Source organism: Aulonocara stuartgranti, assembly GCF_965226115.1.
Source record: "Aulonocara stuartgranti genome assembly, chromosome: 14".
In the NCBI taxonomy this organism is placed as follows: domain Eukaryota; kingdom Metazoa; phylum Chordata; class Actinopteri; order Cichliformes; family Cichlidae; genus Aulonocara; species Aulonocara stuartgranti.
In genome coordinates, this window is record NC_138950.1 from 14,972,976 (window position 1) to 15,045,064 (window position 72,089).

At 38.9% G+C, this 72,089-nt stretch overlaps 7 protein-coding genes and 1 pseudogene across 8 annotated transcripts; all 8 read right to left on the bottom strand.

The window, feature by feature from the left end:
- Positions 1-24,641: 24,641 nt before the first annotated feature.
- LOC309687001 (extracellular calcium-sensing receptor-like) lies at positions 24,642-27,777 on the bottom strand (the record flags this gene model as incomplete). The annotated part of the gene is made up of 6 exons (XM_082501671.1): positions 24,642-25,546; positions 25,757-25,880; positions 26,002-26,223; positions 26,327-27,151; positions 27,263-27,548; positions 27,689-27,777. The coding sequence occupies 6 exons, from the start codon at positions 27,775-27,777 to the stop codon at positions 24,642-24,644; spliced, it is 2,451 nt and encodes an 816-aa protein (XP_082357797.1).
- A 4,372-nt stretch (positions 27,778-32,149) lies between these two features.
- LOC309687002 (vomeronasal type-2 receptor 26-like) lies at positions 32,150-33,647 on the bottom strand (the record flags this gene model as incomplete). The annotated part of the gene is made up of 4 exons (XM_082501672.1): positions 32,150-33,054; positions 33,285-33,408; positions 33,499-33,508; positions 33,631-33,647. The coding sequence occupies 4 exons, from the start codon at positions 33,645-33,647 to the stop codon at positions 32,150-32,152; spliced, it is 1,056 nt and encodes a 351-aa protein (XP_082357798.1).
- A 160-nt stretch (positions 33,648-33,807) lies between these two features.
- Positions 33,808-35,355, bottom strand: LOC309687003 (extracellular calcium-sensing receptor-like; the record flags this gene model as incomplete). The annotated part of the gene is made up of 3 exons (XM_082501673.1): positions 33,808-34,674; positions 34,845-35,130; positions 35,267-35,355. The coding sequence occupies 3 exons, from the start codon at positions 35,353-35,355 to the stop codon at positions 33,808-33,810; spliced, it is 1,242 nt and encodes a 413-aa protein (XP_082357799.1).
- Positions 35,356-41,326: 5,971 nt separating this feature from the next.
- On the bottom strand, positions 41,327-44,502 carry LOC309687004 (extracellular calcium-sensing receptor-like; the record flags this gene model as incomplete). Its single annotated transcript, XM_082501674.1, has 6 exons — positions 41,327-42,231; positions 42,387-42,510; positions 42,599-42,820; positions 42,955-43,779; positions 43,895-44,177; positions 44,303-44,502. 6 exons carry the CDS (start codon positions 44,500-44,502, stop codon positions 41,327-41,329), a joined length of 2,559 nt encoding a protein of 852 aa, XP_082357800.1.
- A 3,401-nt stretch (positions 44,503-47,903) lies between these two features.
- LOC309688125 (extracellular calcium-sensing receptor-like) lies at positions 47,904-51,154 on the bottom strand (annotated as a pseudogene). The gene is made up of 6 exons (XR_014280738.1): positions 50,938-51,154; positions 50,522-50,792; positions 49,625-50,414; positions 49,255-49,485; positions 48,985-49,108; positions 47,904-48,833 (listed from the first exon to the last, which is right to left on the bottom strand). The product of XR_014280738.1 is annotated as an extracellular calcium-sensing receptor-like (transcript).
- Positions 51,155-64,754: 13,600 nt separating this feature from the next.
- LOC309688132 (extracellular calcium-sensing receptor-like) lies at positions 64,755-67,960 on the bottom strand (the record flags this gene model as incomplete). Its single annotated transcript, XM_082503607.1, has 6 exons — positions 64,755-65,674; positions 65,954-66,080; positions 66,198-66,425; positions 66,506-67,318; positions 67,506-67,788; positions 67,935-67,960. 6 exons carry the CDS (start codon positions 67,958-67,960, stop codon positions 64,755-64,757), a joined length of 2,397 nt encoding a protein of 798 aa, XP_082359733.1.
- Positions 67,961-68,241: 281 nt separating this feature from the next.
- On the bottom strand, positions 68,242-70,138 carry LOC309688156 (extracellular calcium-sensing receptor-like). Its single transcript, XM_082503643.1, has 2 exons — positions 69,885-70,138; positions 68,242-69,401 (listed from the first exon to the last, which is right to left on the bottom strand). Exons 1-2 carry the CDS (start codon positions 70,003-70,005, stop codon positions 68,488-68,490), a joined length of 1,035 nt encoding a protein of 344 aa, XP_082359769.1. The 5' UTR covers positions 70,006-70,138; the 3' UTR covers positions 68,242-68,487.
- Positions 70,139-70,298: 160 nt separating this feature from the next.
- Positions 70,299-71,908, bottom strand: LOC309687005 (vomeronasal type-2 receptor 1-like; the record flags this gene model as incomplete). The annotated part of the gene is made up of 2 exons (XM_082501675.1): positions 70,299-71,350; positions 71,900-71,908. The coding sequence occupies 2 exons, from the start codon at positions 71,906-71,908 to the stop codon at positions 70,508-70,510; spliced, it is 852 nt and encodes a 283-aa protein (XP_082357801.1). The 3' UTR covers positions 70,299-70,507.
- Between the last annotated feature and the right edge of the window lie 181 nt (positions 71,909-72,089).

Consider the following 72,089-nt stretch of genomic DNA (forward strand, 5'->3'; position numbering starts at 1 on the left):
ACACACACAACTGAAGTATAAATAAAGACCAGGGCAAAGCTCAGCGCGAGTCTCTGAGACTGCCCTTGCTAGCAAGAACTCTGTGTGTTTCTCTTCTCTGAGTCTTTACTGAAGAAGTGTTTTAGAATATTTTCCCTAACATTATTTGGTCCTTCGTAGCCGGATCAGAAAATATCAGAACTGTTATCTGTGACTCTGTTCCAGGATCCAGCACTGATTCCTGACGCCGTGGGGAGCCAGCACCGAAGCCTGTGCACAGCCCTCTTGGACGAGGAGAGAGCCCCAGGACGTTAAATTCGGGTCTGGGCCGGTGTTTTTAATCTGGTCCACGGCGGTGGGATTCAGTCCAATGATCTGAACCACCAGTGAGACGTCGGAGAGTGAGAAACACTATTTTGGTATATAAGACGGCCGCAAAAGTTTAAAGAAATGTGATAAAAAAAAAAGGTTTAAGTTCGCCAAAAGGAACCGTGTTTTGACCAGTTTTAGAGGTAGCCGAAATTATCTCGTGACAAATTAGGTTTAAGTTCGCCAAAAGGAACCGTGTTTTGACCAGTTTTAGAGGTAGCCGAAATTATCTCGTGACAAATTAGGTTTAAGTTCGCCAAAAGGAACTGTGTTTTGACCAGTTTTAGAGGTAGCCGAAATTATCTCGTGACAAATTAGTTCGCAAATGTCTATGTGTGTGTATGTGTCTGGAAGTAAGTTGATTTTACAGCACAATAAGCTGCTGAACTACTTCCATTTTTGTTTTCTTTGCTGAGGCTCACGTGCTGGTGACAGGAGAATGGTTGAGTTTCATCTCATAAAACTGATACCGCTTCACCGTTAGGGTGAAGTCGAAGGCCGTATCAGTAAACCAGTCTGAAGTCAAGCGTGCCAGCGACGGCCCAGCAAAATCTTTGAAAATGGGTGATAAACAAGTAAAATTAACACCTGATGAGAAATGTCTAGAAAAACAGCAAGCCGGAGCACGATTAATCCAAAAGAAAGAGAGAGGAATGCATCGTGGAAGAGCAAGAGGTAGAAGAAACAAAGTAGACAGTAACTCAAAATAGGATAGCAGCTCAGGTGAAGAGAGCAGTTCAGACTAGGAAGAACATAATAATCCCTCACCCAGTGAAAATTAGAGATCACAGTAGTTTGAAGTAGTTTAAAAAAGGGTTGGAAACAGACCCGACTGAATAGATATAAATGCAAGAGGAATAAAGTAAAATAAACAAAAAGCTAAATTACAACTTAATTTTAATGCATTCAAACTAATAATAAAAAGGATAACAACCTATAAACTGGTATTAATAATGAAAGCAGATAATTCACACAAACAGAACTATGATAACTGTGATAACTGGAGTGTGCAGCGTTTCCATGAGCAGTTTTCCTGCATCTTGACTTGTGTGTAGAGTGTTCATAGCATCAGCATCATGTTTTTGTTTATTTGTTTTGTTGGGTTGAAAAATAGTTAAACTGGTGATCATATTTATGGATCACCATGGCACATATCATCAGCCATGTGATTTATTTACGCAGATGACAAAGTGAGTGTGAATGTGTCTGACATCACAGTGTTTGTGTGCGCTGTGTAAAAGTAATTGCCTTTGATTGTGAGAGCGGTGATTCTGCAGGTCACCAGCTATTGTAAAGAAAAAAAAAAGAGTGAAAAAGAGACAAAATTTACACTGTAGATGAAAAATAATTATAGGAAAAAGGTTTTGTGTTGATCAACCAAGAACAACTACAATCTCATTTTCTGCTTTTAAGAAAGGACTGTTCACAAAAACACACAGAGAGAGAGATGTGTGTTGATTAAGCAGTGATGATAATAATGAAAGTCTCTCAGTCTGTCGTTTACAGGTGGGGAACGGACCTGGATCAATTCTCCACGGGCAGCAGTCGGAAGAAAATTATAGGTAGAAATCATTAGAAAAAATTAGAAACGCCCAGCCAGAATTTTTTGGCTGAATTGTTTTGCACCTTCCCGTCCTCATCCTGAACAAGCAAGCTCCAAGGAAACTGATCTCTCCCTGAAGACACCGAGTGCAGTTTCAGAAGCACGAGCATGAACATCAACAGTGGACAGGAGTCCAAGAGACAATACCAGAGTTCTGAGCAGAGAGGTCCAGCAGCATTGTGGGCAAACGGCATCAGAAAGAGAAGAACCACCATCTAGATTGGATGGATGGAGATGCGTTTCCAGCAAGCTGCAACCTCACTGTGTGTGAAGGACTTTTGAGAAGACTGTCTGAGTTTGACATTTGCTATGTTTGGAGTGAGATGGCAATGAAAGAGACAGTGGGACAAAGAGAGACACGGGACAAAGCTGAAAAAAAACTGACTGCCATTGGACTGAAAAGTGGGAGAGAAGGAAAGGAGCAGAAGAGGGCTGAGGCTGCTGTTTTAGTGTGGGCAATCAAATTAGGTTAAGGAATCCGGGGAGACAAGCGACTGCCTGGAAGTGGAGGATTGACACAGTGTCCAGACCACCACAAAAGGGGGAGGAAGACAAGCACTGAGGTATGCAAGAGTACTGTTACAAAAATGGAAAGGTGACACCACACAAGCAGAATATGCATTAACCATACTAACACTTCCAAACACGAAATAACTCATGAAGATTAGACAACATCTTAAGCGTGTGAGTCTGTTTATCATCTTGTCCAAGTCACTTAGTGTGATGCAAAGACCAGTGGACTCATAGCACCATAGTTAAGAAATGATCAAATAATAGTAGAGAAGTGTGTAAGAAAGGCAGCTCTAAGAACATGCTCTGCTGGATATGCAGCTCCACAGACATGCATTAAACCTGCCTAATAACACAAACACATGTAATGAAAATTAGCTTGTTATCTTTCATCAGTGTTAAAATAGTGTCAATTTAGCAGACACTTGTTATCAAATACTGAATTTATCCAATGCAAAAAAATTGACCCTCTAGGTTGCAGGACAACAGTTTAACTTTTGTGGGAAAAAAGATTCTGGTTTGACCAACCAGTGATCACACAATAAATTTAGTTGTTGATATAGTAAAATGGGAGAAGCTTCCTGCTTGATTGATGCAGCACAAGTAATTTACTGTATGAGGGAAATTGTCTTTTGTGATACTATTTTGAACATGCATTTCTGTTGTCCTGTCAACTTAGTGGGTTAATAGCTGATATGCAAATTAGTTGATCAGTTTTAGATTAATGAAAGGTGATTGAATTCTAGCACGAGTGAATGGGATGTGTTGGAGTTGTTGTGTGTTGAGCGGAGACTCTAAAACACTGAGTTTCCTGTTTTGATGTGTGAGTGAATCCTGTATTTAGATACACAACTCTGAATACGTCAGAACAAACTTCTTTTGTGAAGTGCATGACAGCATGTCACATGTTTTATGATGAAGGGAAAAAAGGAAAATTGAATAAAATAGATCTGTGGCCTAAATGAATGAAGAGCACAGACCTGGTGATTAAACTCATAAGTTAAAGAAGACATTAGGCTTATGTTGTGTGTTGTGCAGCTGATGGTTGGTTTGGAGTGAATCTAGCTGATGATTCTTCTCCTGTTGTGAAGTTGATGAGGAGTTTGTGTCGTGACTTAACAAGGCCTTTTTATTTTGATACTTTCACAGTGCATTGAAAGTTTGGTTTGATAATCTCTGTTATTTTTCATTTTTTATTTTTTTTCAACAGGCACTGATTTCTGTTTGTCAATTTCTAAGCAGATCTGTACGTCGGGAATTAAAAGCGCTATACGACTCGTCGTCGAGAAAACTGTTGAAAGGTGAGCTTCTCCAAAATTAAAATGGGCTCAGGAGAAAGCCACTTATTTGGGACAAAAAGGATTCAGCGAGGAAATCCGATCTAAAAGTTCTTCTTTTTCTTTTGAAATGACGTCATTTTGCTGGAAGTGGAAACTAAATGCGACAACAGGTTCCACTATCAGCAAAGAAAGAATGAATGAATGAATGGAAATAAAAAACAAACTGACTGACTGGTAAAAGCTGACAGGACTTGACCACGACTCAAGGTTAACCTCCACCTAGACAGGACAAAGGGTGGATGAATTTATGTGTTTCCTGTTACAGGAGCAGAAAGATGACAGCAACATTCGAGGTTGCATGACGATTTAACCTGTTAAGTGCCACTTTCTGTGTCTGTGCATCTACCAGGGGTATTATTCACTATCCTGTGTTGCTCACAGAGGAAACTGTGAGAAAGTGTATACATCTGAGTAGCGCTAACATTTGCATTTTCTTTTCTACAGCATTACAGTTCTTCATGTGAATTGATCACATGATTTATACCAGGACAGCTGGTTGATGTTTTTTCTACTACAGGATTTCTGGGTTTATGTGTGAAGAAACTGTGTTTATAGGTTATGAGTGGTGATGCTGTTACACTGTGTTTTTGGGAAAATGTGAAGGTTACTTTGATGATGTGAATAACATGTGAGAAATTTCCTGTGTTGAAAACTAGTGTCACTTCTTTCCACAGTTATGGATGGTTGACTTTATGGTCTTTTTATGGCACCTCTGGAACCTGTTGACCTGCGTCTGACCACGGTCAATGTGTGTTGCTAATGTTTGTTTTTCTATGACTGGATGTAGAGGATTCGGCAGAAGCGGACAAGTGACATGAGAAAAACAAATAAGAGATACGGTGTTTATGGAATAGTTTAAAATGGAGCTCATTTGCTGGCCACCTTTGAGCTCCTAGTAATATATGAGTGGAGTGACTTTGCTTAAGGGAAGTCACTGATTACATTAATGTTAACAGAGTACATGGGATGATCCATGTCTGGGGCAAATTGGGGTAATAGTTGTAATTTACTGATTTGAGAAAACCTGCACATGACACTTGTCCTGCTAGTGCTGAATGCTTATTACTCTTATGATATAATTGTTTGTAAGTGTGAAGTTTGATTTCACTTCCAGATTTTGCTTTCCAGGCCATGATGGTGTGTATGCAGGCTCCTGGCAGAGCCAGGTGTTATGCAAAACACACTAACATTTTTATTGCAGGATTATAGGTCCAGGGTGGTGCTGCTCCAGAGGAGGAGATGCCCTGATGTTACCTGGGATATGATCTAGCTAATCTTTTTCTTTAAGACAGGAATCTGATTTTGATGAGTTGACTCATGGGAGTGTCCATGTGTCAAGAGAAGGGATCCAGGATTAATATGAAACAATGAATTAACATTAAATTTTGTTTTATATAATTTTTGCAGCGATTTGTGTGATTAACAGTTCATTCAACGGGTATTAAACCTATGCAAGTGATGCATCCATGTTCAGATGAGGCTTTGATGGCCTATAAGTGAAGTTCACTGAACTAAGGAATGTGGTTTGATGATTGTTGACATGCTCTCCAAATAGAAGTTTTTCCTCCTAGCAAGGAAATACAGGTGCAGCAGTAATCTCCTGAGAAATCTTCAGAGGCCCAGTGAGAAGCGAGAACCATTCCAGGCATAACTGACAGCCCAGGCAGTGGTTGAGGTCAAAGGTCGAGCTGGTTGGGGCCCATCATGAGATCAGATTTTGGAGCCACAGCAAGGACCATGAAACTGCGTTGGAATGAGAGCTGTGCCAAAAGGGCTTTCCAGAGGCCAACAGAGGAGATTGTGGACAGAAGATGGGCACCTGAAGGATGAGGGGAGCGTGCCAAGCTCCATCGACAGCGCAGAAGGAATCTAAGGATGATATCATGATTCTGTGAAAGCACAGGAACCAGAAGCTATGGTGGTGATGACAGCAGTTTCCTATGAACATCACCTAATGCTGTGTCACTATACTGTGCATACGCTGGCACATTGAAGACTGCTGGGATCATAACGCCAGTAAGATAACTGGACCCAGCACCCTTTCTACAAAGAGGTTTTTCTGCAGAGGATGGACAGTAGAAGAGTCATAAGTATTCCTACCGCAGGATGAAGGCCTGAAGTGAGGTGATGGGGGTTGATAGAGGCCAATTCAAGTGCTTCTGACCATTTCAACTGCCTGCAAAATACCGGAGAGACCCTCCTGGATTTATCAGAGCCACTGCAAAAAGGTCGAGGTCCCAGGAAACCCCAGCACCCTCAAGACAGCACAATAGAGAAATCTCACACTTGATTGTTTCAGTGGTGAAGGGGGAGTGCTGATTGAGCCCCCGTAGGGTAAGCTCGCACTTCAACCTCCAGCCTCTGATCAACTCTAGGGCAACCAAGTGCGAGGCGTGACGGACCTGTGTGCAACCATGGGAAGGTGGACCCTCTTGGTTACCTTGACTACGACGCTCACTTTTACAGGACCCCAGCTGGTGCCGGAAACAGCTGAACCAGGAGGAAGGCAGAGAAGATGGACACACGACAACTCTCACCTAAGGGATATGACGCAAGACCACATCCCTCCGTGGATGAATAATGCCTGGTACCGTTATATCCACGACAGAACAAAAACAGAATCGGCAAATACAGACTGTTATGTCTGTTCCCATCTACCCAGCACGGTAACATACCCCACACTATATGTGTTCCTGGACCAACTCTCAGGGAAGAATTACTCTATGATACTAGCAGAGAAAGGGGACTTTGTGTCCTCTTCAACAACACATGCTGCACTTACATACCAGACGATGTACATTCATCAAACATGACTGATGCCCTGAATGCTGTGAGACAGATCCAGCAGGCCCAAAAATCAGGACTATGTAAGTGATACAAGTGACTGGTTTTCTTGGCTTTACACTGGCTCCTGGTTACAGGTGCTAAAAAGACTACTCATCGGAGTTGGGATATTTTTACTTTTATTTTGTGTCTTTGTAACGTGTATATTGCCATGTATAAAACTCATGATTAACCGCGTAATATTTTCTACTGTTGCTGCATAAATAGCTGTGACAAATGATGATGATAACTTTGGCCTGTTGGAACATGAAGACTTTGTGTGATTAATGACGATGTGACAGAAAATGTACAACAAGATGTTACAAACTGGTATCTCACTTAAAGTTTTACTGACAACAGGAGGGAATGTTAATGGAAAATTGTATTTAGTAGTCAGTATAATCTTTTAGTGATATAAGTTTGCATATGGTAAAATACTGCATGTAGTTATTTGTATTAGGAAATATTCAACCATGTATACTTAGAGGCATATAATTAATTGTGTGTGATCTCTAACAGGCTGCAAAGGCTTGGTGTGTATTCCACACTAGAATGCACACCCACATCCTGGGAGCACGAGAGAGGTCATACCTTCTCTTATTGTTTTACGGCAGGATTAACGTAGCTATGTCTGTTTTAGTTTAAGTGCTTCTTTACATATAGATGAACTGCTGGACTTCCTCACCATGTTATTTAGGGTGAGGGGGAGACTACCCTTTCCTGACCAAGGATGTATCTTTTGTGCTTTTATGACCCTTTGATCAGCAGGACACACACACACACACACACACACACACACACACCACTGAAGTATAAATAAAGACCAGGGCAAAGCTCAGCGCGAGTCTCTGAGACTGCCCTTGCTAGCAAGAACTCTGTGTGTTTCTCTTCTCTGAGTCTTTACTGAAGAAGTGTTTTAGAATATTTTCCCTAACATTTCCAAAATAAAAGCTATACTATCCGCTTCTTCTGGGCTATATTCTCAGCAGCATAAGGAGAATCATGTGCTAACAGCTGTCTAAATGACTCGGCTAAAGTTAGTAGCATGCTTGTTGTTTTTGTCTTTGCACTAGGATGATGTCGGCGTAAATGTGCAGTCATATTCGTTGTGTTCCCACTAGTGCTTTCAGGTTAATCTCGTTGAAATGACCTTAACGCCACAACACGGCAAATCTCCGTTAACGAGCTACCGCAGATCTCCCCGTGCATGGGGCTAGACGGCCAACACGTTAACGAGCTAACTGCGCTAACACACTAGTTCCCACCCATGTAATTGAGCATTGCATGGCACATCCGACATACTGTTTTACTTTAGTCCATGACGCGCTTACCTTCAGGGTCATACGTCACATGAAAACCAAAATAATTCCAAACACCAGATCTGAATGAGGGTGGGGGAGGTTCAATTTGCCATGTTGCAAGGAGAGCTTAACTTCTGTCTCGCTAGCTTGCCCTGCGCTCTTCCTTCTGACCATGCTGTCTGTGTTGAGCGCTCAGTGGATCTGCGCTCGACAGTGCAGCCTAGGTGGAGTAGTCGAACGCAGATTCACTGAGCGCTTAACACAGACAGCATCGTCAGAAGGAAAGTTGATAAAATAAATTAAAAATTTTGTATTGTTCATACATATGCGCACCGAACCGAAAGCACTGTATCGAACGGTTCAATATCGATACGAATATCGTTGCACCCCTAATAAATATATATATATATATATATATATATGTATATATATATATATATATATATGTGTGTGTGTGGCTGGACAAAGCTGGACTGAAAGACAGCACAGAGGCACTAATCATGGCAGCACAAGAACAAGCTCTGAGCACAAGATCCATAGAGGCTGGGGTCTATCACACCAGACAAGACCCCAGGTGCAGGCTGTGTAAAGATGCCCCAGAGACAATCCAGGACATAACAGCAGGGTGCAAGATGCTAGCAGGCAAGGCATACATGGAACGCCATAACCAAGTGGCCGGCATAGTGTACAGGAACATCTGTGCCGAGTATAACCTGGAAGTCCCGAGGTCAAAATGGGAGATGCCCCCAAGGGTGGTGGAGAATGACCGAGCTAAGATCCTGTGGGACTTCCAGATACAGACGGACAAAATGGTGGTGGCTAACCAACCGGACATAGTGGTGGTAGACAAACAGAAGAAGACGGCCGTAGTGATCGATGTAGCGGTTCCGAATGACAGCAATATCAGGAAGAAGGAACACGAGAAGCTGGAGAAATACCAAGGGCTCAGAGAAGAGCTCGAGAGGATGTGGAGGGTGAAGGTAACGGTGGTCCCCGTGGTAATCGGAGCACTAGGTGCGGTGACCCCCAAGCTGGGCGAGTGGCTCCAGCAGATCCCGGGAACAACATCGGAGATCTCTGTCCAGAAGAGCGCAGTCCTGGGAACAGCTAAGATACTGCGCAGGACCCTCAAGCTCCCAGGCCTCTGGTAGAGGACCCGAGCTTGAAGGATAAACCGCCCGCAGGGGCGTGCTGGGTGTTTTTTTTTTTTTTTGTGTATATATATATATATATATATATATATATATATATATATATATATATGTATGTATATATATATAAAAAAAAACACCCAGCACGCCCCTGCGGGCGGTTTATCCTTCAAGCTCGGATCCTCTATATATATATATATATATATATATATATATATATATATATATATATATATGTATAGGGAACTGTGAAATTACATAAAAGATGAACAAATACAAAAGAGTCGAATGGGTTGTGGATGGGATCTTTAAATGGGGCAGATTATGTTACAGCTGAGGAGCTGAAAGAGTTAAATCCCATTGTTAGATTATAATATTATTTTATGCCATGTTATACCCCTAATTAAAGATTGTGAATTATTATGTAGTTTTAGTTTGCATTATTCTCCTGAATTAGAAGAAGCTGATAACTATTGCATTAGTTAAACTGATTTGCATTACATTAAACTGCTGACTTGTTGTGAATGAATGATATTGTTTTATGATGCATTATACTGCTGAGTTATAAGAAATCTAATTTGTCTGAGTAGAAGAGAACAGAGTGTGCTGGAGTTTTCTGCCCCATTTCAGCAGGAGCAGATAAACAGGGAGCCAAGGTCGTAGCTTAGGCGCTGTGTGAGAGAAAGCATGTGAATGTTTAGGCTTTGTATGATAAGGTGGAGGCACCAGAGGCTATAAAAGTTTGAGCAATGCTCCACCATTTTGAGATTTTGAGGCTGTCTGCATCAGTGTCCATCTCCCACGTGTGTGATCATTAAATCATCGTTTGACTCAACCCGACCGGACCAGTGTTGTTATTGTGGTTTTTCTCTTGTCTCCATCCCCAATATTTTGAACCTTAACATTTTGGGGGCTCGTCCTGTGGTATTGGGGTGGAATTTAAAAGTTTGGACGGTCCGAGGTTGTCGAACGGACAGGCACGAGCCAGTGGTCTGATTTGAGTGGACAAAAGCCGGCTTATCTAAAGGTAAGGCACTACCTGTTGAATTATTTCCAAAATGTGCCAAATTGGATATGACTAAATTATAGTCTACTCACTGAAATTACTGGTAGAGTGTCTGTTTTGATTTTGATGAGAATCACCGTGTGTTATGCAGTTAAAGTTGCTTAAGAGTATTTAATGAAGTTGAAGAAATATGAAACTGTTCCCAGAAGTAACAGAGAATGTTGGGTTTGAGTCCCTGGATATTGAGCTGAAGGCTCAGGTAGTTTGGTAGGGAAATTAGGACAGAAACTGTTCCCAGAAGTAACAGAGACTGGTTAATAGTTTTACAAATTAGGTCAGAAACTGTTCCCAGAAGTAACAGAGACTGTTTAATTGGTCGTAAAAAAGTTATCTTTCTTCGGTGAGACCCGTTATGGTAAAATTTCTCAAAATCGGTTAGGTGAAAATTATTATAGGACGGCAGCCCAGAAGTCTGCTAAGAAGCACATAGCCCGGGGGTTACGCCCCCTCCTGGCCGTGGACGCGCGGTCTTGACCTGTCGGCGAACAGGGTTAGTTCAGTTTGGCTTATCTGTGGGGTACAGGGCATCCTGAAATAAGCTAGGAGTTACCGAGTCTCCTCATCGTTTAAAACGGTGTCATGTGCTTGTTTGGACAAAGTTAAATTGAGTTAGGGATTTAGAAGTTAGGTCAGAAACTGTTCCCAGAAGTAACAGATACTGTTTGATTGACTACAGAAAAGTGAGACTTTCTTCGGTGAGACCCGTTATTTTAAATTTGTCGAAATTTGTTAGGTGCTGAATCTGTCAGGCCTGTCAGTGATTGTAAATACAAGACGTCTTTTGTAATATAAAATAATAGAGTTTTGCCTGAGCTTGGTGTGAGACTCTGTGTGACGTGCAGCTGCAGCGCTGCGAGCTATTTTTAGACGGTGTGTGAACATGCAAATGAGCGGTGACACGCACAGAGGACTTTTGTTGCTGTTTAGCGTGTTTTTGAGTTTTATAATTTTGATTTGCAAACAATGATACATGCCTGTAATTAAAACGCTGATTTTGCTGATTATGATACTACAAATAAGGTTTTGAATGACTAGGGTGTGAATGAGGTTGGGTTTTAAAGCTGAAACTCAGAGAGGAGTGTGTTGGGAGACTGGCATGTAGTCTGCAGTGCAAAGGTGGGCATCTTGCCTGCTAGTTTATTTAACAGTGATGAAAATGATATTAAATAAATCTCTCAGTGTGTTGATACAGGTGGCTATGGGGCTGGACCAACTGCCCCCACAAGCACGGCGGCCGAAGCAAAATTATAGTAATGGAAACCAAACTCAGCAAGAATCAGCAGCTGTGGAAAAGACAGCAGCTAGCAGAGAATTAAAGGAGAAATTAAGAGAAGTTTTAACACATAAAATTGCGGCCAACAGACTTGTGGAGGTTGGGAAGGCGCCTGGAGCATCACAACAAAAAGGTGAAATAAAAACACACACAAGCAGAGAAATGTGAGAGAGAGGCACGTGCTAGAGAAATGCCTCGTTTGAGAAAAAACGTTAAATTAGCCCATGTACAAACGCACATACACGCAATGAAGAAACAGCTTACACCCATGAACATGTGAAGATTTTCCAGCAACTTTAAAGCAGTGAAGCTTAACATACACCCGCCGTTACACAATAAAGTTTATCCACTACTAACAAATAAACCCTCTGGGTTGCAGGACAACAACTTAACTTCAAAAAAAACCCATCACAACCAGTGATAACACGACAAATTTAGTGGTTAATAAAAGTCAAATTGTGACATGTTTTCTTCTGATTGATTAATACAAGTGATTACTGAATGAAAGAAAATTCCATTTTTGTGCTTTAAACATGATCTTAAGAATTTTAACATGTACCTGTGTTGTCCTGTCAGCTTGGTGGGTTATGAGAGGATTATATGGTGAGAAAAAACAAAAAAAGGGGGAGAGAAGGCTGACACAGGGCCTGGTCCCGTTGTTTTTCCCCTCTCTGAGTAACACAGCCAATACAACATGATTTTCCTGTTCGTTTGTTTTTGTTTTTGTTTTGTTTTGTTTTTTCTCTTTATGCTTGATTACAGGCTGCTTTGTCGGCCCGGAAAAGCCGAGGCTGACCCTGGACTCCTGCTCTCCCCTCTACCATCGTTGCTCTCTCCTTTACCATCTTCGATGTGACTCTGACCAAATGCTAAAGCAGCTGGACCCACAACAACTTGAAACTGTCAACAGTGCTGCAGGAAAACGATCTCAGGCAGCAGAGACGGAGAGAGTTAAATCCAAGGCCCGTTTCACTACACGGGGAGATTTCTGTCAGCGTCTTTTCTTTCTGAGAAGACTGAGAAAGGCCCGGCTCCCACCACCGATTCTGACCACCTTATATAAAGGAATTATTGAGAGCATCCTGAGCAGCTATATCACTGTCTGGTTCGGGAACAGCACCATGCCGGACAGACAAGCTCTACAGAGGGTTGTGCAATCAGCTGAGCGCACCATCCGCTCCGAGCACCCTGACCTGCACTCAGTCTACAGCAGGCGGTGCTGGACCAAGACCAGGAAGATCGTGAAAGACCTCAGCCATCCCAACAACAGACTGTTCTCTCTGTTGCTGTGTACGTGACAAATAAACATCTGGATTTGGAAAACGAGGCACTCGCAAAGCCACCAGCATTGTGCCTGATCGGACACACCCCTCTCACACACTCTTCACACTCTTGCCATATGGAAAAAGACAGCTTCAGCTGACAGAGCTGTGACGAGACGCCCATTAAGCCCAGATGAAAAGTGAGGCCGAGCAAAACCATGCTGACCTTAACCACTCTGCATTAAAACTGTGCAGGACAGTGACGGACCAACAATGACCATCGGGCAGCAAAAAGGGCGTGCCAGAGACAGGAGGAGTAACTGAGGTCAGGAGGCACCTCAGAATGGACAAAACACCAGGAGAAAATAAGCTGAAGGCACAGGTGTCGGGGCTCGGCCAGGAGCTGACCTCTGAGAAGAGCCGAACAGCAGAGCCGCAAAAGGCCGTGGAGCAAAGCAAGGAAAACATCAATGGACTTTAATCTGATTTCTACGGAAAAGACTCTGAGGTTTCTGCCCTCAATAAGACCTCAAGGCATCAGAGCAGAAACTGAGCATGGCCCAGGAGGAGCTAGCTGAAAATCGAACCCATCAGGCTTGGAGTCCAAGACACCGGACTTGAAATCAGGCCGGAGCATCCTGGAGCTAGATGAGCAGTGTGATTTGTCCGGTCTGCTATGGAGCAAACGTTAGGGGGATGGCTTCCTGTCGCCTCTGCCGTCCTCCAATCGTTCAGCGTCCTGGGCTGCCCAGCTCCGGACTGAACGCTCGGGCCGAGACACCCAAACAACCATGGACTCCATTCCCCTGGAATGGGACCACGACTACGACCTGAGCCGTGGGCTTGAAAGTGCAAGCAGGGATCCCAGAGAGCCTTGAGGCCTGTGTTAAACTAACAGAACAAAGATTGAGGTCTTCCACTGGGGAGGTGGAAGCTGCAGACTCTCCTATACACCTTCTGGATGTCAGCCGTTCCACCTGCAAACAAACGGACAGCAGTCGCACTTCTGCAAGCAACAAACGGACATCCAGACAATTGAGCTGCGTATCAAAACCCTGAAGGAAGACCGAAGCAAAAGGGTCAAGTTAAGGAGGAGCGAAATAAGGAGAAGATGCTGGACACTGGAGAAAAGGACTGCCTCAATTGGGGCCAGAACCAGTATGGACAGAACTCTGAGCAGCAGCACCAAGGGATGCAAACAGACTGAAAAGGAGGAGGGCAGGACCCAGGGCACGCTTCAGGCCGTGGTTTACCCAGAACACTACAACAGGAAAGTGATGAACACAAACACCCACACAAACACACACATCTACATGCACCGACTCAGAGTGAAAAGAAACATACATATGAACATATGCACTCGTTGATTGAGGGAGAAATGACACACACACACACACAAATTAAAATGTTGATTCAATGAACTGAGAAGTGATCCACACACACACACGCTGATGCAATGAAGAATGCTTTACTAACAAATGCTGCACACAAACATCCAAATACGGAGTTGGTTACAACAGCAAGAACTGATTGATTATTTATTGCTTAAATGTATTTCATGCCACGCAGAGGGCATTTGTGTAGATTTAGAGGACATGGTCTGAAGCACTTTGATAATGAAAACAATGTCTGTGCGTGATGTCTGTTTATGGCTCAAAGCCTCCACTGAATTGTTTACTGTGCTTCACACAGTCTAACAAGGAGCAGTGGTACAGAGCGAAAATGATGAATGAATGGTGTGAGTTTTATTTCGAAGAGATTATGAAAAGGTTGTGTTGATTCAACTTAGTTGTTTACGTTTTTGCCAAAGTAAAGAGTTGGTGTGTAACTAGTGTCCACTATTGAGTCAAGTAAATCCAACATGTTTTGTTGGTGCAAAAAGGAGTTTTGGTTGATCTTTGGGTTTTGTTTGATACTAGGTTGATTCTATCAGTGAGTTTTGGATTGTTTTCTTTCTCTGAGAGAGAAAAGGATGGTTTTATGCTTGGGCATGTTTGTAATGGGCCCCAGTATCTGTTATTATATGAGTGTTTAATTGGTTACGTCTGTGTTTGCCTTCGTTACAGTACACTGAGATAAGAACATCTGAGAGGTGTGATCCACCGGTGGTGATATTTTTGGTATTTTGTGAGCTCCTGATTTAACAAATCGGCTCCTTAATCCAGGCCTGAGAGAGTGAATTTTAAAGTGTTATAAAATATTCTTACTGAAAACAGTCGCGAAGTATTTTTCTCCATGATTATAATGAGCTTGGGAGAAAATTCACTTATATGGGACACTGATCCTGAAGCCTAAAAGGATTGCAGCGAGTCAATCCAGTCCAAAGAAGGAAAAACAAACAAGGAGCTGTTTCCTTTAAAATGATGACGTCATCTTGCTGGTGATGGAGCCTCGAATAGGTTGCGCGTGAGACTCCATTATCAGCAATATCTGGTATGAATGTGTGTGAATGTATGCATGTGACTGGACTGTGACGGACTGACGACTAAAAGTTTTAACTGACTTGGTACTGAGACAAAAACGGTGCTGACTTTAGGATTATTAAATGTCCACAGACAATTCACCCAGCCTGTAAAAGAAGGGTGGATGTTTTGTTTTGCTTTGTTTTGTCTGCAAGAACAGAAGAATGACAGAGACTAAAGAGCTGTAGCTTCACAGCAGTGTGAACTGCAGACTGAACCCTTTGGTTGCTAATTTTGAGCTACTGATGTTTGCATTAAGGAAATTGTGTTTTAGTAGCTGTGTTTTAATTAAGGTATCACATTATATTGTTGGGAATATTAAATGCTAAAGTGAAGAAAAGGTTTGATCCCACTCATGACTGAGCATGTTATTATTAACCATAGTGGGTCAATGTAGAGAGTGAATTAATTTTAGAGAAATAAAGAAAAAACAAACAAAAAACCCTCCACCGAGGTCTATGAATAAGAGGGGAATGATAGACAGCCACACTCAAAATGGAGATATGTAATGATAAACACTGGTCCCCGTCTTTTGGGCGCTTTCTTGAAGTAGTCAACATTTTAAAAGTAAGATAAAATAACAGGGGCATGTGCTGAGGGGTGGTGCTGCACAAGAACAAGAGTAAAATAAAGAAAATATTGTTTTTAGTTTTGAGAAGTGCAAATTAAAATGTACCATTACACTCAGAGGATCAATATGAAGCTTGATATTTGTTAATTTTGAATGAAGTACATGACTGGTGACTGTTCTGTCCTGAGCTTTTGTTTTTACAGCACCCGCTTGATCACACCAACAGTTTCTCGCCACCGAAGAGGGGTACTTGCAAAAAAAAATAAAGAACGGGGAGGAATATCATCAAAACTGGAAAAAGGTAATCCCCAAAGGGGGTGATAACGCCATAACTTTCACTATGGTCAAATTCTCAAAATTTGACCCTCAAAAATTCTTCAAACATTTAGACACAAAGTGGAGATTTAGATAAATATAATGTCGTAAACCACATAAGCATGAAGTATTTGATTCAATAAGATGGTGAAAAAACAAGCAGCAAAAGGTTGATCATGTTAATGGTGTTTATTCAAGGGTGCAGAGGAGATTATTATTATTAAAGACAACAAATGAAATAACGAAAAGTAGAAGTGGAAAGAATTTGCGTTAACGGTAATAAAATCAAAACAAAAAGGTATACTAACTAAAACTGTACTGAATGTTCACAAAACTAACTAAAATTAACTGGATTTATAGCAAAATGTGTTTGGTTGCATTGATGTGTGCGTGCCCTGCTGTAGTGAAATTAAGGTAGTACGTTAGTCGAGTCGTCTGTGTTGCTGCTCCGTCCACGCGCAGAATCAGGTCAGGAAAAGTCGGGAGACAGCGCCAGAATAGAATTGAGGATGATTTTAATATGACTGTTTTGTAGACATAACAAGAGTCTTGTAGTGGAGAGGGACGTAATGTCCTCCTGAGACCCAGAGAATAAGAAAAAACAGGGAGAAAATATTTTCGTTTTTTCTTTTTTCTTTTTTTTTCTTTTTTCTTTTAAATGAATCAAGTGTTATTAAAATAACAATCTCATAAGATGAAGATCAGGGACCAACCCAGAAGTCACTGACACTTCACTAGCTGTAAACTATTGGTTTAGGAATAAGTGATGGCACTGAACTTTCTATTTCACAAAAGTCAATTTATTTAGGATATCTGAGGAAGTACTGATTTTATTTGGAGACACAAAGGAACATTTGGCACTTCCCTCATCTCACATCTGTTTCATTGTTGTACCCAATCATTCTACAACTGAAATGCCTTGGACTGCTAACCATTTCAGGCAAGTGGAGTGAACCATATTTTGCTAGACTCTCATCAGATTGGGGCTTCCTTTTATTGATCTTTGGAGAGAAGTCTTCATTACTGGTATTATTCAGGTCTTGTTCACATGTTTGTCCCAGGTTTCTCAGCTAAGAGGAGCTTAAACCCCAGATACTGTGAGTTCTTTTCACACATTGAGATCACTGATAACTCTCAGCAACGACGTGATCTCGTAGAAACAATTAGGTGTTATGGATTCAACTATAATTGCGACTCTTATTTTTTACTTTACTGGAAAAGATTTCTGCATTTTACCCATATTTTAGTTTTAACTCAAAATCAAAATTCCAGATTCTACTACATGTTGGTTTTGCACCAGATAGGATGACAGATTTCAGGTGGCCCTGTGTCTTTCTCTATTACATCTGCCACTGCATCTCGATAATCTTTGTGTGGCTTCTAGTGGGTCCTGACCCTCTCATATTTTGAAAAATCTATGTTTGAATCTCCCTTAATAATTGTGTTAAGAATTCTCTCCGCCTTGGTCAAAAGTTGGGTATTAGGAAAAAGTGAAATAAATATAAATATAAAGTCCCAATGTGTAGAGCACACATTAATAAATTAGTCATGTTCCCTGTGAAAGTAAATGAGCCTAATTCTTAAAGACCCCTGAAATTATTTACTAGATGTTTATTTTTTGAATAAAATAAGAATCTGAGTTTAACAAAACATTTTAAATGTAAATATCAAGCTTACCTTTCTCTCTTCCATAAAATGTGCTTGTGGGCACGCCAGCCATTTTGAAAAGGTGGGAAAAACAATTGGCAAGGCCACACCCCCACACATGTGACATAATTTTAAAGGTACTGCTGTCCTCTCTAAGAAACATCAGGACTTAGAGGAGTGGCAAGTAGAGTATGAGAGCTACAAGCAAAAAACTAAATGTGTACTACAGTGCGCAAAAAAAAAAATGAATTACTGGGCCATCAGGGGGTCTTGAGGGACATTTATAAAAAAAAAAAAAATCCCACAAACCTTAAAAGTGCACTTGAAAAGCTCACACAAGAAGGTTAACCTAGCTTACCTAGAAGACCTCATCAGGGGGAGCACACTCCCCCTCTTTGAAGAGCTCACCCACTTAACTCGCATTCCAAGAAAATAGCTAACCCCAGATAAGGCAGCGTGATGTATCCCGAGATAACAGGACTGGGACATCTAAATAAAGGTGTGAAACAATGGCATGGAAAAGGTTATCAATTGACTTCAACCAAAATTAGGAACACTCGGTGCGGCAAGAATTAATAGCTATTAGTCTCAACACCCAAGGATAAGCAGAAGAGCATGATTGATATGATGGAACTGAGAGTTTGTTACACTTAACTTTTGCAAAACACAAATAAAACTAAATTGAAACTAAGGATTTTCAGAAAATAAAAACTAGACTAAACTAGCAAAGAATTGGTAAAAACTAATTACAACTGGCAAAAAATTGAAAATCTGGAGTCGAAACTAAATAAAAAATAAAACCTAATGAAAATGGCGAAACGTTTAAAACCCTGGTGCAGAGATTGGCAAATCTGACCAGGAACGTTATAAAATGGATTGTCAGAACAGTCAGCGTTAAAGCCACATTTGACAGTCCATACTAGGATGGCATTGGACATCTTGGGGGTGGAAAGGGGTTGGTGTGACCAAGGTGTGGTTTGGCTTGTCGTATGTATATTTGAGATCATATGGCTCTGGATGGACCAGTTACCAGGGCATGGAAGGAGGACAGACTCATTAAAGGAGGAGAAGGCATTTCCTGGGATTGGAGATCCTCTGGGTGAGTGGTTGATTAAAAGCATGCATAAAATAGAAGTTATCTGTTGTTATTGATTGGTAATAGATTGATAATTGGCCACATTTACAGCTGTATTGACTTGTTGTGGACGTAGTCGACTTCAGGTTTAAACACTCTCATTAACAGGTTGAAAATAGTGACATTAAAGGAAGAGTATGCAGCGCCACCCTGTCAGACGCCAGTGATGGTGGAGCTAACTGATGAATCAGGTGAGCTGGATTCATGGCTGATTCAAAACTAAGATCCCCCTGCTGTGGTCAGTAAGGGGAGAAAAGGGGGAAATAAAATCAAGAATAAAAGAGGCATTTATAAACGTTTAGGTGTCAAGTGAAACGGGACAAAAGGGGGTGTTTTACTGTTATTTTAATGTCAGCATTATTATTGTATGAGAATCATGCGACAAGCATTGCATCGATGATCATTTATTGAAGCTTTTGACCTTATACTAACATCTGTGTTCCTGTGATTGTTATAACCTCTGATGAATCTTCTATTTACAGGTGTTAGGATAATGATATAATTTTTCATTGCAGGTGTAACCATGATCATTTTCATACATATTGCAACTTGTTGCTCATTGCAGAGTTGTGCTCAAGTTAATAAGGGTTAAAAGCTACAGTCAGCGCGAATGTCTGACTGATCTATTGAGGGGAAAGGCTTCGAGCATAGAAGGCCACACGCGCTTACATAACATTGATATCATGTTATTCTTTGTGATCTTTTCTTCAATTATGTCTTTAAGGTTAGTTTAAATAGTGGCAGTTAATTAAACGATATTTATTAAAATATTAAATACCTGAGTCAGAACGTTACACGCGGATCACCTTAAGAGTCTGGGAAACTTTGTAGCTGCCTAACTTTTTTTTTTGAATGTTCTAGCTCCGTTGATTTGACACATTGGAATGTGTCAAAAAAGGGGGGGAAGGTTGAGCTTTAACATCAAACAAGGATTATTTGAACAATTTATAACTTCATTTGTGTCTTTAATAATTTAGGAATGGTAAAGCTTAAGCTAATAGCGGTCCGAGAAGACGGACCTTTTAGAGAATCAGTGAAAAAGCATAAACTATCACTTTCATGTTTAATCATTACTCATTGAAATGAACTGAATAGCGCTTAGAAGATTTGTTAATTTCTTTGTCTTTTGTTAAAAAGAGGGGTTTCAATAATTTTCAGACACACCTTGCAAATGTGCTTATAACGAGTTGGCACTCGGCCTTTTGAAGGTCAGAAGCTTCGTTCGGCGTGACTGTCCGGACTGATAAAGTGTAGGAAACGCCTTGAGTGCAGAGGGCTAAATGCAAACACGTTTACACACACATAAGATATGATTCGAATAAGTCCCTGGGACATTCTGAATGTTTTAGACCAATTTTGAATCACTAGAAGGTCAGTAGATAACAACATTAGATTATTAGGGTTAGGAAGAGAGGTGTTTTGGTTTTCTGTCTCTTACAGAGAAAGGAACAGACACCAGACGAGGCCACAGAGATACGAGGGTCCTTCGCAGCAGAGACAGATACAGTGACTGCCGAGACACCAACTGGGTCCAAGGGTCATGGCGTTTGGGCTCCAGCTAGTCACTTCAAAAGGATGAATCCCATAAATACAGCAATAACCATGAAGGGGTTGACGGAAATCCGGAAACACCAGACCAACGAGGTTCGAGAGGCTCTTGGGCAAAAGGGGGACGCCTTCCTGTTCTTTTCTGGAGGATACACGGGAGACACAGGATCCGAGGATACACAGATCGTTGTTTGAAATAGGGGCAGAATAATCCCCTGATCTGTGTCACGACTGAAGGGTTGTCTAACCCCTGAGGTTGAAGTAAGAAGAACAGAGGATCACGCAACTGGACGACACTGGTAGCTGCAGCAATAAAATAAAGGTTAAGAGCTCTTCGGACAGAGGTTCTAGTCTACGTCTGAATGGTATAAGGGAACACCAAATAAAGCTGTGGGAGAACAGGGGAGTGTCATCTGGACCTGCTATCCTTGTAGTAATAGTTTGTCTTGCACCTGACTTGCGCAAACACAGAGGTCATCTTACATATGGTTTGCCCGTCAGGGGGACAAAGGACCTCAGGAGTGAGAAGAGATGAACCCGGCCACACTGGGCTACAGGGTGTTTGTGAGGTCATTATTCTAATGACCTCATCAGGGGGAATTGTTAGATTATAATATTATTTTATGCCATGTTATACCCCTAATTAAAGATTGTGAATTATTATGTAGTTTTAGTTTGCATTATTCTCCTGAATTAGAAGAAGCTGATAACTATTGCATTAGTTAAACTGATTTGCATTACATTAAACTGCTGACTTGTTGTGAATGAATGATATTGTTTTATGATGCATTATACTGCTGAGTTATAAGAAATCTAATTTGTCTGAGTAGAAGAGAACAGATTGTGCTGGAGTTTTCTGCCCCATTTCAGCAGGAGCAGATAAACAGGGAGCCAAGGTCGTAGCTTAGGCGCTGTGTGAGAGAAAGCATGTGAATGTTTAGGCTTTGTATGATAAGGTGGAGGCACCAGAGGCTATAAAAGTTTGAGCAATGCTCCACCATTTTGAGATTTTGAGGCTGTCTGCATCAGTGTCCATCTCCCACGTGTGTGATCATTAAATCATCGTTTGACTCAACCCGACCGGACCAGTGTTGTTATTGTGGTTTTTCTCTTGTCTCCATCCCCAATATTTTGAACCTTAACACCATCAAATGTTTAAAACCACTTGAAAAATGGCAAAAACTCGTGCAATTTCTTGAAAACAACACTTAAACTGAAACATGTTGTTTTACAGCTTATTAAAAGCTTAGGACCATACCTCCAAAAAAAACCACACCCACCCCCCCAAAACAGAAAGTTCCAAACAAGAACTCAGTAATGAGTAACTCCACTGTTATTGTTTTCACTTAATAAAATGTGTTGCAGCATGCTTGATGCAAGCATTTTCATGAGGTGAGTGGGAACATTTCTCCAAGTGGTGAAGACGGCCGCACGGCGGGCATCTACTGTCTGGAACGGTTGTCCATTTTAGAGAACTTCCCTTGCCATCCATCCCCAAAGGGTCTCAAATGGATTTAGATTAGGGAACACGCAGGATGGTCCTAAAGAGTGATGGTATTCTCCTGGATGAAGTCCCTTGTCCTGCGGGCATTGTGTACTGTAGCGTTGTCCTGTTGAAAAACCCTGTCGTTCCTACACAGACAAGGGCCCTCAGTCATGAGGGATGCTCTCTGCACCATCTGGACATAGACAGTGGCTTTTTGATGCCCCTGCACCTCCTGAAGCTCCATTGTTCCACTGAAGGAAAAATCACCCCAGACCATTATTGTACCGCGACCACTGTGCCGTGTCAAAAACATGTCAGGTGGGATCTGCTTGGCATGCCAGTAATATTGGGAACCATCACGACCATGAAGGTTACATTTTTTCTCATCAGAGAATAAAACTTTCTTCCACCCTTTAAGGTCCTATGTTTGATGCTGTCTTGTAAAGCTCAAATGGTCAGTTCTGTGGTGTTTAAGGAGACTAGGCCTTTGAAGACATTTCTTGTTTTTGAAGCCCTTCAGTCTCAGATACCAGCTGATGTTTATGGGGCTCCAATCGGCACCAGTAACAGCCTTAAATTCGGTTGAGGATCATCCAGTGTCTTGGTTGACAGCCAATTGGAGCCTCCGGCTCAGTGCTAGTGAAATATTTTTGGGTCTTCCACTTGATATTTTTGTTCCATAAACCTAAGGATCATTTAAGAAATTCCAAATTACTGTCTTACTGCATCCCACCTCGGCAGCAATTTTTGCCATTTTTCAAGTGGTCTTAAACTTTTGATCAGGACTGTATGATATCTAAGAATTCAATTGCACAATTTTCCCCATTAGACGTGGCACCCAAATCTGACGGTCAGTGCAGGCCTTGTAGGAATTTTTGCCATCTAAATAATGTCACGGAAAGCAACTGTTATCCCATTCCGCACATTGAGAGTTTTTTTGGCTCGTCTCGCGGGGACTTTTTTCATCAATTTTTTCTAAAATTGATTTAGTGCAGGGGTATCACCAGGTTCCTGTGCGTGCTGAGGATGTCCCCAAAACCACCATAATAACTCAGTTCAGCCTTTTCAGGTTTTTGCACATGCCCTTCAGCCTGAGGGGTGCAGCCCAAACCTTCCAGCGTTTGACTAACTGGGTATTGCGCGGGCTCTCCTTCGTTTTTGTATATCTAGATAATATCCTGGTGGCCAACAGCTTGGAGGAACAGCACACCTGCGTCAGGTTTCTTGGCGCTTGGCAGCACATGGCCTGATCAATAACTTGTCTAAATGTCAGTATGGTTTGCCAGTTAAGCCGAGATTAAAGTTGCAGTAAAGTATTGGGATCCCTCGTGTCATCCTTACATACATCCTTACCTCCACAACATGAACATTTCAGATGATTTTATTTAAAATTATTATGGCATTTATTTAAAGAAATTATTAACACAAAATTTATTTGTTCTTTTCAACATTCCTGAAATTATTTACAATTTACCATATAGGTCACTTTAGTATTAAATCTAGATGGTACAAAGCACTATATCATTTCCAGAAATGGCCCACTACATTACATATAAATGCAAATATAATGCCAAACAGCAGTTGTCTCAAGGCCTGTTTTGCCTTTCAAATGGAGCTAAGAGAACGTGGTAGAAGGGAAAGTTTACTCCAGTTTTTTTTTTCATTTATTGGGAAAGGCAGAGGAAGGTGTTTATGTACACACAAAATATTGTTCTTATTTTTCTGGTTAAAAAAGAAGATACAAAGTGAACTCCCATCCTTTGTGCTCACTTCCTAATTACCTAGAGACACCCAAAAGACAACCGGCCCCTCTCAACAGTTGAGACAAATCATCTGGGAAGTAGGTAAGCAAAGGAGACTAAACATTGAGTAACAAATCCTCATTTCCTCCTAAGATGGCAGCAACTCTTTCATGAGGAATAACTCTTAACAATTCCCTGTACCACAAAGTAACAGTGGGAGGGTTATCCTTAACCCAGTTAATAAGAATACATTTCCAGTCCAGCAACAATAGTTTATCATCTAGTTTATGCTGCAAATAAGTTAATGCTGATTCTTTTGAAGGTAAACCAAGCATAAAAAATCCAGGGTCCCTTTAGGTCCGATTCGTAAAAATATTGCTGAGTTCTTGAGATATGGAACTTCAAAATCTTTTGATTAGTTTAAATTCCCAGAAGTAATGGGAAAAGGTACCAGTCTGTATTTGACATTTGATACAAAAAGGGGATACATGCGGTGTAATCTCATGCAAAACATTAGGAGCTATATATAGGCGGTGTAAAATTTTGTATTGGGTTTAAGCAAGCGGTTGCAAGTAAAAGTAGATCTAGCTATGGTAATGGCTCCTTTCCAATACTCCTAAGTATATTCATTATTAAGATCTCTCTCCCATTTATGAATAGCACTCATTGTACAGCGTGGAACACATGGTTATTTCAAAGGATTTACTGCATCTTGCCTGTAATGGTGTTAGAGACTGATAAGCAGGCCAGAGTCTGTTTTTTTATCTTAAATTTTGTTGCATTTGTGTACAGGTCTATAACTACTCACTCACATCCATTTCTTTCAGCAGCATAAAACATATCTTGCAGTGTACTGTAATGTTAATTATAAATCCTTTATCAGACAAAAATTACATTTAAATATGCATATACCCAGACTCTGTTATTTAATGTGTCACAGAATTGTAAGTGACTCGTAATGTCTACTAATGTAATATAAATGTAATAATAATAACAATAATGTAAACACAAAAATGGCAACATAATATAAATTGTTACTGTTTTTTTTTTTTTTACTTTTAGCTTGTAGTTTTGCCCATGACATGTTTCTTGGTATTTTTTTCTGGCTTAAGTAATATTATGTAACACTTGGGTGCAAAAATACAAATTAATAAGCCAAAAGCTGAAGACAAAATTGCAAATATTTCTACAGCTACAGTGAACTTTCCAGGAGAGCTGATGTATGCTGGGATGAATGTAATCCACACAGCACAGAATATCAGCAGGCTGAATGTGATCAATTTGGCTTCATTGAAATTATCAGGAAGTTTTCTTGCCATGAATGCAAGGATCAAACAAATGATTGCAAGGATCCCAATATTTCCCATCACTGCATAAAAAGCAAACTCAGATCCTGTTTTACATTCCAGAACAATCATCCTATTGCTGTATGTGAACAACGTATGTGGGTAAGGTGGGCTTAAAGTCAGCCATAACACACATATTACCACTTGAATCAAAGTGCAGGAGCAAATGATGACTCTTTGTTGTGCATGACCAAACTTTCCAGCAATTTTGTTGCCAGGAAATGTGGCTTTGAAGGCTGTGACAACAACAATGGTTTTTCCCAAGACACAGGAAATGCAAAGGGCAAATGTCACACCAAAAGCGGTGTGGTGCAGCATGCATGTCCAGACTGTTGGTTGACCAAGAAAAGTGAGAGGACAGAGAAAACACAGAAAAAGAGAAAACAATAAGAAAGAGCTCAGCTCAAAGTTGCTGGCTTTTATCACAGGAGTTTCTCTGTAGTTGATAAAAACCACCATTGTGGCAAGGGAGAGAGAGGCCCCTAACAGGGATACAAGTGTTAGAGCTATACCCATGGGCTCATGATATTTCAGAAACTCAATAGTTCTAGGAATGCAATCATCTTTTCTCTCATTGGACCAGTATTCCTTTGGACAAGGTGTGCAGTCTGCTGCACCTGTTGAGGATAAACAGAAAGGGTCAGTGGTGTATCTAGATGTACATTTGGGATAATAATAAATTACAAAATCTACTTAAAAAAAGCATATGATGCAAGTAAGACATTAATATTTTAAATATTAGCTATATTTAGACACTAAACATGTCATGTTATAATGTACACGTTCAACGTTTACAGGATATACACTCTTGATATGTTTCTGTCTACCTGTTGAGTTGGCTACAGTTCCATCAGCACAGGGTACACAGTCAAAACAACATATAGGTTTTCCCTGAATTTGAGCTTTTCTGGTTCCAACTGGGCAAACATTCGAACACACCGATGTGGGCATCTGTGACAAAAGAAATATTTAAGTATTTTAGAGGCAAATGATTATGTGTTAACAAGAGAATACTAAAGGATAAGATACTAAAAGTGTACTGCATGTAAAAATAGAGAGACATCATGATTACTGTTTTCCCTGTCCTCCACACTATCTTTTCCTCCTCGATGCTGAGCTTGTAATCACCATTTGCAGCAAATGTCAAATGACCAAGTGTCACATGTTGCACTTTTCCATTTATCAACTGCCAGTTAATGGCATCATAAGAAGCAGGAGGATTGCCATCCTCATCAAAAAACACCTCATCACCAAACTGATTTGTGAAATTCACCTTTTGTAACTTTTTACTGACCTAGAAAGGAAAGGATTATGTATTAGGTATGTATAAACGTTCAATTATTGGTTTTGTTCAGACTATTTGAACAATTTAAACTTTCAGTTAAACAATTTCTCACCTCCTTGGGCTGAATTTCTGACAGGTTTAAACATCGCTTTACTGTTTGTGCTCCAACTGGTTGGCAGAATACCAGCTGATGCAGAGCATGTGCAATAGCATAAACTGCTTTATAGACATTATAGGTCACTCTGAGCTCTGTGACATTGAAGAAATCATGCTCGGAATTCATTAATGTTTCATTGCCTGTACATCTTTTGGTTGTGTCCTCAGTAGCTGCATGTACCCCTGGCAAAACAGGTGTGCAGCCCACGATAATCTCCCAGAAATCCTTCACGAAAGGTGCATTGGGATCTGTATAAGGACTAATACTTGTAAGAAAGTGTTTAAGTTTAGGAATAGCCATCTTCTGCATTACAAATCCCAGAGTTCCACCAAAGGATCTATGTATTTCAGGTGTGGATGGTCGAGGTGCTGTTATCCAAGCCACACAAGAAATCCACTGAATTCCTGTAATGTTCTGGTTCACAATCTCTTGCATCAAAGGATAAAAGTCACCTTCAGAAGAATAAGCTAAAATTACTTTGACAGATGACTGTTTTATTATTTCCACCACTTCTAGAAATGTATCTCTTGTGTACGTGCGTAGAACTGATGCAACAAAAGCAACACAAACCCCAAACTTTTCAACCTCCTCCTTAAAGGCAAGAATTCCATTACGTCCATAATCATTGTCTGACTGTATGGCTCCAATCCACTGCCATCCAAAATGTTTGACCAGTGCAGCCAAAGCTTTTGCAAGGTAGTAGTCGCTGGGGATTGTTCTAAAAAATGTAGGATATTTAGTTCTGTCACTCAGACAAGCACACGTTGAGGAGTAGCTGATCTATAAAAGAGAAAAAAAACACTGAAACAGTGTGCATGCAACAATACATCATACAATGCCAAAACATCAAATATCACTTAGCATCATAAAACATACAACTTTATCTCTTACTATTGGCATATGAAATGGTCCAAGAATTCCAGCCACAGCTATTGACTGAGATGACCCAGAATCTGCTATGAGGGCAGATATAGCTGGAGGGCAATGAGAAGTCGCACTTGCCTCCTCTGCTCCACTAGCCAGCGTTAGAGCAGCACGTAAAGTATTTGTAGAAGATGCACAAGAGTTAAGGATCCTATAGCCAAGAGATATGTTTGGAAGCAGAGCAGGATCGTTGTTGATTTCTTCAATGGCAAATATCATTGCCTGTGTCCATCGATAAATTCGCAGGTCAAATCTAAGGACATTTTAGTGATTGATACAAGTCATAAAGTAACCCAGCCATTGCTTCCCATGTATGTAAAGTACAATGTCAAGAATGAAAACACAAATAAACATACATGCATGACATATGAAAAAGTTTGTGTTAAATCATACCCTTCACACTGCACTTTAGGCGGCTCCTTATCAAATGTAGAGGTGCTGAGTATCTGTTTGATCAAAATTGGGAAGATTCCTCCGATCATTATGTCACCTTCCTTAAACAAACTTGGCATATCAAACCTGCCAAAAAGTTCACAGCCAGATACTGTGTCTGTGCTGAGAACACACAGAAATAGGAGGATACCTCTTTGCATGTTGCACTGCATTGCCATATAGGCATGAGAGCACAGTTCTTATAACAACAGTATTACATGTAGTCAATGTGCTATAATTTCCCTAAGGCCTCAGTGATCTTAGATTGGCAAACTTGGAATCAGGAAATTAATGCTCTACACGTATTGTTAAATGTCAGTAAACTATCTTGTATCGAAAAGTGTCTAAAACTACTTTTGCAATGCACATTAATCATAAAGAAATTTGAAAGGGACTTTAGAAAACTCTTTAGCTAGGTAATGTACAAGTTATCCATAGTCTTTCAGTTTTTCACAGACAGGGTAAATACAATTATTGCCCCTATAAGTAGATTAATTTAGCTTTAAATGATGAATTATTCGTTTTGATTTTGCTTTTTAAAAGTTAAATTGCATTACATTTTTGTTTTTGTACACAAAACTATCTATCTATCTATCTATCTATCTATCTATCTATCTATCTATCTATCTATCTATCTATCTATCTATCTATCTATCTATCTATCTATCTATCTACATACATGTATGTGTGTGTGTGTGTGTGTGTGCATGTGTGTGTCTATACTGCATGAAAAAAAATCTGTCGTGATTCATTGGCAGCATTATTATTAAATTACAATTTTGTGTAATCTATACCTTTGTGCCCAGAGCGTTCTCACTCCCGAGGCGTAACATGTCGACGTTTTGTCACGTCCCGCGGCGTTCCTGAGGAACGCGAAAGGAGACCTTCGGCGTTCTTATGGTACGCGGCGGGTTATGGCTGGGATCCAGTGCAATGACGCTTCCGCGGTAATAGATGTTCCAGCCCTGTATTCCAGCCCTAAACCTAACCTTATCCCTAGCCCTGACCATAACCTTATTCCTGACCTTAACCAGGACTTTAATGAAGTTAAATAGCGTGTTTCTAAGCGATTTGAATAAAAAGAGCGAACATGTGTAGATTCAGTCCAGACGGTTCTCATATTTCCTCTTTTTTCCGAGGTCGTCATTTAGGAACGTGGTGGGTAGCCGAAAACGTAATATGGTGACGATTTGTCACCTAGCGTAAAATGTTACGCTTTGGGAGTGAGAACGGGTTGCAGTGCCAATTCCTTGTCTCATAACAGATCTTAAAGGCAGCGATAAACGATTTCAATAGATATATTTAATAATAATAGCAATAGCAACTGGACAGGCAAAACAGAGAAGCAAAAAAGTTCTTTTTTTTTCTTTAGATGGACTTATTCATCATATAATGAATTTTGAGGTTTGATGTGTTGCTTAGTAACATGATCACATGATTTACACATATTTTTAATATAAAGGCTGCTGTAAAATCAGCCAGAACGATCTAGATGTGAGTAACACATACACATATATATATATATATATATATATATGTGTGTGTGTGTGTGTGTGTGTGTGTGTGTGTGTGTGTGTATAGGGAACTGTGTAATTACATAAAAGATGAACAAATACTAAGAGTCGAATGGGTTGTGGATGGGATCTTTAAATGGGGCAGATTATGTTACAGCTGAGGAGCTGAAAGAGTTAAATCCCATCAAACGTTTAAAACCACTTGAAAAATGGCAAAAACTCATGCAATTTCTTGAAAACAACACTTAAACTGAAACATGTTGTTTTACAGCTTATTAAAAGCTTAGGACCATACCTCCAAAAAAAACCACACCCACCCCCCCAAAACAGAAAGTTCCAAACAAGAACTCAGTAATGAGTAACTCCACTGTTATTGTTTTCACTTAATAAAATGTGTTGCAGCATGCTTGATGCAAGCATTTTCATGAGGTGAGTGGGAACATTTCTCCAAGTGGTAAAGACGGCCGCACGGCGGGCATCTATTGTCTGGAACGGTTGTCCATTTTAGAGAACTTCCCTTGCCATCCATCCCCAAAGGGTCTCAAATGGATTTAGATTAGGGGAACACGCAGGATGGTCCTAAAGAGTGATGGTATTCTCCTGGATGAAGTCCCTTGTCCTGCGGGCATTGTGTACTGTAGCGTTGTCCTGTTGAAAAACCCTGTCGTTCCTACACAGACAAGGGCCCTCAGTCATGAGGGATGCTCTCTGCACCATCTGGACATAGACAGTGGCTTTTTGATGCCCCTGCACCTCCTGAAGCTCCATTGTTCCACTGAAGGAAAAATCACCCCAGACCATTATTGTACCGCGACCACTGTGCCGTGTCAAAAACATGTCAGGTGGGATCTGCTTGGCATGCCAGTAATATTGGGAACCATCACGACCATGAAGGTTACATTTTTTCTCATCAGAGAATAAAACTTTCTTCCACCCTTTAAGGTCCCATGTTTGATGCTCTCCTGCAAAGCTCAAATGGTCAGTTCTGTGGCGTTTAAGGACACTAGGCCTTTGAAGACATTTTTTGTTTTTGAAGCCCTTCAGTCTCAGATACCAGCTGATGTTTATGGGGCTCCAATCGGCACCCCTTTTGATCAGGACTGTATAATAACTAAGAATTCAATTGCACAATTTTTATGGATCAATTTACAACAATCCTACAAATTATTCATAGTTCACCATGTGGGCTACTTTATCATGATATCCAGATGACACATTACTAAAGTCACTTCATCCTTTCCAAAAATGGCCCACATTTACAATTTTACATGGACCAGTTGATGGTCACAGTAAATTTTTGAGCAAATAAATAACATAGAGAGAGTTTTTGAGGTTTTCTTTTACTTATATTTCAGTTTCTGCCTAAACCTATTTTGCTGTTCAGAAGCTCAAAGAGCATCCACTTGGGTTTATTTATTTAGGAAAAAAAGAGGAAGGTGTGTAATTAGGGAAATTTTATTCAACCGCCAACTAGAAGTCGCACAATATTTGCAGCAGGGCTTTAATGAATATTTACTTATACAAAAGTAAATGTAATTTCATTTCATTTCAGGGAAAAACAACCTCTAAAAACAACAACAACAACAACAAAAAAAAAACGCTTTAGCTCCATGGTGTTTAAATTACCACAGTTTTTCACTTTTCAAGGTCACAGACAGGGGATATACAATTATTGATAGTATAAGTGGAGTAATCTTGCTTTAAATTATGATTTATTCTTTTTCCATCTGATTTTTCAAAGTTACATTGCATTACATTTTTAATGTTGTACACAAAAGCCTATTTCTCTCCATCACAAGCTATCTATTTATCTATCTATTTATATACATCCATACATGTGTTTGTGGAGGGGGGTGTATGTCTATATTACATGAAAAACAGCACGATAAGATAAGATGAGACTTTATTGATCCGATGGCGGGGAAATTTGTGCGTTATGGTGGGGACTATGAAGAATGCATTGCAATGTCTGAGCTCTCAATCAATCTTTCTTCTCTTTAAAACTGGCCATGATCTAGATGTGTCTAAAATATCCCCAATGTATATATTTAACGAAAGGCCGTATATACAACATATATGTTACATATATTGCTACATTGATAGTGTTACTAAGTTACAGGACATTGAAATACTTATAGCTGTACTAGTGAAATATAGCTTATGTAAATCAAAACATAAATGGCAACATCACTGACCCTTTTTTCACCACTGACCCAGCTGTGGTTCCATTTTTTTTAGAGGTGCTTTTAAATGAAGTAACTTTGCTACTGTTTGTGCTAGAGACAAAATTGAAATGATTTCATTAAAAAAAGAAAACAAGCTTTTTAATAAAAAACATATGTGGTGTTTCGTGTTAGTACAAAGCATACACAAGGTATTGTTGTCCAAACACAGACAACAAAATTAGCTCTGCCTAGATTTTACCATGTGTGCTTTACATTAAAATGACTTGTTAACCACTTATGCTATCAAGTCATCCATCCACTCGCTTCCACTTATCCTTTTCAGGGTCGCGGGGGGTGCTGGAGCCTATCCCAGCTGTCATAGGGCGAGAGGCAAGGTACACCCTGGACAGGGTGTACCTTACATTTACTCCTGCATTCACACCTAGTGGCTATTTAGATTTTCCAATTAACCTATCCCCACAAAGTGCATGTCTTTGGACTGTGGGAGGAAGCCGGTGCACCTGGGGAGAACCCACGGGGAGAACATGCAACTCCACACAGAAACACCCTGTCCTGATGGTAGAATTGAAGGATCATCTTGCTGTGAGGCAACAATGATAAACACAATGCCACCGTGCTCTGAATTATTTTGTAATTTTACACCCAAAATTAGAAGACAACTCCAGGCGGCCCGTAGGATACTTGGTTTATAAAGGTTTAACATAGAACAATATCATGTTTCTTTACTTTATAATTTTTCCCATAACCCATTTCTTGGTATTTTTTTCTGGCTTAAGAAATATTATGTAACACTTGGGTGCAAAAATACAAATTAATAAGCCAAATGCTGAAGACAAAATTGCAAATATTTCCACAGCTACAGTGAACTTTCCAGGTGAACTGGTGTATGCTGGGATGAAGGTAATCCACACAGCACAGAATATCAGCAGGCTGAATGTGATCAATTTGGCTTCATTGAAATTATCAGGAAGTTTTCTTGCCATAAATGCCAGGATCAAACAAATGATTGCAAGGATCCCTATGTATCCCAACACTGCATAAAAAGCAAACTCAGAGCCTGTGTTACATTCCAGAACAATCATCCTATTGCTGTATGTGAACAACGTATGTGGGTAAGGTGGGCTTAAAGTCAGCCACAACACACATGTTATTAGTTGAATCAAAGTGCAGGAGCAAACAATGATTCTTTGTTGTGCGTGACCAAACTGTCCAGTAATTTTATTGCCAGGAAATGTGGCTTTGAAGGCTGTGACAACAACAATGGTTTTTCCCAAGACACAGGAAATGCAAAGGGCAAATGTCACACCAAAAGTGGTGTGGCGCAGCATGCATGTCCAGACTGTTGGCATACCAATGAAAGTGAGAGGACAGAGAAAACACAGAAAAAGAGAAAACAATAAGAAAGAGCTCAGCTCAAAGTTGCTGGCTTTTATCACAGGAGTTTCTCTGTAGTTAATAAAAACCACCATTGTCGCCAAGGAGAGAGAGGCCCCTAACAGGGATACAAGTGTTAGAGCTATTCCCATGGGCTCATGATATTTCAGGAACTCAATAGTTCTAGGAATGCAATCATCTTTTCTCTCATTGGACCAGTATTCCTTTGGACAAGGTGTGCAGTCTGCTGCACCTGTTGATGATAAACAGAAAGGGTGAATAATGAATTGAGAGACCGTGTTAGTCAAAGATTTAACTTCCTTGACAGAAAAAGCAGTGAAATTAATTAGAAATCAAGATGATGCCCTACCACATTAATATTTTAAATATTACTTATTTGTATACACTAAATATGTGATATTATACTGAGTATGCTCGATTTGATAAGACATATACACTTCATATATTGGTCTACTTGTCTACCTGTTGAGTTGGCTATAGTTCCATCAGCACAGGATACACAGTGAAAACAACAAATTGGTTTTCCATTAATCTGAGCTTTTCTGGTACCAGATGGGCAAATATTAGAACACAGTGATGTGGGGACCTGTGGCAAAAGAAATGTTTAAGTATTGTAGCAATGATAAATAAGTGTTGAAATGATCTTACTGCCACAATTCAAATAAAGTTGAGATACTAAAAGTGTACTGCATGGGAAAAAAAGAGACATCAGAATTACTGTTTTTCCTGTCCTCCACACGATCTTCTCCTCCTGGACATTGAGTTTGTAATTGCCGTTTGCAGCAGATGCAAAATGACCAAGTGTCACATGTTGCACTTTTCCATTTATCAACTGCCAGTTAATGATATCATAAGAAGCAGGAGGATCGCCATTCTCATCAAAAAACACCTCATCCCCAAACTGATTTGTGAAATTCACCCTTTGTAAGCTTTTACTGACCTAGAAAGGAAAGGATTATTTATCAGCTTTTTATGAGCTTCTTCGTCAGTCAGAAGAATTGTAACTTTCAATTGCACCATTTCTCACATCCTTGGGCTGAATTTCTGAAAGATTCAAACATCGCTTTATTGTTTGTGCTCCAACTGGTTGGCAAAATACCAGCTGATGCAGAGCATGTGCAATAGCATAAACTGCTTTATAGACATTATAGGTCACTCTGAGCTCTGTGACATTGAAGAAAACATGCTCGGAATTCATTAATGTTTCATTGCCTGTACATCTTTTGGTTGTGTCATCAGTACTTGTGCGTGCTCCTGGTAAAACGGGCATGCAACCCACGATAATCTCCCAGAAATCCTTCACGAAAGGTGCATGTGGATCTGTATAAGGACTAATACTTGTAAGAAAGTGTTTGAAATTTGGAATAGCCATCTTCTGCACAACAAATCCGAGGGCGCCACCAAAAGCTGTGTATATTTCAGGTGTGGATGGTCGAGATGCTGTTATCCAGGCCTCACTTGCGATCCACTGAATTCCTGTAATGTTCTGGTTCACAATTTCTTTCATCAAAGGATAAAAGTCACCTTCAGGTACAAAAGCCAAAATTACTTTGACAGTTGACTGTTTTATTATTTCCACAACTTTCAAAAATCTGTCTTTAGTGTATGTACGTAGAATTGTACCCACAAAAGCAATGCAAATCCCAAATTTTTCAACCTCCTCTTTAAAAGCAAGAATTCCATTACGTCCATAATCATTGTCTGACTGTATGGCTCCAATCCACTGCCATCCAAAATGTTTGACCAGTGCAGCCAAAGCTTTTGCCTGGAAATAGTCACTGGGGATTGTTCTAAAAAATGTAGGATATTTAGTTCTGTCACTCAGACAAGCACACGTTGAGAAGTAGCTGATCTATAAAAGAGAAAAGAACACTGAAACAGTGTGCATGCAACAATACATCATACAATGCCAAAATATCACATATATCACATGGCATAAAACATACAGTTTTATCTCTTTTACTATTTGCACGCAGCATCATAAAACATATAATTGTATCTTATTGTCTAGTTATCTCTTACTATTGGCATATGAAATGGTCCAAGAATTCCAGCCACAGCTATTGACTGAGATGACCCAGATTCTGCTATGAGAGCAGATATAGCTGGAGGGCAATGAGAAGATACATCTACCTCCTCTACTCCACTAGCCAGTGTTAGTGCAGCACGTAAAGCATTTGTTGGAGATGCACAAGAGTTAAGGATCCTATAGCCAAGAGATATGTTTGGAAGCAGAGCAGGATCGTTGTTGATTTCTTCAATGGCAAATATCATTGCCTGTGTCCATCGAAAAACTCTCAGGTCAAACCTAAAGACATTTCAGTGATTGATACAAGTAACCAAACTTTTGCTTTACATGTATGTACACTACAATCTCAAGAATTAAAACACAAATAAACATACATGCATGACAAATGAACAAAAAAGTTTGTGTTAAATCATACCCTTCACACTGCACTTTAGGCAGCTCCTTATCAAATGTAGAAGTGCTGAGTATTTCTTTGATCAAAATTGGGAAGATTCCTCCGATCATTATGTCACCTTCCTTAAAAAAACTTGGCACATCAAACCTGCCAAACGGTTCACAGCCAGATACTGTGTTCATGGTGAGGATACAGAGGAATAAGATGATACCTGTTTTCATGTTTGTGCTCTATTATCATATATGCATGAGAGCACAGTTCTTATAACGACAGTATTAGATATAGTCAGACATTCTCTCATTTCCCAAAGGGCACAGTGATTTCAGATTGGTAAGCTTGAAACAACAAGGAAAATAATTGCTCTACTCATTATATATTTTCAAATGTCAGTAATCTATTTTGTCTGTTGTCAGTAAAAATTCACATTTCTTCTATACAGACTTCCACATATAACCTGTAGATGACCAAGAGTTTGATGTCAAGAGTTTTGTGTTTAGGACTACAGTATACATTTGAGGTTGGTGAGAATAATATATGTTGTGTCTCCTCAAGAAAGTGACAGTCATTTCTTCCACAACAGTTTATTGTGGAAGCTATTGATGTGAAATGCCTGCAAAGCACAGCACTGGCTTTTCAGTAATTAAGATATTAATTGCTGCATAACACTGCATGCATGATTAAACTAATTATGCATATTCATTACTTTAAAAACAGGCCTGCTAAAATTATTATATAGTATCCTGAATTTTTTTAACAAGATGATCATGTTGATGACTGTAGCCACGCATGTCATTCCATTGCAAGAATGTCTGCATTTGTTTATATTCTTGACTGTGTGATACAACACTTTTCATTTCTACACTCTTGTTGTTTGTGTTGGGTGCTGAAAAAACTTTGAAAAAACTCATTTCTAATTTTAATTTTTACAGTACGACACATGGCTGTGTTGTGCGGCCTTACTTGTTCGTTAGATCTACCCTTCTTTAGAAAATTTTGACCACTTTTAGAGACATTTCTCATCACGATACATTAATAGGGATGGGAATTGATTAGAATTTAATGATTCTGATTACATTATTGATATAATTTGTCGGCTGGATTCCTTACCAATTCTCTTATTGATTCTCATTGGCTTTGCTTTGAGACTCAATTAAAAGGGTTTTTAATGACATCCTTCTGGCATGTGATTCTGGTAACCATGTTGTTCTTGTCTTGCTTGACCTAACTGCTGCCTTTGACACCGTAGACCACAATATTCTAATTTCTCGATTACATGATGTAGTGGGTATTGGTGGCACTGCACTTAATTGGTTTAGGTCTTATTTGTCAGATAGAACTTTCTCTGTCAGCCTTCTCGGTTACGAATCGTCTTCTGCTCCTCTGTCATGCGGCGTCCCACAGGGCTCAATTTTAGGGCCACTGCTCTTTTCACTGTATCTACTGCCTCTGGGTTCTATCCTTAGAAGGCATGGGATCTCATTTCATTGTTATGCCAATGACTGCCAAATTTATTTGCCACTAAAACACAAGGATGGCATCTCCATAAAACCTCTCTTGACATGTCTAGATGACATTAAAGCTTGGTTGGCTTTAAACTTTTTAAATTTTAATGAAAAGAAAACAGACGTGTTGGTGTCTGGACCCAGTGGTCCCTGTGAGTCCTCCTCTGTTGTTTTAGGATCCCTGGAATTCTATTTTAAATCTGTTGTTACTGACCTTGGTTTTAAGTTGGACAGTGATTTTAAATTGGTGAAGTCCAGAGCAGTGGTGAAGTCCAGTTTTTATCATTTAAGGCGACTGGCAAGAGTAAAATCTTTTCTTTTGAGGCAGCACCTTGAAACACTGATCCATGCTTTTATTTCTTCCCGCCTGGACTACTGTAACTCACTTTATGTGGGGGTCAGTCAGTCATTGCTCTCACGTCTGCAGCTGGTTCAAAATGCAGCTGCACGACTCCTAACAGGAACTCGAAAAAGAGAGCATATAACCCACGTGCTAGCCTCTCTGCACTGGCTGCCTGTGTCTTTTAGAGTCAATTTTAAAATTCTTATGTTTGTTTTTAAATGCCTTCACAGTCTTGCCCCGCCTTACCTCTCTGAGCTTCTTCATCCCCACATACCCTGTCGGTCTCTCAGGTCAGCTGACCAGCTGCTCCTGGAGGTACCGAGATCCAGGAGGAAGCTCAGAGGGGACAGGGCCTTCTCTATTGTGGCTCCAAAATTATGGAATAATTTGCCCATGCATGTTAGAGAGGCCCCTTCACTGTCCACTTTTAAATCACGTCTTAAAACCCACTTTTATTCCTTGGCTTTTAACCTCAGTGAGAGTTAGTTTTCTCTTTTAATTGAAGTAGTTATTTAATTAATGATTTCACTCTTCTTTTATTTGTTTTTTATTTATATCTCATGTAATTTTATTTTACAGTTCCAATGTACAGCATTTTGTGTCAGCTGTGGTTGTTTTAAAGTGCTTTATAAATAAAGTTGATGATGATAATGATGATGATTGTTGTTAATAATAAATTAATTAAAGCAACAAAACAACCTGAAGAGCCGGTTGGGAGCCGAAAGAGCCGGCTCTTTTTAGTGAGCCGAGCTGAAAGAGCCGGTTCTCTAAAAAGAGCCGGAAATCCCATCACTACAGTGGATGCATATGTTTGAGTGTAACCCCCATTTGGAACATGCTTTGTCCTGTATAGTGTTTATAGAGAGTTTTGTATTATATACGTTGTAAGTTGGGGCCTTTAGTCTTTTTGCAGGTCCCATCAAGAAGATGGCTAATGAAGAAGAATCTAATATGATGGCATGGCCATGTCAGTGCTCTGTCATTCTCCTTTTCAGACTCTCATTCGTGCAACCCATCCCCTTCCCATCTCCACCTCAACTGAGTCATTCAGAGCTCCATCAAGTCTACATCTTTACCATCACCAGTGTTCAAACTCCAGAAGATCATGCCCTATATCCTATTGCTGCTAGGATTCTGTTCTGTTAAACCCCAAGATGTGTCAAAGCTGCAGATTCTAAATGAGTGCTTAGAATCCATCAAAGGTTGGATGGCTGACAACTTCCTCCAACTTAATGAAGAAAAGACTGAAGTCCTTGTATGTGGTCCTGACAGACATGTACCTATGATAATGAATGCTCTTGGTCCTCTTTCAACATTTGTGAAATCATCTATCGGGAACCTAGGGGTAATTTGTGACTCTGCTCTTACTTTGGATGTTCACTCAAATCTCTGGTTTGGTCTTGCTTCTATCATTTAAGAAACATTTCTAAATTAAGTCCTATTGTATGGACATTGTTATTGCATATTCATTCATTTCAGTTTGTACTAGTTTGGACTACTGTAACTCATTGTTCACTTGTCTAAGCAAGGGCTCCCTGGAGCGTCTGCAAAGTGTCCAAAATGCTGCAGAAAGGCTTCTGACCAAAACATCTAAGTACTCTCATGTGACACTGTTGCTACTACAGCTCCATTGGCTCCCCGTTGAATTCAGAGTGCATTTTAAGATTCTGGTTCTGAGCTTTAAAGCTCTTCATGGACAATCACCAGCCTACATTACTAAACTTTTACAGCCCTATGTCCCTAGGAGGTCCCTGAGATCATGTGATCAGTGCCTACTTGTTATTCAGCATACAAGGCTGAGAACCAAGGGAGATAGAGCTATTGCCACTGTAGCCCCCAGACTGTGGAACTCTCTTCGTCTGAGTTTAAGATCTGTGGACTCATTTAAAAACAACTAAAAACGCATCTTTTTAGAATTGCATTTTGTTAACTTTTGTCTATTTCTGTTTTATACTCTGTCATCCCGTTGTGGAGCACTTTGATCGTTTTATCTAGAAAGGTGCTTTAAAAATAACATTTTACTTTACTTACTTTAATTTACTTCTACCACGATGGGTCATCTGAGTCTAATCACCCAATTCAATTAATTTCAATAAACTTCAATTCAGTTCAATTTTATTTACTGTATTTTCCGCACTATAAGGCGCACTTAAAATCCTTTAATTTTTTTCAAAAATTGACAGTGCGCCTTATAATCCGGTGCGCCTTATGTATGAATTCTGGTTGTGCTTACTGATCTCAAACTGATTTTTTGTGGTACATGGCGCTCAAAAATATGTCAAAAAATGTTTTAGTACGACTTTGGTAAGCTACGAACCACACCGCTTGATGGATTGTCGGAGCATTACGTCTACCGTAGTCAAGAGCCTCGCGGAGTAATCTGGGTCCAAAACTCCATCCACTTCAGGCCCAAAGTCAAACGTACACGTATCACTGAGAGTTAAAAACTCTAAATTCTTTCATCTTTGATAAAATGATGAACGTTGCTGCTTTGCCAGGTGTAACAATTGAGTTTAACATCCAGGCATCAATGAAAACAGAATTTATTAAATTTCAGTTAGAAGTTAGCTCGCTAGCTTCAACCTAAACATGATATACTATGTTCTGACTGAGAGATTAGAAGGTACAGCTCTGCTATCACTTCCAACATAAATGAAGACAGAAAACTAAACAGCAATGACATTTGTAGGGTTACTGAAGTTGGACTAGCTGGTATATAATGATGTGCTATGTGATCGCTTGCGACACAGCTATGTTAGCATAACATAAACACAGTGAAGCTGGAGGATGAATGCTAGCTTTTTTTCCACTCGATAAAAGTTAATGTGAGTGTTCCAGATGGTGAGGGACAAATGCAATCGCATGGCAGGATGCTGTAAACGGACCAAACTTCAGTCACGAGAACAACTGTGATAATCCATCCACAATATGAGGTTAGTCATTAATATACTGCAAAAACATGGGAATACAGCAGCTGCGAGAGAATTCAAATCAATGGTACAGAAGTGGAGGAAGCAATAAGAATGAGTCAAGTAAAATTTGATTGAGCTGACTGTTTTGTTTTGCTTAATGCGCCTTATAATCCGTGCACGTTATGTATGAAAACAGACCCGTTCATCGACAGTGCACCTTATGGTCCGAAAAATACGTTTTACAGTACCAAATCATAACAACACCTCAAGGTAGACCCTACAATAATACATGTTCAGTTCTTCCAAATGATCTCTGCCTGTTAAAATAGTTAGATCTGCCTGTAATTGCACTGAACCTCAAACAAATTCTATGAATCTAATTGAATAAAGCTTTTTCCTATTCTTTCTGTCATTCTGAATTTAGCTGTAGGTCCTCCATTAATAGTAGCTCTATAGGCAGCTGGAAAATTTTTAAATGGGCATTTTCTAAGTAAAAATGAGAACAGCCACTGGAAGAGTAAAACAGAAAAGTCATTAAAGTTCCTTCTGCCAGCCATCATTATTTAAACTGTGTAAACATCCAACTGAAGCTCCCTAAATGTTGTGTGAAAATAAAATGTAAATAGATTGACACTGTATACAGGTATGCAAATAATTACTCACATCCATTTCTTTCTGCAGCATATTTAATGTTTTGCAGTGTACTGTAATTTTGTACATAAAGTATTTACAATATACATATATTTCAAAGGCAGCATGATGGCATGGTGGTTAGCACTGTTTGACACCAATGTCTGGCTGGGACCTTTCTGTGTGGAGTTCGCATGTTCTCCCCGTGTTTACATGGGTTCTGTCCACGTACTTTGGCTTCTGCCCACAGTCCAAAGACCACATGCAGCCACGTGCCTATGTGTTAGCCTTCCAAAAGACTGGCAGTCTGTCCAGGGTGTACCCCTCCTCTTGCCCCATTGGCATAATTTTGTGCTGAACATTGGGGAGGTCAAGATCTCTGTCTGAATAAATAAATAAATAAATCTGGGTAAATTCCCAGATGATTCAACATGCAACTATTTTGCTGGTGATACCTGAAATGAGTAAAGAAAATCAACAGCCTATTTATGCAAAACGATACATAACTTTATTGGGGGGGGGGGGGGTACATTGGTTGGGTCCGATTATTGGGGGGGGGTCGTAACCCCCTAACCCACCTGGAAATTATCCCCCTGGCTTGCCCTATGATGGCTGGGATAAGCTCCAGCGCCCATACAACTTGCATTTAGAAACATAAAACTGGTGTTTTAAAATTGAGGAATTATATATTTTTTTACTTAATACTTTTTCCTATAACATGTTTCTTGGTATTTTTTTCTGGCTTAAGAATTATTATGTAACACTTGGGTGCAAAAGTACAAATTAATAAGCCAAAAGCTGAAGACAAAATTGCAAATATTTCTACAGCTACAGTGAACTTTCCAGGAGAGCTGATGTATGCTGGGATGAAGGTAATCCACACAGCACAGAATATCAGCAGGCTGAATGTGATCAATTTGGCTTCATTGAAATTATCAGGAAGTTTTCTTGCCATAAATGCCAGGATTAAACAAATGATTGCAAGGATCCCTATGTATCCCAACACTGCATAAAAAGCAAACTCAGAGCCTGTGTTACATTCCAGAGCAATCATTCTATTGCTGTATGTAAACAACTTATGTGGGTAAGGTGGGCTTAAAGTCAGCCACAACACACATATTACTATTTGAATCAAAGTGCAGGAGCAAACAATAATTCTTTGTTGTGCGTGACCAAACTTTCCAGCAACTTTGTTGCCAGGAAATGTGGCTTTGAAGGCTGTGACAACAACAATGGTTTTTCCCAAGACACAGGAAATGCAAAGAGCAAATGTCACACCAAAAGCGGTGTGACGCAGCATGCATGTCCAGACTGTTGGTTGACCAAGAAAAGTGAGAGGACAGAGAAAACACAGAAAAAGAGAAAACAATAAGAAAGAGCTCAGCTCAAAGTTGCTGGCTTTTATCACAGGAGTTTCTCTGTAGTTGATAAAAACCACCATTGTCGCCAAGGAGAGAGAGGCCCCTAACAGGGATACAAGTGTTAGAGCTATTCCCATAGGCTCATGATATTTCAGGAACTCAATTGTTCTAGGAATGCAATCATCTTTTCTCTCATTGGACCAGTATTCCTTTGGACAAGGTGTGCAGTCTGCTGCACCTGTTGAGAATAAATAGAAAGGCTGTGTTGTGTATCTAGATGTGCATATATTTTTTTAAACCTGAAACATAAACAAACACTGAGTACATCACACTATGTCTTTTGTTTCCTTCTTTTTGGCAGGATGAGTGGGACTGGGGGGCGGTATAGTATACCTGTTGAGTTGGCTATAGTTCCCTCAGCACAGGGAACACAGTCAAAACAACATATAGGTTTTCCCTTAATTTGAGCTTTCCTGGTTCCTGCTGGACAACCATTAGAACACACCGATGTGGGGACCTGTGGCAAAAGACATGTCACATTAACATTCAGGAGAACATACAGTTGTCAAATTCAATACTGCAATGGAAAATTACAGTATAATTACCATTTTTCCTGTCCTCCACACTACTTTCTCCTCCTCAATGCTGAGCTTGTAATCACCATTTGCAGCAGATGTAAAATTACCAAGTGTCACATGTTGCACTTTTCCATTTATCAACTGCCAGTTAATAATTTCATAAGAAGCAGGAGGATCGCCATTCTCATCAAAAAACACCTTATCTCCAAACTGATTTATGAAATTCACTTTTTGCAAGCTATTACTGACCTGAAAAAACAGAGTGATTATTCATTAGATTTTTATAAGTTTATAAATGACTAATTATTATTATTATTATTATTATTAATTATTATTATAATTTATCTAATAATTCAGAAAAATTTCAGTTGATTATTTCTCACCTCCTTGGGCTGAATTTCTGAAAGATTCAAACATGGATTTACTGTTTTTGCTCCAACTGGTTGGCAAAATACCAGCTGATGCAGAGCATGTGCAATAGCATAAACTGCTTTATAGACATTATAGGTCACTCTGAGCTCTGTGACATTGAAGAAATCATGCTCGGAATTCATTAATGTTTCATTGCCTGTACATCTTTTGGTTGTGTCCTCAGTATCTGCATGTACCCCTGGCAAAACAGGTGTGCAGCCCACCATTATCTGCCAGAACTCCTTCACAAAAGGTGCATGTGGATCTTTATAAGGACTATTACTTGTAAGAAAGTGTTTAAGTTTAGGAATAGCCATCTTCTGCATTACAAATCCCAGGGCGCCACCAAAAGCTGTGTATATTTCAGGTGTGGAGGGCTGAGGTGCTGTTATCCAAGCCTCACTACCAAGCCACTGGATCCCTGTAATGTTTTGTTTTACTACTTCCTTCATCAAAGGAGAAAAGTCACCCTCAGGAGCAAAAGCTAGAATTACTTTGACAGTTGACTGTTTAATCATTTCTACAGCGTCTAGAATTTTATCCCTTGTATATGTACGTAGAACTGACCCAACAAAAGCAATGCAAACCCCAAGCTTTTCAACCTCCTGCTTAAAAGCAAGAATTGCATTACGTCCATAATCATTATCTGACTGTATGGCTCCAATCCACTGCCATCCAAAATGTTTGACCAGTGCAGCCAATGCCTTTGCCTGGAAGTAGTCGCTGGGGATTGTTCTAAAAAATGTAGGATATTTAGTTCTGTCACTCAGACAAGCACACGTTGAGAAGTAACTTATCTGTAGTGGAAGAAAAAAGCAACACCAACAAAATGTGATGAAAATATTCTAAGAAATTGCCTAATAAAGCATAACAAAGCCTTAACATCGCTTAATAAACAACTTTATCTCTTACTATTGGCACTTGAAATGGTCCAAGAGTTCCAGCGACAGCTAAGGACTGAGATGATCCTGCCTCTGCTATGACTGAAGATATTGTTGGAGAACAAGCAGTAGCTTTTATCCCCTGTGGTCTGCTAGCTAGTGTTAGTGCAGCACGTAAAGTGTTAGTAGGAGATGAGCATGAGTTAAGGATCCTATAACCAAGAGATATATTTGGAAGGAAAGCAGGATCATTGTTTATTTCTGCAACAGCAAACATCATCGCCTGTGTCCATCGAAAAGCTCGTAGGTCAAACCTAAAATGTGTCATTACAAAAAATCACAATTATAGAATTGCTGCTGAACAATTCTATGTAACATAACATTAAAGATGCAAGCGTAAAGAAGCATGTATGGAGAAGTCTAATGTATCAAGACTTACACTGCACAATTCACTCCAGGAGGCTCACTCTCAAAAGTATAAGTGCTGCTGACCTCTTTGTTAAAAACTGGAAAAATCCCACCGATCATTATGTCACCCTGCTCAAACAAACTTGGCATGTTAAATTTGCCAAGCAGCTCACAGCCAGAAACTATGCTCAAGTACTGTATGGAAAGAAAAACAAAAACAGTTCTCTGCATGTTTACACTGCACTTCTAAAATCAAATGAGGCTAGAGCTTTTATAATGAGCTGGACAAAGGCAAATATCCCAAGGCAGCAATCTGAGCACAACAAGAAAAGGTGACTGCTCAAAAGAAGGTTCACATATCCAGTGCTGCATGTAACGTAACAGACATGTCCACATGTAATCAATTCCCTACAGATAAAGCAGTTTATTCAACACACTGATAATTCAAAGAGTGTCAAATGCAAATAATGTACTGAATAGTAACTAAGTATCTATTCAATTTTATTCAGTTTCATTTATACAGTGCTAAATCACAACAACAGTCACCTCATGGCACTTTGTATTATAAGGTAGACCCTACAATAATAATTGTAGGGTCTATTGTAGGGATATCTGCAATGTCTTAAACTGAAGCAATTTCCCCACGGGGATTAATAAAGTATACATTATATTACCTGAACATCTCAGATCATCATTTTACATGAAACTGGGATTATCTGAGGTTAAAGTTATTAATAACTGTTTCAATTTTGCAGGTTGTGCTTAACAAAGGATAGACTATGTCTTCACCAATGTTCCCTCTAAGCTGTGCCAGCAGTGCGCAATTGCGCACTGCTGGCATGGTCTCTGCTCACAGAAAATCTGTGTTGCGCACAGAAAAAAATCTAACCTGAATTGAAATTAAAATGAATACTTTAACAATTCTGTTTTGCAGTGTTAGTCAGTGAGTGACTGGCTGCTCCCGTATGGGATTAGAACGATGCCCCCCAATCCCATAGTCCAGCCAATAATGCGATTCACATTCGTATATACGCAGCTAATCAACGTCGTTGACAGGCTATGACAGCGCCCTTACGTGCCGACACCAGTGTTTTAGCTAGCAAACTGTCGTGGCTGATGTGGAGTGAAGCAACCATTGGAGATGTGAGCAGGACAGACGGAACAATTGACGGAAAAAGTGTGGACTTTGTACCAGTTTTTAAATTGTGTTGATAGGCCACGTAAAACCAGAGTTGTGATAAAAATATATGCAATGTTTGGTTTTCTTCCTGAATACTATCATTGTTTATATTTACTGCGGGAAGAAATGGTAAAAATGGCGTTTTATAAGGAAAACGCTCAAAAGCACTCTCTGCCTGTGAGCAAAGACAAAACTAAAAACCCCACCCATTCCTATTCGTCGAAAAAAGTACCATGTCGACCAATCAAAAAATGATATGGCAACATGGCATTTAGTTGTTTAGGAAGGGGGGAAGTTTTAGGAGTGACGGCGGTGTTCTGAGATGTGAGAGATTTTCGACGTTTAGCGTAAATCTTGTGTAGTTAGTGTGTAGTGTAGTCAATAGTTTTGCTGTGTGTGTCAGAACAATGAGGCCATTGCTGAATGTTACAGGTTTTACAGGAGTGATACATCTCCTGTTGTCAGGCCTGCAGGTATCAGGCTGTTGTTCTCCTTTATCTCATAGTGGACAGAAATTATTTTTTGGAGTGGCACAAATAATTTATGTGGCATCAAATTTAATGCAGAACAGCTGATTGTTCTGTAAATAGTTTGAAATGTTTATTTAAAAAAACGCCTTGGCTGCATTTTTAGGTAAACAGCTGCAAAAAACTTTGTTGTTTGCATAACTCAGTTACTCTTTTAAAGAAGTAACCATATAATTAATTTCCCAGCACTGGTCATTATATACTGTATTTTGCAGACAGAGAGTTACAGGACTCTCTCCCAGACCACAGACTCATACTCATAATACAAGTCAGAGCTTTATTAAAAAAGAAAGAAAGAAAGAAAGAAAGAAAGAAATTTGTGTTTTCAAAATTGGAGTTCAAGTTGTTTTTACTTCCAATAGTGTTAACATACACAGGTCATGAACAAGATTTTCTTTTTTAATTTTCATTGTAAGTGGGATAAAGCAGTTAATTAAAAGTAGTCTAACATAAATGTAAATGCTGTAATTTGATTATCTTAATAAACCATGGATGGAGTCGATGCTGGCGTGACCACAGTGCTCTCGTCTAATGTTGCTCACAGTGGTCCAAGGGACCGCTTAGGGAGTTTGTGTGTTCGCTCCGACACATGAAAAATTAGACGGAACATTGGTCTTTACTAAAACAAAGTAAAGTTTTTAGGAATTTAACTATTTTTATTGCTTTGAAAATATAGCCAAATTATTTATATAGCCAAATCTCAACAACAATTCTACTAAATACATACAAAAAGCATGTCACGCCTTCAATATGAAATGCAATTCAAAATCTCACTAAGCAGTGCTAGCTCTATTTGCCTGAAAATGTGAAGGGAGCAGTTAAAATCCCAACCTGATTTAGATGTAGCTAATTTTAGTAACATAGTATAAGACGTCTGTGCTGAGTATGGCCTAGAGTCCCGAGGTCAGAATGGGAGACAATCCCAAGGGTGGTTGAGAATGACCGAACTAAGTTCGTGTGGGACTTCCAGATACAGACAGATAAGATGGTGGTGACTAACCAACCGGATGTTGTAGTGGTAGACAAGCAGAAGAAGACGGCCGTAGTGCTAGACATAGCGATACCGAACAACATCCGAGATCTCTGTCCAGAAGAGTTCAGTCCTAGGAACAGCTAAGATACTGTGCAGGACCCTCAAGCTCCCAGGCCTCTGGCAGAGGACCTGAGCTTAAAGGAGAGACTGCCCACAGGGGCGAGAGTGGAATATGTATAATATATATATTATGATACTTCATAACTTCGTAAAGTAATATATATAATATAATTAATTACTTTTCAAGTAACACTAGTACGCCCCAGAACTGCACAAGGGGGTAATTCTGCCCTGCAATAATGGCATTTTTAAGTAAGATTTGACAAAACAAGTAGAATTTTTAGGCAGTTTATTTGTTTTTAAAGATGATTTAGATATTTTCTTTGCAGGCTGTAAAGTTAAAATACAGAAGAATGTGCCAATAAACAAAGGATAACAAATAGCTAAAGAAAACAAACCGCTAAACCATCTAAATTATTACATTCTCACTGAAAAAGAACATAATGAAAAAAAAGAAAGAACATTGGAAAAAGCTTCTCTGGTAAATGGTAAATGGCCTGTATTTGTATAGTGCTTTAGTTATTCCCTAAGGACCCCAAAGCGCTTTACACTATATTCAGTCATTCACCCATTCACACACACATTCACACACTCTGTGTGAAAATGTATCAAAGAAGGTTTGAAACATATTACAAATGAAGCTTGTGTCAAATATATGTAGTAGTTAAGTTCGAATTTTATATTCCTTTACTCAACAGCCTCCCGGATAAACAGAAAAGAGGAAAAAAACCTTTAATCTATGTTTTCAGTTTATTCAGCATCTCACAGCTAAAAAAATTAAAACAGACTACACAGATACAGTGAAATTATTTCTATGATTCATACACCAGGACCAAATAAATTACAAATTACATCGTTCTTAGTGGTATTTTTCCCATCAAATGCTTTTTAGAATTTTGTTCTGGCCTAAATATGATTATATAACATTTTGGAACAAAAATGCACACCAACAAACCAAAACTTGATGCCAGAATGGCAAATATTTCCACAGCTACAGTGAATTTCCCTGGAGAGCTGACATATGCAGGGATAAATGTGATCCATACTGCACAGAATATCAGCATACTGAAAGTGATCAGTTTGGCCTCATTAAAGCTATCTGGCAGTTTTCTAGCAAGAAAAGCAAGTATAAAACACAAGATAGCAAGAAGTCCAATATAACCCAGGACAGCCCAGAATCCAACAGCTGAACCCAGAGCACACTCTAAGATGATCTTTTCTTTATAGTAGTCAATGTTCATGTTTGGGAATGGGGGGTTTATTGTTAGCCAAAGTATACATATCATAACCTGAATCAGAGTAAATATCAGAACAGTGAGCCTCTGTTGTACAGGCCCAAACCACTTCATGACATTACTGCTTGGAAGTGTAGCTCTGAAGGCCATTAAAACCACTATTGTTTTCCCCAGAACGCAAGAGATACAGAGAACGAAGGTAATGCCAAATGCTGTGTGTCGTAGCATGCAGGACCACTCGGAGGGACGCCCGATGAACGTCAGAGAACACAGGAAACACAGTTTCAGTGAGAATAACAGCAGGAAGCTCAGCTCAGAGTTGTTTGCTCTTACAACAGGAGTCTCTTTATGAGTCAAAAATATTACTGATATCATTAGTGCTAAAAACATACCAATACAACTAAATGCAGTTAAAAGTGCCCCCATGATCTCTTTGTAGGAAAGGTATTCAGTAGGTTTTGGAAGACACTTGTCTCTGTTTTCATTTGGCCAAAATTCAGGTGGACAGAGCAAACAGTCAGGAGAATCTGTGACAGATGTAAATGACAGAAAATATAAGTATAGTATATCCAAGATATATAATCAATTGAAACATTCGGTGGTTCAAATATTTAAATGTTTTTGATATATATTCATTCAGGACACTAGAACTGATTTTAAATAGGTATCCTTACTCACTTGTCTGATTACTAATTGTTCCCTCGGGGCATTTAAAGCAGTCAAAGCAGCAAACAGGCTTATTCTTGTTTATAGCCTTTCGAGTCCCTGGCAGACATGGTTCTCTGCAGACAGACCTGGGAACCTGATTCGGCAAAATTCAACATGTTAAAACTCAATACTGAAACACAAAATATGTTTTCTTAATAACATTAAAATGTTTCTAAAACTGCTGTGAAGAAAAGATTATTTTTAAATCTATGAAATGTCCATAGTGTTGAGGGAAATTACCTCACTACTGTTTCCTCCCCAAACTATGATGACATCTTCTTTTAGTCTGAATCTTTCCTCCTTTGGAAAAGAGGCATCATATTGACCAATAATACTAATTTCAGCAGAGCCGTCCTCTTTCATCTGCCAGTTTACTAAGTCATAGAGGGCAACTGATTGCCCATATTCATCAAATAAAACCCTGACCCCATTCTTAGTTGTGAAGTTCACATACTTAATGTGTTCGAGCACCTACAGAAAGACAATTAGCACATTTTGTCATATATAAAATCATTAAATAGTCAGAATTTAACAGAAAACAAACAGAAAACAACAATAAATTTAATGATTAGAGACAAAGATCAAATAATTTCGATATATTAGGACTTACCAACTTAGGTTGAACCTCATTTTTGTTCACACAAAGCTTCCCTGTTGTAGGATTTGAGCCATTCTGACATTGCAGTAGAGTGTGTAGGGCATATGCTACTGAATACACCGCTTTATATACATTATTCTCTTCCCTGAAATATGCCACATCTGTGTAATCATTTGAGACTGTTCGCAGGTCCTCTGCACCAGTACACATAGTAGAAGTGTTTGATGGAGAGTAGCTGCAGTCAAAGAATTCCTCCCAGAAAGCTTTAATTAATGCACTCTGTGGCTCATCAGAAGGCTTCAAACCAAGTAAGAATTCTCCAAGACCTGGTATGGATGCCTGAGGGAGCGCAAAGCCCATTGCCCCATGTAAAATGTGCTTTCTGTCAGCAGAAGCCAGGTCTGGTTGCATTATCCATGACTCTGTGCCAATCCACTGCTTTCCAGTTATTTTATAAGTTTCAATTTCTGACATAAGACAAGGACATAAACAAGAGGACCACATTTGATGAGGACTCCAGTAGTGTGTCTAGAATAACACTGAAAAGTTTTTTGCTTGTTTGTGAGTAGGGCAGACTGTATTCAATACATATGCCTTCTTTCTTTGCTTCCTTAACAAAGTCAGCTGTACCATCCTCTGAGTACATGCCTATTGAATAAATAACTCCCACCCAGCGCCAGTCAAAATATTTCATAAGCTGTGCTAGACCACTGATTTGGTAGCGGTCACTTGGCACTGTTCTGAAGAAGGTGGGGTAAAGTCTTCTGTCACTTAAGCAAGCACAGGTTGAAAGGTGACTCACCTTCAAAAAAAAAAAAAGCAAACACAACAATCCTTTTTATGTTTTAAAGATAGACAAACTCAATAAACAGTATTCAAAAGTTATCCCTCCCAGTCATTTCTGCTCACCTGTGGAACTGATAGTGAACTTAATATGAAGTTTATGTCTCCACTTACTCCTGATGAAGAATGGCCAACTAGAGCCTGGACCTGATCACTGCAGCTTTTTGAATTCTCTCCACTTATAGCCTCTACAGCTGCCCGTATTAGGTTTTCACTCCCGCAGCCATTATACACCCTATAACTCAGACTCACTCCAGGAAGCAGTATAGCATCTCTATTGATCTCCTCCACAGTAAAAATCATTGTCCTGGCAAATTTCAGTTCCCTGTCATTCCGTCTGTAAAGAAAGTGTCAACTGTTGATGCTATACACATAAAAAAAATACTTCACATTATCATAATGCACTATATCAGAAAGACATGAAGTATTCTACTAGCATAAAATACAGCTGTTATTTATTTATTTTAATCATATTCACTTACTTTGAGCAGTATGTGTATGGAAGTGCTTGGTAGTTATTATCTATAAGTGTCCTTGTACTAGACATAGAGAAAAGTCCTCCTATAATTAAATCACCTTCTTTAGAAAACTCCATGAATCCTGTCTGTCCAATCAGTCTGCATGTATGGTTGTCAGACTTTATCCTTGCCAGCAGAGTGAATAAAATCAAAGTGATCATACTCATCATGAGCTGCCCTCCCCTTCACTGAAGTAGTTGTGTGCTCGGAGCTGACCTTTATAGTTTTTCTTCAATCATCAGAGAAATGTCTCCATCGATTGTGAGCACTTTCCCCATTCTCAAAAGATTATTTTGTTATTTTGCATCACTGAAACTACTTCTATCTCTACTTCTGCTATTTGACTTGTAAAAGACAAGCAATTAAAATGTTCTTTGAGAATCTAAACAATACTTCATGGTATATTGGTTTAATATTAACTCTATATTATGTGTGATATTCTGAAGTACATTTGATTATGTAATCTAATCAGTATTTCATTTTTAACTGGCCAGATATTCTATCTGTTTATTATTGTTTCTGGCATCAAATTGTGCTTTTTTCTTATCTGATGATGGTGCTTTGTTTATATACAAACAACAATATTTGTATTCATGTGAAAAAAAATGGAATTGTGTTTAAAAAAACATAAAAGCAATACTTCTTGGACCAATATTAATGGGACGTGCTCTACGCACTCTTCTGAGTAATGTTTCTTTCCACAAGGAGCAAACAGGCAAAAAAAAAAGAACAGGAAAATGGCGTACAAGAGGACACAGATGGATGCTTTTATTATACATCTTTGATCTGCATTAATACAAATGTTCATTTTGTTTTCACATTTCATATGACAGCTGTAGTGGAGAGAGATGGATGCTTGAAAATGACCTTCATATTAACCTATTGATCTTGACAATTAAGAGATACTTTGTTGGAATCCTAGAATTCTGGTGGCAGGTGACCAGTTGCACATGAAAAAGGACACTCAAGAAACTGACTTTTGTTAGGATGGATTGTCGCAAACTTGAAAGGGAAACTAACACACAGCACAAAGTAGCTAATAGTTCTATCTGCCTTAACACACCCCAGGATCTCAGTGCTGATCCATCAGTTCCCTCAATAAGTAGGTCTTTTGACATGTGTTTCATGTTATTATTGAGGAGAAAAATACTAAAGGTCAGCCAGATGAGCAACACAGCAACAAGTTGGGCATTTAATCGATAGCGTGTTGAAAAAAACAATTTCATGACAGGATGAGCTGCCTTGAAGATAATTAATACATGAAAAGTTCTCCCCACTACACAGGTCAAGCATGCAAGTATTATACACCACTGAGATGGCTGGTAGATGTTGACTGATGCAGAAAAGTTGCAGTTATGATGCAGGCTGTCTCTGTTTGATGACATTTCTATTCTTGTCATGTGCATTGCAAACAGCAACAGAGCTGCCTGAAAAATTTTGCCCACCCATTTACTGGAATCTGTTGGCTGCACAATTTTGCCCATGTAAACAGTAACTCTGACGCCATCTGTATGAAAAGAAAGTTACGCTTTTTTATACAACTGTTCAGGCACGGTATTAAAGAACTTGTGTATTTATTTGTTTATTACCTGCTGGTGTTAGAAACACTTCTTTTGGGTAGTGTGTTGAATAGACCTTGGATGACATCTGCTGATGAAATAAAAAAAATAATCTGTTATTGGATCGTCATCATAGACAAAACAAATGGAGATGGACAAAACGAAAATCTCAAAACACACAATTTGACATATTAATTGCACACATATCTTATTGCAGCTAATCTTGACATAAGCTCTTCAGTTTTTCAAAGGATTCTTGGCTCATTTTGTTGTCAGCAACATTAAAATATTAACACACTGTGGAATTTGGGGTCTTTATATACAGGAACGAGAATGAGTTTGCCCTTAAAGTACACATTACAGATGCATATACAATCCATTTTTTTTCTGGTGGTACACCAGGACAAGAGTAATAATGTGGGTTCAATGTGCCAGAGATCTCAGAAGAACAGATGGGCTGGTATTTCTGTAATTTAAATGTATCCTTTAATGATTAGAATATATCTGGATGAAGGCTAATTACAGATAATACATAGGATTACAATTTGTATTGAATTGGCATGAGCAAAAATGTTTCAGTGCTCTAAATTCACATCTCATTTTTTATACAGTAGGATTCATTTTATTTTTCTATCATAAATCCGGCAGTTACCTGTGTCATGTGGGGAACACAGTTGGTCTTGGACAGCAAATATACCAAGAACTGTAGAATTCTACATTTATGTACATGCTTGCTTCCCTTATCTTCATTCACAGTGTACTTATATTCTTGAAGCAGGTGTACACACCCATTGGAGACCATGCAGTTCAAAGGCAGATCCACAAAAACTGTATAGTCTGTTTTGATCCTCTCTTGTGTGAAAATATTATTAGAGCCAACAGTAATTTCAGAAGTCCTAAAAAAATGAGAAAAGAATTATAAACATTTTTAAATAGCATTTTAGAAGTCTTCATGAATTCATTACACTTATTTACAGTCAAATTGCTTGAATTTCCATTTATTCATTATTTGTAGGCACATAAAAATGACTTAATTTCATTTAAATAAGATGGAAGGATAAAATTATGGTAAACCATTTTTAAATATGAAATGCAAAACTAAAAAAAGTATCATAACACAGCACTGAGCCTGTTACTTTGCCTATAATTACAGTAATATACTAATGACTTGAAATTGTAACATATTTGAAATCAAAACATATTATCATTTATGGTATTTAGACTCCCAAATTTCTGGGAAAACCACACCGGCTAACCATGTACACACAGATCACCAGTCAGGTTGTAATTTACTCACCTGTAACATGTCTGTATTAGTTTTGTGCTGTCATTGTCATGAATGGCAACATTTTTACACAATGCTGCAAAGGCCTTTGTTTCTTCATAATGCTCATGCAGGTCCAGGTTGCGCCATGTCTCACATGACAACACCCAAATGAACAGTGTTAGGAAAACAAATGTGACTGTTGTCATCTCAGAGCCTTGCCTTTGGCATGCATGCTTCTTAGAGGGACGTGTTTTATAGCTTCTTCTCTGTAGCAAAAAAAAAGTGTAGCCAAAACAATGGGCCACTCTCATTGGTACATGGAATAACTGTTGTTGCTGTTGTAATCTTTTTTTTTTTTTAATTAGGAATATCAGCTATAACACATGTGTCCGGTTTCCTAAAAATGGTTACTAAAAAATGTCTTCGACTGTTTACTGAGACCAACACAATAAGGGCCTGTAAGTTTTTACAGCTGTTCCTGTAAATCAGCTCTTATATCCATCCACTTTCTTCATTGCTCACTCAGTTTGGAGTGACAGGAATTTTGGATCTATCACAGCTGTAATAGGGTGAAAGGCAGAGGACACCCTCAGTTGTTTGCCAGTCTATGGCAGGGCTAACACAAAGAGACAGACAGCTATTCACACTCACATCTATGTCAAATACAGGAGTCTTTAGACAATTTGAGGAAGTTGGAACACCCAGAAAGAAACCTCACAAGCCCAGGAAAACTATGCAAACTCCACACAGAAAGACATCAGCCAGTCAGTATACTGAAACCCAGGACCTTCACCACTGGACAACAACAACAACAATAATAATAATAATAATAATAATAATAATAATAATAATAATAATAATAATAATGATGATAATAATAATAATGATGATGATGATAACCAAAATAATAATAACAATTTTATTAATATATATAATTTGTTTGTTAATAGAGTAGAATATGTTGAAGTTCTTTTATTAGGAATGTGTTCTAGGAAACACAGTTGCTAAAATCATTATTAAATATGCTTACAGATTAGTCATTAATGATTATTAGCTTATATAAAATATTGTCTATAAATTAATAATGACAAAAAATAGGTTTGATTTTTAGCAAGAGTATCAATTACTCCTTAAGAGTTTTGTCTTGAAGGCCATTAAATCAATTATTGTTTTCAATAAAGAATATAAATGTGATTCGAATTTTTGTGTATGGCACCATGCAGGAAGCTCAGCAGAGGTCTTGGTCACTACTTGATCAGGCCTATTAATGATGTTAAATAGATCGACGGGAGCTCTGCACAAAAAAAAGTAGTTTCTGCCTTCAAGAATGCAAGTCTCTATATTTATTAGTATTTTCTCACAATTAGCTAGTAATCAGTCTGACAGTTGAAAATCCCCACCAAGCCAACCTATTTTTAGAAAGAGACAAAATTTACTGATAAATTAATATGCTAATAAGGAAAAAGACAAAGCATATTATAGATATAGCAAAGGCCAAAATTTAATTTGGAATGTTCTTAATGTTTGTTGTGCACAAAGAATGTTGTCATAAAAGCAATCATGTATTACCTTCAACAGTCCCTGGAATGGAGGGCAACCATGGCTGTAAAGTAAATGGTAAAATGGTAAATGGCCTGTATTTGTATAGCGCTTTACTAGTCCCTAAGGACCCCAAAGCGCTTTACACGTTCAGTCATTCACCCATTCACACACTGGTGATGGTAAGCTACATTGTAGCCACAGCCACCCTGGCGCACTGACAGAGGCAAGGCTGCCGGACACTGGCGCCACCGGGCCCTCTGACCACCACCAGTAGGCAACGGGTGAAGTGTCTTGCCCAAGGACACAACGACCGAGACTGTCCAAGCCGGGGCTCGAACCGGCAACCTTCCGATTACAAGGCGAACTCCCAACTCTTGAGCCACGATTGCTCAAGAAGTAACACAGGAACAGTGTGCATGACAATATGGAAGAGTTATATGTACTTTAAACTGTGCTTAAATATTTGCTTCATGTTACTATGATGGATGTGGAAGTTCTGCGCATATATGAAATTTTGACTGAAGTACGGTGTACATTTTAGGACATCGTCAGGTCTCAAGAAAAAAGTTGTCAGGTATCAGACAAAAAGTTGTCAGATCTCAGTTCTCAAAAAAAATTGTCAGGTATCAGACAAAAAATTGTCAGGTCTCATTTCTCAAACAAAAAAAAAGTTGTCAGGTATCAGACAAAAAATTGTCAGGTCTCAGTTCTCAAAAAAAATTGTCAGGTATCAGACAAAAAATTGTCAGGTCTCAGTTCTCAAAAAAAAAAATTGTCAGGTATCAGAAAAAAAATTGTCAGGTCTCATTTCTCAAAAAAAAAAAAGTTGTCAGGTATCAGACAAAAAATTGTCAGGTCTCAGTTCTCAAAAAAAAAAAACTTGTCAGGTATCAGAAAAAAAATTGTCAGGTCTCAGTTCTCAAAAAAAAAATTGTCAGGTATCAGAAAAAAAAATTGTCAGGTCTCAGTTCTCAAAAAAAAAACTGTCAGGTCTCAGTTCTCAAAAAAAAAAGTTGTCAGGTATCAGAACACAAGGTACCAGAGAGAAAATCTTCCTGCAGGTGGCGGTGTTGTCATGTCCCACCCGAATTGATTTCCAAATACGTCATCAACGTGTGACAGTGGGAGAGCGTAAGGTCATTGACCTCACCGGAGTTTTACCGCAGTTCAGGCTCCAAACGACATAAGGTAAGTTTAAATTTTGTTCATATTTTTGCTACAGTTGTGTTATATTAAGTTGCGGTTATGTTGTGAAAGTTACATATCAGAGAAGGAAAGCTAGTTTTGTACGAAACCAAATCAGTACTATTTTTGTCTGGCTAATTCATTCTAGCTAGCGATAGTGGTGAAACGTGATTTTTTTTGTTTTTTATTCGGAGATGTTTCTGTTTTATTAGGAGACTGTCTCACCCCAACATCGTCAGACTCATGGCAGTTGCCCGCACTGAGTCCTGCTTTTTGTTGGCAGCTGAATACATTCATGGCGCAACCCTGCAGCAAGTGCTTCACACAGACAGCTGCTACTCTAATAGTCTGTGTTGTTGAAGGATTCAGCACTTCTTATGTTTTTTTTAATCCATTTTTAGACAGCGATGAGATCGGCTACACACTCAGAAGCCCAGAGTTACTGTTAATATCAAAAATATAATGCTGTCCTTTGAGATTTTAACATTTAAGACTGTGAGTGTAATGGATCTAAAACTGTTTAAATCTCTACAGCCTGGTAACATGGAAACTTTAAAAACAGCAGCAGAAGGTTTCAGTAGTGTAGTCTAATTTGTTCCTTTCATTTAATAATAATCCATATTATGTATAACAGCTACATTCACCCTGGAGAGAAACTAGTGAGGGAGACCATCAGGACCAAGCTGGGTTTCCTGGGTCCAGAGGTTTGGAGAAACTTCTTCCCTTTCTTTCATCACAGCTGTCCTGTGCCAGAAGTTCTGTTGACCCACTGAAAGAGGCATCATTTAAGAAACACCAGGAACACTGAAGCTCATCGCATTGATCAAACAGGACTCATGATCTTCACCAGCAGCTCCCTCACAGGGAAATCTTCAGCACTCCTCCGTAGGCCTGCCCCAGGAGATGGATAAACCCAGCATTTCATGAACACTGTGATGGAGACCTTTGGTTTGTGTAATGTTATAAATACTCGGATACTCCCCAGAGGCTCCGGACTTTTACACAAAGGTATTATATTCAGTCCTGTAGAAAGTTATATATTTAAAAAGATATGATCCTCTCTGGTTACTCTGGTATGAATAACTCTGAATCACTTTATGGTAAATAACACACTATCTGCAAAAAACTGTGAAAACTGTGACCTTTGACCTTCATCAGGTTTTATTTAACCTCTGGGGGGTCCTAGAAAAATGCATACACTATTGGTCTTAGAGCCACAAATCGACCACGCCCAAAAAAGTGCTATAAAAAATTTATATATTAATATTTTTTTCCACTTTAAATTAGCCAATCTTTTAGACCTACTTCTCCTTGAAATATTCATGTCAAGTTTTAATTACATTTCGCGGATTTTAACCCTTTATATCCCGGTTTCGTCACATGAGCGCACTGCTTTTTTTGCCCCAAAAAACAAAAAACTTGAATATTTTCCAAAAAAAACATTTGAGGTAATATTCAATTGTTATTATAATTAGGCCTTTGGATGGACTAAAGATTGGCACCAAGAGTCATTTCGATCGCCTTTTATTTTTTTTCCAGGAGCGCATTTCATAAAATGCACACTATCGACCACGCCCAAAAAGTGCAATAAAAATATTAAATATTAATTTTTTTTTTCACTTTAAATTGGTCAGTCTTTTAAAACTACTTCTCCCTGAAATATTCATATAAAGTTTTAATTATATTTTCGTTGTTTTAACCCTTTAAATTACAAAAAAACTAAAAAAAAAACTAAAAAACTAAATATTTTCCCAAAAAAACATTTGAAGTAATATTTGATTGTTATTATAATTAGGCCTTTAGATGGACTAAAGATTGGCACAAACAGTCATTTTGATCGCCTTTTATTTTTTTTTTCAGGACCAGAAAATGGTCTCCAGGCGGCAAATGCTCCTCCTCTAGGCCGAAATAAGTGCATGTTGCCGGGGTAAGTCGCGACGATCACCGGGGCACGATCACCGGGGACTGCTTTTTCCAGCCCACACGTCCGATACCACGTGACAACAAATACGTCATTTCCTGTTGACTAAAAAAAAAAAAGCACCCTCTCATGGTCCTAGGGACCAAAAAATGGTCCCGCACGATCAGCGGGCGAAACCGCTGCAGCACGCCGGAAATGACGCTTCATTCCCCGCAGGTCTCTTTAAGCAGCCCGCTGTTTTCCAGCCCCGGGTCAAATGTGGAGCAAGGGCGCCACCCGGTGGACAAATAAAAAAATTACAACTCTAAGGCCAGTACTGCAAGCGGAAGCGGAAGCATTACCGATCACGATCGATTTGACCGTAATTTTTTTGCCGTGAAAAATAGCGTTTATAATGGGTTTCAATGGGGCACAAATCGACCACTAAGCCCAATAGTGTGAGTTTTTCGCTAGCTTAGCCACTGAAGCTAATTTCTGGAAGTCATACTGAAATTTTAACAGTAAATGGGACCAAACTTTTTTTTGCAGACTTTCGCTATATTCCATTCAACACAGTGCAAATGGCGTGTAAACGAAAAATGAAAACAGCCGCAAATCGACCCAAGACCACCCAGAGGTTTTAATTGTGTTAGAGAAACTCAAACGTGCTCTTTATACAGCTGAGTACATCAAGTGTTTAAAACGGAAGCTGTGCAGGTCTGAGATAAAAACTGAGGTCCTGTTAATGCTGATATATAGTGACACAGTTACATGGGTGATTAATCCTTTTGTTTTTTTGTCTTTAACTTTATCAATAAAACAGCTGCAGCTTTCACTACAGCACATGTGGTACTTTAACCTTTGTATTGTTTTCATCAGTTCATTTTGCAGTTAACATGTGAACATGTTGGATGATCTGTCTGCTGTCACTGGGTGGTGCTGAGGTCTGAATCTGAGGGCAGCTCCTGTAATCACAAAGAGAACAGAACCATCAAACTCAAATATAAATTTTATCCCTCAAAATTGAAATAAAGCTGATTCTTCTGTCCTCACACACTCAGGATCTGAAGTTGTTCTCTTACATTTTTTTCAGTATTACAGTACACTACAGTACTTTAATCCATAGTTCCTGATTAATGAAGAGCTACAAGGTACAAGCTTTTTTTTTTTACGTTATTGTCTTTACAGATGTGGCAAGAGACTGAAAACATGCTGTTGTTTGCACATATTTAATAATCAGCTCTGCACAGGAGCTGAAGCAGGATGCAGCCTGTTGCTTTTACAGTATAATACTTGTAATGAAAGTACAGTAACAGTAATTAGTGACTGAGTAGCCCGGAGCGTTTCTCTTGATTTCTTTAGTCGGTGTAAATTCATTCACCTGCACAGATTAGCTAAACGAACCCTGACAGCCGAGTCCTCATCTTAGCTAGCTAGGTCTCAGGACCGAGCTAAGGACGGTAGTTACGGATTAGCTGACAAACACGTTTAACTTACCGAAAAAGTGCAGCAGGGCCTTGGGTCCTTCTGTCGGGTAGTCCAGTTTACTGAAGAACACCTCAGGCTGTCAGGTTAAAACACTCGGTCGTGTTTTCGTAGCGTAAACGCTGGCCCTCCTCTCAGAGCCTACGCTCTATCTGCTATTCCCTAACAGAGATACGCAAGTTTCTCCGTGACTGCAGCTGCCAGTCAAAGCTGTTATGATGACGTTTCACCCCAATTTAACATCACTGTGGTAGGAATTAGGAATTAGAATCAAACTTATGGGAAAGGAGACCTCTTGGACATCAATCAGCGTGATGAGAACTATTGATAACAAAAGAAAGAACCTTTGGAAAAAAATTGTCTGAGGAGAATAAATTTATTTTAGTCTGACCCCAGTCCCATCCGCTAACGTGGGGGAGGCGGGGTTTATGACGTATATACTGCAGCCAGACACCAGGGGGCGATAGAGACGTTTTGGCTTCATTTTTGGGGAGCTGTCGTGTTGTCCATCTTTTATACATTCATTGGGTGGGACATGACAACACCGCCACCTGCAGGAAGATTTTCTCTCTGTATGGTACCTTGTGTTGTGATTAGAGATGGCACGATACCACTTTTTTATGTCCGATACCGATACCGATATCATAAATTTGGATATCTGCCGATACCGATATGAATCCGTTATAGTGTTTTTTAATCAACAAAACTGTTTTTTAAATATCTTGCTGCATTTTGTATAAGTTCATACTCAAGTTTAAAACAACAACTACACTAAAGCTATTCTGTTATACCTGTATGCAAAAAAAAATATTTCATAGTTCAGCAATACTGATCAATCTAATAAACTTAAACCTACACCATCCTCCCTATTCTGGTATTTTAAAGAGTACTTAGCATAAATATTAAGCAACCTAACTAATAGGGTTCCAACTCCCAGCAACAACAAAAATAAATAAATAAAAAATAGGGAACCACCCCTCACGCTCCACCTCATGATGCTTAATCGACGTAATCAACCTTAATTTGATGCAGTGTGAAAAAAAATGCACAGAAATCAATTATTTTTCAAGAAATATTAAATAGATTCAACATCTTTCTTCAACAAAATTGCAGACTGCACAGATGGTACCTTCCCAAAGGAAAAAGTACTATAGCTTACTAGGGTATATATATTAGACTTAATAGTTACTATATACAGTAATTGACTTCTATTCATTTTACATCAAATTAAAACTTTGGGTGTCAGATAATTATTTATTAAAAGCTAGACATTTTAAATGAGAATAAGAAAGAAAAGTATGTCTTTGTGCCCCCTTTTCCCTGTTAATGCCCTATCAGCCCCCCTGGCTAAACTTTGCTAGATCCGCCCCTGCACAGTTACCAGCGTCAGCTACGTAGAAAAAGATCCTCGAGTAGAAAGTAATATTAAATACATTCTAACAACAGCTGATCAAGCTTAAACGTGCTGCTGTTGTTCAGCCGCTGGTTTCCTCTTTCTGGTGCAAAGTGGGCCAAAAGCAAACTAGAGACACGGACTAGCGACAGAAAAGCCGATCAGCTGATCGTTAAGCAGTTTCATGATTGAAGTAGCAGCAAGAAGAGGCAGTCGCTCCATATATCGTTTGTTAAGCTTAACGCAGGAATGCTTTACAAACATTCAGAGATGGACTTACACACTTGCTTTACTTCTCTCGGGATAACTTTGTCGGAGATGAAATGCCGGGTTGCTAGCGAAGCTCCAAATGCTATCCAGACCACCGACAGGTCCCACATGCCACAGCCGCTCTATCACGTGATGCATACTGCTCCGACGTGCTAACGTTCTGAGGTGAGTTACGGCGTGTTGCAAGTTTTGTGAGGTGCTTTCGTGATATTTAATGGATCGGATTACATTTTTTATTTTTCTCCGATATCCGATCCAGTAATTTAGGTCAGTATCGGACCGATACCGATACGTAATATCGGATCGGTCCATCTCTAGTTGTGATACCTGACAACTTTTTTCTTGAGAACTGAGACCTGACAATTTTTTGTCTGATACCTGACAATTTTTTTTTTGAGAACTGAGACCTGACAATTTTTTTTTTGAGAACTGAGACCTGACAAATTTTTTTCTGATACCTGACAATTTTTTTTTGAGAACTGAAACCTGACAATTTTTTTTCTGATACCTGACAATTTTTTTTTGAGAACTGAAACCTGACAATTTTTTTTCTGATACCTGACAATTTTTTTTCTGATACCTGACAATTTTTTTTTTTGAGAACTGAGACCTGACAATTTTTTTTCTTGAGAACTGAGACCTGAAAATTTTTTGTCTGATACCTGACAACTTTTTTTTTTTGAGAACTGAGACCTGACAATTTTTTGTCTGATACCTGACAACTTTTTTTTGAGAACTGAGACCTGACAATTTTTTGTCTGATACCTGACAATTTTTTTTTTTGAGAACTGACACCTGACAATTTTTTGTCTGATACCTGACAACTTTTTTTTGAGAACTGAGACCTGACAATTTTTTGTCTGATACCTGACAATTTTTTTTTTTGAGAACTGACACCTGACAATTTTTTGTCTGATACCTGACAACTTTTTTCTTGAGACCTGACGATGTCCTAAAATGTACACCGTACTGAAGACCCCAAAATTTAAAGTGACATTTTAATTTAAAGAGACACCTGCTGCTTAAAAATGCATGATCTGCACGATCCTTGAACGTATGTGAGTTAAATGTATGCGTTCATGCCTTGCTAAATCTCCATCTTTGGAGATCAAAAATGTCTGCAAAAATATAAAGAAATAAAGAGATTCCGAGGGACTGAGTTTGTTTCAAAGGAATATAGAAACTACTGCCCATTCTAGGGTTGTGACCGAAAAGTGGTAAAAGAATTTAGAGGGACTGAAATTTGTTACTGTGCAATCCCATGTAATCAGCTCAAGAAACTCAAGAAAATACTTTTGTATTTTTATAATTTGATTGAATGGGATTGCAACAGGTTATCATTGTAGTTTAAAAGTTATTTTTATTTATTTATTTTAACTTAGTAACTAAGAAACCTCTGTTCACACAGGCCCTGTTGGTATTAGATTATCCTTAAAAAAATACCCATGAAAATTGCCAAATACAATTCCACTGCCCCATATTTTGCAGCAATTATTATATTTACCAGTTGGATAACGTTTCGTAACTTTGGAATTAGCATAAGCTGTCATTTATTTTACTCTTTTAGTAAATAGATTGTTTAGTTTGTATTCTTTTGGTGTAAAGGCACTGCAAGATGTCAAATGCAGCTGTTACTATTGTATGTATGTGTGTGTGTACTGTACTACAAACTGACTATAGTACATTTGTCAGTGAATTCAAAATGTATGGTATAATATTATAAAATCTTTTGATTTAAGCTCTTAAAGACACAAACTTATTCCCAGCACAAAGACAGAACTCTCTTATTAATCAAAAGCTTTTTCATTATACCTATGTTAATATTGTACAATGCAATAAAAACTTTCAAACTTGAAAAAGAGTTTGAAATAAAATTTAATTAAATTACTTATGGATCAAGGAACAGCACAGTTCAGTAGCACTGAGATAATACCTTAAATAAACAAACAGAGGAAAGTAAGGAGGCAAGAGAGCAAGAGATCAAAACAAAGACTTAATTTAATAAACATGTAACAGTTACATGTTGTGACACAGATGTTAACTAAATTAGACCTTATTATTTTCTGCTTGATGGAATATGCCACCTGTTGCTCTTGTTGTTGTGTTAAAGGATGAAGCAATCTGTTTCTGTTTTTAATCCCATGCGGCTCCTTTATTGGACTCTGGTGCAGCTGTCCCATTGGAATAAATCTATTGGGTAATAAAGTCATGCCTGAAACAGATGTGCACTTATTTGCCTTCCTCAGTTTTTCTTGTTTGTTGTTGTTTTTTTTGTATGTGCAATCTTTTATTTTATATTGCATCATTGTTCATTTGAACTTCAGCATAGAAGTTTGGTCATTACTGAACCCCATTAACGAAAACAATTCCTAATAAAAACGTTCTCGAAAGTTGATAGCAACATAAATCTTAAACAATTCCTATTAACATTTTTTATGAACTAAGTATGGGTAGCCATTATCAGTTTTACTAGTAGAGAGAGTATTAGATTAGCATTATGTTAAATTTTTAAGTTAAATTATTTTCAAGGTTTAACAAGTATGAATGAATGCACATATTTGTGAAGTAAGGCATATAACAATCGATATCCAGCCCATCAAAAAACTTAATGTTTCAATTAGGTACTGTTCAATCTAAATGAGCAGTATAACATGGGCCTAAACAAGGAATGGGGAAAGAGAAGGCAGATGCCAGCAAAAGTTCAGATAGAGGTACACCACTCAATGTTGTGTGAAGGTGAAGCACATGATTTATATTTGAGGGAATTAGGGGTACTTTATTCAATATATTTTGTTATGTCACATAAAATGTGGAGATGGGATTAAATAAGTTTGCACTTTTTCTCGCTCCTTTTTGATATGTAACTGAATCAGAACGGTGAAGCAATATTGAAATCTATTACCTTTATTTTGTATAGCATTTTTTTCTCTTCTTTACTTTGCTAAATGAACTTTGTATATTGTTTAGATGATCGAAATAAATTAAAAACAAACAAATAGAATTAAGTGTAAGTTTAATACAAAATGTGTATTTCGCAACATCATGGTTGGACTAATCATCACAAATGTAACTCTACTGTCTTTCACTTGCCAGACTGGTCACAACATATGACATTTATTCACATTAACAATCATTATAGGAAGATTGTGTAGTGTCAACCCAGCCCTGGAATTTAAACTCTTAATATTGTATATCATAATTTGATGTCTTTCCCATTATGTGTTTCTTAGTATTTTGTTCTGGCCTAAACAGGATTATATAACATTTTGGTATAAAAATGCAGAAAAGTAGTCCAAAGCTGGAAGCCAAAATAGCAAATATTTCTACAGCCACAATAAACTTTCCCGGTGAGCTGATATAGGCGGGGATAAATGTGATCCAAACTGCACAGAATATCAGCATGCTAAAGGTTATAAATTTTGCTTCATTAAAATTATCAGGCAGCTTTCGAGCCAAAAATGCAATTGCAAAACATGATATAGCCAGAAATCCTATATATCCTAGAACAGCGCAGAACCCTACAGCTGTGCCTGTATCACACTCTAAAATGATTCTGTCCTTATACAGTAGTAAATTCCTAAAAGGAAAAGGTGGGTTTATTGTTAACCAAAGTATGCATATCAAAACCTGTATAAAAGTAAAGACCAGAACAGTGAGTCTCTGCTGTAGAGGGCCAAACCATTTCATCACATTTGTCCCTGGAAGTGTAGCTCTGAAGGCCATTAAAACTACTATTGTTTTACCAAGAATACAAGAGATGCAGAGGACAAAGGTGATGCCAAATGCTGTGTGTCGCAGCATGCAGGACAATTTGGTTGGCCGTCCGATGAAGGTCAGAGAGCACAGGAAACACAGAGTTAAGGAGAAGAGCAGCAAGAAGCTCAGCTCAGAGTTGTTTGCCCTTACTACTGGGGTTTCTCTGTGACAGTAGAAGACTAATGTCGTAACCATAGTTAGAAAAACTCCCAGCAATGAAAATAACACTAACACCAACCCTAGAATTTCATCATATACCAGGAATTCTACTTCTTTGGGGATGCAGGCGTCTCGTTGTTTGTTTGACCAGTACTCTGGTGGGCATTTCGCACAGTGTATTGAATCTGCAAAATTAAAAATAAAGTAGGGAATTATCAAACAAACAACCTTTATTTGTCACATACACAATCATACAGAGTACAACATGTAGTGAAATGCTTGTGTCCGAGCTACGGTCAGACTACAGACATAGCCGCGCCATTCCAGCATGGATGGTCTAGCCAGGACCCTTACTGGATAGTGGGTGGGAATTGAACTTGCAATTCCCACTCCAAAGGTGTGTAGTCTTACCAATACAGTATCCAGCTGCTTAATTTTCTTTGTTTCTTTTGCTATTTATTCACCTGTCACATTACTGATCTCTCCTTCTGGGCAGGGTATGCAGTCATAACAGCAGACTGGCTTTCCTTTCTGAAGGACCTTATGTGTTCCAGGGAGACACATCTCACTGCACACTGACACAGGCACCTCCTACAGGCATAAAAACAATCATATTCATTTTGTACTATCTCTATAGTTAAATAAGAATTTAAAAAACATAAAAGTTAATATTTATATGAAGATTTCAAACTTCAGTTTCTATGTTACCTCAGTCAACCCATTGCCCCAGACAACTGGGATGTTGTTCATGACAAATTGATTTCTCTCTGGAAGAGACGCATCAAAAATGCCAATGGTTCTTCCCTCCATTGTTCCTCGAATTGTAAACTGTAAATTAACAAGTTCATATCTTGCTGGGGTGTCACCATTTTTGTTAAAATACACCCTTTCCCCTTTTTTTGTTGTAAAATTTACAGTGTTAAGATACTGTAAGACCTAAAAATGAAATTCCATAGAAATTAAATTAAGCATTTCAACTCTTATCATATTGTCAGAATGAACTGACAGTCACTCACTTGCCATGGTTTAATGTGTTTGGGGTCAATGCAGCTCTCATTAGAAAAGGACAGTTGATCATTATCACATTTGATCAGCATGTCGAGAGCATGAGCCACTGCGTAAACTGACTTGTAGACATTATCAGTAAATCTGAGCTCAGACACATCAGTGAACTGTGATTCAATGTTTTGCAAGCTCTCATGGCCACTACATGGCTGTTTTTGAGTGTTCACAGTTCTATTGAGAGAGCAGTTAAACACTTCTTCCCAGAATTCCCTAACAAACTGACTATCGGGGAACTGTGAGGGGTAGAGCTGCTTTAGATACTCCTCTAGCCCTGAGATCTTAGCTTTAGGGCTGGTGAAGCCTAATGAGCCCACCAGGATTTTGTGTCCCTCACTGTCAGTCAGAGAGTGATCTGTGATCCATGCATCACTGCCAATCCACTGGAGTCCTGTAATGCTATGCGTGTACAGCTCAGTAGCCAGCAATTTAATTTCTCTGTGAGACATAAAAGCCATAATAACTTTGGAAGTGGACTGCTTAATGATTTCTATTATTCTCTGTAGTCTGTTTGGTGGATCTGATGATGAAAATGCTTCAGAATACTCAATACACACTCCATATTCTTTTGCAGCTTGGATAAATGCTGCTATGCCATTGAAGCCATATTCATTATCCACAGCTAACGCCCCAACCCAGGACCATCCAAAGTGCTTGACAAGCTTGGCAAGAGCTCTGCTCTGGTAGTAGTCACTGGGAATAGTTCTGAAAAAGGTAGGGTACTCTTTCCTGTTGCTCAGACAGGCACAGGTGGCAAAATGGCTGATCTGCATTGAAATATACAAATATCTGAATAGCATTGGCAGAGCAAACATTAAATATTGCCATTTTAGGCTTATGCATTACCTGTAGCTATAATTTTACTCTTCCAATTTTGCAAGAGAACTGTAGAGGTGCAAAAGTGCAATATGAAAAGCGAAATTATACTTCAATGACTTGTTTTCTTTGACTTACCACAGGTATCTGAAACCTTCCAACAACCTGTGCAAATGCAATAGTTGGGCTTGATCCAGAATGTCCCAAGATTGCTTGCACCGTCTCAGTGCAGGTGTCCTCACGGAGTTGTCTATTTAACCCACTCAGCAGTGTCAGTGCTGCTCTCAGTATGTCCATGGTTCCACAGTTATCATAAATCTTATAGCCAAGTTTAATATTAGACAGCATGTGGGGATTTTTGTTGATTTCATTTATGGCAAAGATCATTGTTTGAGCAAATTGAAATTCTCTAAAATTAAAGCTGTAATTATTAATAAAAGTAACAAAAACTTTATGTTAAAGGTTCCAATGCAGAACAAAATACACACAAGCATAAACTATTTCAAATGAAATGTAAATTTAACACATTTCTCGTATAAAGTAGGATATAGGATAAATAATACATACTTTTTGCATTTTCGAAATTCTGGCATTGTCTGGAATGTGTTAGTTACAGAATCCTGGCCTGTGCGAAATGAAAAAATGCCTCCAATAATAAGATCCCCATCCTGGGTTAGTTCAGGTGGTTGTGCCAAGCCTTGCAGCTGACATGCAGAATTTCCTTTCTCCAGTAATAGAATGAAGAGTAGCAGTCTCAATAATACCATATCTCTGCTGTTGCCTGAACATTACCCCAATCAGCTTTACAGTTCATACTGGAGCTTTATACACTTTTTAAGTTGTCATGGCTCAATGTAGCCTCTAGAGACATATGCACACCTTAGGCAAAAGATGTTTTGATCACAGTTTTATTAGCATTATAGTATATTGTATAATTCATGTGGCATACAATATAAGGCTAATATATTTATATGATCTAATCACAGTTGTTTTCAACGATATACTGCATTCATGCTATGACTGGACAGGTATTTCAGTAACTTCAGAGAACCATCTATTCAGTTTGGTTAACAATTATGTAGAAATGTTACAAATACAAAGAAAACATTGTTTTCATTTTTCAAAATAAATGGGTTGCCTTCTTCCCCATCATGTTCTTCTTAGTATTCTTTTCTGGTTTCAGTAAGATGATATAACATTTGGGCATGAAAATGCAAATCAGTAGACCAAAACTGGAAGCAAGTATAGCAAATACTTCTACAGCAACACTGAACTTTCCTGGAGAGCTGACATATGCCGGGATAAATGTAATCCATACTGCACAGAAAATCAGCATGCTGAAAGTAATGAACTTGGCTTCATTGAAATTATCGGGTAGTTTCCGAGCCAGAAAAGCAAAAATGAAACATAAGACAGACAAAAGTCCAATGTAGCCAAGAACAGCCCAATACCCTACAGCTGAGCCAAGAGCACATTCTAAAATAATTTTGTCCTTAAATGTTTTAAAATTCTTAAATGGAAACGGAGGACAAATTGTTAACCAGACAATGCATATGATAACTTGTACAAGAGTGAATACAAGAACACAGAGCCTTTGTTGTGTCTGCCCAAACCATTTCATCATATTACTACCAGGAAGTTTAGCTCTGAAGGCCATTAAAACCACTATTGTTTTTCCCAAAACACAAGAGATACAGAGGACAAAGGTGATGCCAAACGCTGTGTGCCGTAGCATGCAGGACCATTCAGAGGGCTGACCGATGAAGGTCAGAGAACACAGGAAGCACAGAGTTAAGGAGAAGAGCAGCAGGAAGCTCAATTCAGAGTTGTTTGCTCTCACAATAGGAGTTTTTCTGTGTTTGAAGAAAATTAACACCACACCAGCAGTTGTGCATGTTCCAAATACAGATGCTGCAGTGAGCAGTGCTCCCATAATTTCTTCATATGATAGAAACACTGCTTCCTTCTTTATACACGCATCTCTTCTTTCATTTGACCAATATTCAGGGAGACATCTCACACAGGTGACAGAATCTGCCAAAAAAATATCAACATATTACAAATCACCCCGACACTCATCTCCAACCACTGCATACAGGCTCTTCACTCTTCTTCACCTCTCTTCTGCACCGTCTTTTGCTTTGGAAAGTTGATCCCAGGTATTTCAATTCATCTGCCTTCACTATCTCTACTCCTTGAATTTTCATTTTTACACCCATCCCTCTTTCATTTACTCGCTTCCACTGGCTTTCATTCCTCATCTCTCCAGTGTACACCTCTACTTCTCTAGACATAGGCACCATACAATAACTTTGCTTAATTATTAAATAAATTCAAAACAGTTCCAGTCTTACATGACAGATAGTCCTGAAAGTAAAACCCAAACAGTAAAGCAAGAACTTAACATAACCAAGCAATGATAAAATCTTTGTTTTGAGGCACAGTGAGCAAAAGAAATACAAAAGTGTACACTGAATATAACACTTGTAACATAACCTGTAATGTTGCTGATATCACCTTCTGCACATCTTATACAGTCATAGCAGCAAACAGGCCTTCCTTTCTGGAGAACCTTGCGTGTTCCTGGAGGACATTTCTCACTACAAACTGACACAGGAACCTGCACGAACAAAGGCATTATGAGAAAAACATGTATAATATTGCCCTTACAGCCATGTTAATGAAATGTATTTAATACTAGAGCCAATAGATGTTTATATCTCCTGTGCCAAACTATTTTGTTAAAATTGAATTTGTAATTATTGTAATTAATTAGACTGATACCTTACCTGCTTTGAGTTTCTTGCCCAAATTAAAGACTTGTTTTGCAGATATAGCTGTTTTTCTGCAGCTAATGATATATCATAAAGACCAACTGTGACAAACTCCACAATACCATTTTCTCTTGGCTGCCAGTTTATAATTTCATATTTTGCGGCTGGGTCTCCATTCTCATTAAAGTAAACCTCCTCTCCTTCCTTTGTTTTGAAGTAAATGTTTTTTATGTGCTGTAAAATCTATAAAACAACATTAATTTATTTAATTACCTGAGAAAAACTTTGCAAACTAACTGGCTATAGGACATGGATAATTAATTATTTTTTCAAACTGTGAAAACATTTTTTTTTTATCAGTGATTGTTATTGTGTAATGTGATAACTTATAATTGAAATTATTAAAAAGCTCACCGTGAATGGGTCTAGCTGCACAGTTTTGTTACATGTTTTATTACAGCTGAGGATGTTGTGAAGTGCATGTGCCACTGCATACACTCCTTTGTAGACATTGTTAAAGATAGGCATGAGAGACATGTCAGTGTAGCTGTTTTGAACTCCAGTCACATCTTCATGTCCAGTACACTCTCTCTGAATGTCTGATGATGATATTGACTGCCTAAACCTACAGTTAAATAATGCCTCCCAGAACTCAATAAACAATTCATTATTAGATGAATTGAGTGGCTTCAGATTAAGCATGAACTCTCTCAGGCCACTGACATGTGCTTTAGGAATGGAAAGGCCTATGGCACCATTCAGTATGTGATGTATATCCAGTGCTGCTATTTCAGAATCAACTATCCATCCCTCACTACCTACCCACTGGTATTCAGTCAAATTGTGCTGGGACATCCCATACATTAGCACATCCATATCCATGTGTGACAGAAAGGCAACAATCACCTTGGAGGTTGAAGCCTTTATAATGTCAATTATCTTTTGTATTTTGTCTGCTGGATCTGTCCTGAAAAAAGATACAGAATACTCCAGACAGATGCCCAGCTGCTGTGCAGTTTCTGTGAATGTAGCCATGCCATTATTTCCATAATCATCATTGGTTCGAATAGCTCCAACCCAAGTCCATCCAAAATGCTTGACCAAATGGGCCAGGGCTCTGCTCTGGTAGTAGTCACTGGGTATTGTTCTGAGGAAGGATGGGTACTTGGTTTTGTCACTGAGACAAGCACATGTGGCAAAGTGGCTGATCTAATAGAGAAAAAGTCCAAAATATAACATTCACACTTGCATTTTTTGCCACAAACGGTGAAGAAATTAAGTAGAAAAAAAAGTCAAACATTGACAGTTGAATGTGCATGGTTGCAAATATTTTTATTAGCTATTCTACCTACCATTGATATATAAAATGGCCCAAGGACAGTAGCTATTGCCATGCAAGGGGAGGAAGATGTCTCTCCAATTATGGCCTGCACTTGTGAAGGTCTGGTACATGGTCTTTCAGATTGCCCAGCAACAATTTCATTACCATTGGTCAGCGTCAGTGCAACTTTTACACTTCTTGCCATGGAGCCACAAGCATCATAGATTTTGTAGCCTAGAGAGACTCCTGGCAGTAGGTCTGTACTATTATTAATCTCCTCAATGGCAAAAAGCATAGCCTGAGCAAACTGGAAGCCTCTGAAACTCAAACTTGATTCAATTTGAAATATGGAATTAAAACCAAATTATCTTTAAACCAGAAACAGTGGTATTACAAAAGCAAGTATGTATTATCTCAATACTCAGTATTTCACATACCTGGTACATTGCAGTGGCAGTGGTTTATGCAAGTAGGTGTCCATTCTGTCTTTCCAACTGCTGTGAAATGAGAAGATCCCCCCTAATATAATATTACCATCCTGAGATAGTTGGGGGTTTTCAGGATCCCCCATTTGCCTGCATACTTGTTCATCAGCCTGAGAGAAAGACACCACCAATAACACTTGTA

Excerpts from the sequence above, each read along its gene's own strand:
- LOC309688156 (XM_082503643.1), bottom strand. The coding sequence starts at position 70,005 with ATGCCTTTGTTCGTGCAGGTTCCTGTGTCAGTTTGTAGTGAGAAATGT. Across the intron at positions 69,402-69,884 it reads CTGTATAAGATGTGCAGAAG|ATTCTGTCACCTGTGTGAGA; the intron begins GTGATATCAGCA and ends TTTTTTTGGCAG.